The 71,575-nt window shown below is 41.3% G+C and overlaps 4 protein-coding genes and 1 pseudogene across 5 annotated transcripts; 3 read left to right on the top strand and 2 right to left on the bottom strand.

The window, feature by feature from the left end:
• Positions 1 to 13,175: 13,175 nt before the first annotated feature.
• Positions 13,176 to 16,521, bottom strand: LOC120043689 (annotated as a pseudogene).
• Positions 16,522 to 23,833: 7,312 nt separating this feature from the next.
• Positions 23,834 to 24,815, top strand: shisa2a (shisa family member 2a). Its single transcript, XM_038988241.1, has 2 exons — positions 23,834 to 24,080; positions 24,286 to 24,815. Exons 1-2 carry the CDS (start codon positions 23,834 to 23,836, stop codon positions 24,813 to 24,815), a joined length of 777 nt encoding a protein of 258 aa, XP_038844169.1.
• A 1,130-nt stretch (positions 24,816 to 25,945) lies between these two features.
• Positions 25,946 to 35,008, top strand: LOC120045092 (probable ribonuclease ZC3H12B). Its single transcript, XM_038989963.1, has 6 exons — positions 25,946 to 26,305; positions 28,569 to 29,365; positions 29,510 to 29,649; positions 30,029 to 30,263; positions 30,349 to 30,455; positions 30,553 to 35,008. The coding sequence occupies exons 1-6, from the start codon at positions 26,108 to 26,110 to the stop codon at positions 31,986 to 31,988; spliced, it is 2,913 nt and encodes a 970-aa protein (XP_038845891.1). The 5' UTR covers positions 25,946 to 26,107; the 3' UTR covers positions 31,989 to 35,008.
• Positions 35,009 to 35,352: 344 nt separating this feature from the next.
• On the bottom strand, positions 35,353 to 40,762 carry las1l (LAS1 like ribosome biogenesis factor). Its single transcript, XM_038988882.1, has 14 exons — positions 40,728 to 40,762; positions 40,453 to 40,607; positions 40,118 to 40,243; positions 38,536 to 38,605; positions 38,288 to 38,369; positions 37,937 to 38,104; positions 37,794 to 37,840; positions 37,255 to 37,364; positions 37,040 to 37,125; positions 36,671 to 36,877; positions 36,438 to 36,585; positions 35,990 to 36,321; positions 35,725 to 35,875; positions 35,353 to 35,592 (listed from the first exon to the last, which is right to left on the bottom strand). Exons 1-14 carry the CDS (start codon positions 40,734 to 40,736, stop codon positions 35,502 to 35,504), a joined length of 1,782 nt encoding a protein of 593 aa, XP_038844810.1. The 5' UTR covers positions 40,737 to 40,762; the 3' UTR covers positions 35,353 to 35,501.
• Positions 40,763 to 42,399: 1,637 nt separating this feature from the next.
• On the top strand, positions 42,400 to 68,171 carry LOC120045091 (moesin). Of its 2 annotated transcripts, XM_038989960.1 has the most exons (13): positions 42,400 to 42,710; positions 54,627 to 54,710; positions 59,985 to 60,080; positions 60,943 to 61,217; positions 61,366 to 61,449; positions 61,797 to 61,943; positions 62,116 to 62,212; positions 62,656 to 62,819; positions 63,222 to 63,352; positions 63,635 to 63,795; positions 64,025 to 64,117; positions 66,475 to 66,705; positions 66,901 to 68,171. In XM_038989960.1, the coding sequence occupies exons 1-13, from the start codon at positions 42,699 to 42,701 to the stop codon at positions 67,063 to 67,065; spliced, it is 1,740 nt and encodes a 579-aa protein (XP_038845888.1). In that variant the 5' UTR covers positions 42,400 to 42,698; the 3' UTR covers positions 67,066 to 68,171. The 2 variants fall into 2 exon arrangements, with proteins under 2 accessions (XP_038845888.1, XP_038845889.1); XM_038989961.1 differs by lacking the exons at positions 42,400 to 42,710; positions 59,985 to 60,080; positions 60,943 to 61,217 and having other exon boundaries at positions 54,652 to 54,710.
• Positions 68,172 to 71,575: the final 3,404 nt, after the last annotated feature.

The following is a 71,575-nucleotide window of genomic DNA, read 5'->3' as shown; positions in this document are numbered from 1 at the left end:
GGATGACTACTCTAGCCCCGACCCTCCAGAGTGCAGGCACAGGTTGAACCGGGCTGTGGGTGAGCACTGGAGATCTAGTGCATACTACGCGCACCTCTCCCTTAGGCTCAACTCCCACATTCACCCTGCGCAGGCATAGGACGCACTGCACACTCCCAGCGCCCCGGAGACACAGCACACAGAGTCGGCGCAGGATACCCTGGACCGAAACGACTTACCGGGCTATGGACTTGTACTGGCGACACCGTGCGCTTAACCGCATAACACGGTGCCTGACCAGTAACGCGCTGCTTACAATAAAGAGGAGTGGGCTCAGGTCTCCAACCTGACTCTGCCACACTCCCCGTGTGCCCCCCTCCTTTTGGGGGGCTGCCTCTCGTGCCTGTTGCGCTGCCATGTTCTTGTCACCAACTCCATTCTCCTGTATTCCTCCTCGCACTGTTCCAGAGAATCCCAGGCGGGCTCCGGCACTCTCCCTGGATCGATCGACGACCTCTCCATTTCCTCCATGGTTGTTACATAGTCCAGATTGCACTGCTCCAATTTACCACGCTGCTTGGTCCTTGGTTGGTGGGTGATTCTGTAACGCTCGTCGTGGGTGGAAGAAGAGGAGGACCAATGCGCAGCGTGGTAAGTGTCCATAATGCTAATTTAATAAATCAAACAGAACACTGAACGAAATAACGAAAGTACAAACAAATAACACGAAACAGTCCCGTATGGTGAAAACACTAACACAGGATACAACCACCCACAAAACACAAATGAAAAACAGGCTACCTAAATATGGCTCCCAATCAGAGACAACGACTGACACCTGCCTCTGATTGAGAACCATACTAGGCCAAACAAATAGAAATAGAACAATAGAACAAAACATAGAAAAAACAACATAGAATGCCCACCCCAACTCACACCTTGACCAAACTAAAATAAAGACATAACAAAGGAACTAAGGTCAGAACGTGACAAACTGTCTCTAAATCAATAACGTTTTCACTGATTATGACAGAATCATTAAACTAGGTATGATTTATTCTATAAATGCCTAGTATACTTTTACAACCTTTGCTTTGAGTAGAAATTCCAGTTTTGATTTGATAGAAATACATAAAAGTTAAAATATGCATTTATTTGCAATAACTTTAAAGAAATGTTAGTTTCAAGTGCAATTTGTTCTATATGAAGTTAGACAATGTTTACATAAAGTTGTACAATGTTTACAATCTTAAACGGTATGCCAAATCAATGTTCGCATTTTTAGTACAAATGTTCCACATTTTAAAGTAGTTACAAGGCACAACAGTCAGTTATTTATACTTCTCTAATTTAACAGCAAAGAGGCCCCTTCCAATCATTTTCTATTTTGAAGTCCTTCTTTGTCATCCCCAGACAAGCTGAATGGTACCATCTCTGGCACACAGAGCATTCTATCTGCAGTATTAAAAACATAAAACAGGGTTATTGTCACGTTCTGACCTTTATTTCCTTTGCTTGGTCTTTATTTAGTATGGTCAGGGCGTGAGTTCGGGTGGGCAGTCTATGTGTCACGTCCTGACCATAGTTCTTATGTGTTTTGCTTGTTTAGTGTTGGTCAGGACGTGAGCTGGGTGGGAATTCTATGTTGTGTGTCTAGTTTGTCTGTTTCTGTGTCCAGCCTAATATGGTTCTCAATCAGAGACAGCTGTCAATCGTTGTCCCTGATTGAGAATCATATATAGGTGGCTTGTTTTGTGTTGGGGATTGTGGGTGGTTGTTTCCTGTCTCTGTGTTTGTGTTCTGCACCAGATAGGACTGTTTCGGTTTGCCACACTTTGTTATTTTTTGTTCGTTGTAAGTGTTCACTGTTTTTTTGTTTAATTAAACATGTTGAGCACTGGCTACGCTGCGTGTTGGTCCGATCCCTGTTTCACCCCCTCTTTTAGTGAAGAGAGGGAAGGCTGCCGTGACACTATGTTTGTATTTCTATGTTTTCCTATTTCTGTGTTTGGCCTGATATGGTTCTCAATCAGAGACAGGTGTTTTGTGTTGTCTCTGATTGGGAACCATATTTAGGTAGCCTGTTTTGTGTTGGGTTTTGTGGGTGCTTGTCTTCAGTCTTCGTGTGTCTGCACCAGACAGAACTGTTTCGGGGTTTCACATTTGTTGTTTTTTGTATTTTGAGTGTTCACTTTTATTAAACAAGATGAACAATTACCACGCTGCACATTGGTCCTCCGATCCTTCTAACTTCTCCTCCTCTAACGAGGAGGAAGACGAAAGCCGTTACAGTTATGTTTATTTACATGTAAATTACAGTTCTGGAATACCCAAATTCTGTTAGATGCTTTTGCAATTAGGAACATTTTCAAATTGAATTGGATTTTTGTTCAATTGCTAAATTGACTTTAAATGACATGCATTTGACCACAACCCTGACAGAAGCACACATAACTGTGGTGTTAATCATTGTTGAGTATTCAGGCAATATAAATCATATAGTAATAAAAGGCATACATTTGCAAAAAGCATATGCTTGATAAAAAAGGTATCACACATCAATGTTGTAATATCAAACATTACAATAATGGCAGTCTTTGAAATCCAAATCAGTTTAATCGTCACTTGTGCCAGATACAACCTGTGTACCTATTACAGTGAATTGCTGTCATAGTATGTATCTAGTATCTCTCATAGTAGAATAATAAAATAGAGTAATGATAATAGAGCATTAGAGCAATAACTAGGGTTGCAAAGGGCTGGAAATTTTCTGAAAATTCTCCATGGGAAGTTAAGCCTGGGAAATGTGGGAATTTTGCTTAGATTCATCAAAAAAGTTAGCTTATAACAGTGAACCTTTTTTGTGGGATACACATAAGGCAATTCTAGGTCTTGTGGCATATTTTGGTTAAACTATCCCCAATTCAATGGAATTGCAGTGCACTCTTCCATCACATGTACAGCTGATTCTCAAGATCTTGCACACTAATGAGATGCTATTGAGCCCACACTACTACATTGTCTGAGCCAAGGACTGCATGCTTTCTGGTAAGTTTTGATTACAATACTGGGTGGGGTGAATATATTTTATATGACATACATTCTTTTTTGTTAACTAATAAATAGTAGCCTAGAGCAAAGTGTGTTTAAATCATTTCTAACTTGTTAACAATTTCTGCTAGTTAGTTTTTACCACCATGTGGGGTTTAGCTTGCTTGAGCCTGCTAACTGAGTGTTAATTCACCTGTTTCCATACATGTTTAATTTTAAAACATTTATCTTACAAAGGAGTTGTTTACTCTAACTGCTTAACTAGTTATCTGTGCATGGAATTATATTTCTTATTTTTTACTATTTTTTTTCTAATCTTTACAGGAAAATGCCATGGGCACTATCTGATGTGTGGAGACATTTCACTGCAGTTAATGTAGAAGGAAAAGCTATGTACATTTGCAAATACTGTGCCAAATCATATGTGAAGAATGCAACAAAGATGCAGAATCATCTGGCCAAGTGCGTAAAGTTCCCTCAGCGCTCACAACAAGCAACCTCTGACGTAAGTCCCTCTACTTCTATTCGAGGTGAAAATGATGAATCAGACAAATTATCAATAGCAACAGCTCATGGTCCTCCTGGAATCAGAAGTTTTTTTGACTCAATTGAGGAACGTTGTCAGAGAAATGCTGATGAATGTTTTGCTCGAGCTCTGTATGCAACTGGTTCACCTCTGATGCTCACAGGCAATGTATATTGGAAGAGATTTCTGAATGTTCTTCGCCCAGCATACACCCCTCCAACCAGACATGCTTTATCTACTCATTTGCTGGATGCAGAGTTCAAGTGAAGGTCAAGCAATTCATAGAGAAAGCAGACTGTATTGCAATCATCTCTGATGGGTGGTCGAATGTTTGTGGGCAAGGAATAATTAACTACATTATCTCCACCACTCAACCAGTATTCTACAAGAGCACAGACACCAGGGACAACAGACACACCAGTCTCTACATTGCAGATGAGCTGAAGTCAGTCATCAATGACCTTGGACCACAGAAGGTATTTGCACTGGTGACAGACAATGCTGCGAACATGAAGGCTGCTTGATCTAAAGAGGAGGAGTCCTACCCTCACATCACACCCATTGGCTGTGCTGCTCATGCATTGAATCTGCTCCTCAAGGACATCATGGCACTGAAAACAATGGATACACTCTACAAGAGAGCCAAGGAAATGGTTAGGTATGTGAAGGGTCATCGAGTTATAGCAGCAATCTACCTCACCAAGCAAAGTGAGAAGAGTAAGAGCACCACATTGAAGCTGCCCAGCAACACCCGTTGGGGTGGTGTTAACATCATGTTTTACAGTCTCCTGGAGGGGAAGGAGTCTCTCCAAGAAATGGCCATATCACAGTCTGCCGATATGGACAGCCCCATCAAGAGGATCTTCCTGGATTATGTATTTTGGGAGAGAGTGGTAAGCAGCCTGAAACTCCTGAAACCTATAGCAGTAGCCATTGCACAGATTGAGGGAGACAATGCCATCCTGTCTGATGTTCAGACTCTGCTTGCAGATGTAAGAGAAGAAATCCGTACTGCCCTGCCCACCACTGTTGCTCCAAGCAGAGGAAACTGAAGTTCTGAAATACATCAAAAAGCGTGAAGACTTCTGCCTGAAGCCCATACATGTTGGACCCCAAGTATGCTGGCAAGAGCATTCTGTCTGGTGCAGAGATCAACAAGGCCTATGGTGTCAACACTACCGTGTCTCGCCACTTTGGCCTGGATGAGGGCAAGGTTCTTGGCAGTCTGGCAAAGTACACTTTCAAGCAAGGGCTTTGGGATGGAGATGCAATATGGCAGTCGTGCCAACATATCTCATCAGCCACCTGGTGGAAGGGACTTTGTGGATCTGAGGCTCTTTCCCCTGTTGCCTCCATCATCCTCCAAATCCCACCAACATTAGCCACCTCAGAGAACAACTGGTTCTTGTTTGGTAACCAATACAAGGGTTGACTAATAAAAGGGCTGAATAATTGGTGGCCATCCAGGCAAATTTGAGGCTTTTTGAGCCTGACAACGAGCCATCCTCATCAAGGTTGGAAAGTGACAGTAAAGAGGAGGCCTCAGAGTCTGATGTTCAAGATGTGGATATTGAGGAGGTCAAGGGAGAAGACATGGAAGCCTGAGAGGAAGACAACCAAAGCTTTAGTTTCTAGACTATCATTTTACAGATGTATGTTGAAAACGTTGTGGGAGATGCGATGGATCATTGGGGATCATTCAGTATTCTCTTTCTTTTGTTGTTCAGTGAAATCATCCCATGTGAAGAGTCAACTAATTTAATTAAAGTCAAATTAGTAACTAAATTGTAATTTTTTTCTATTGGAAGGATTTAATCATTTGCAACTTGTCTACTTATGATAAGGTTAAAGGTTTATGTTTCTGTCTCCACATGATATGGTAAATATATCCAATGCAAAAAAACATCTACATTTAAATGGTATTAGTATTCATTTGCATATATTTCCGTTGATTCCGATTTATTTCTGTTAATTCCCACGGAAAGTTTCCACCTCTGAATATTCCCCAAAATGTCCAACCCTAGCAATAACACAAGGATAACCCTGATAAAAAAGTTTCAAGACAAAGTTTCATACTTCTAAATGTCTTGAGGGATGAAACTACATGAGTTTTCATAGCCTACTGTTATATTAAACAAAGACAAACCCAGTTGGTCAGATGATCATCCTTTTTCTCTGAATGATGAGCACACATTGAGCAGTCTTGCTTCGCATTGAAGACTGATTAAAAAAAGAGGACAACATTTTTATGCATTGTTGACACATTTAAAGACGCTTTCTGGAACCCATAGTTCTGAAGGTTGTGCTTCAAAGACACAATCTGTCCCTCACAGTTGCATACTACATTGTTCTCTCACTGTCTGTGCTTTGCCACCATCCCACAACCTTACTGTAAGTCTGAGAATTTCCCTATTTTTGTCTGTACTTCCTGTTAGCCTAATGCAGAATAAAAATAACACCTCCCCTAATGGCTAAGACATAAAAACAGCAAGGTTCCATGAGATCACCATGTGGGATTTAGAAATATATGTAACATGAATTACAATAACTACAGTAGGTACATCAAACCTACATCAAAGTATATTCAACCTCCCAAAATGTATTTTCCAGTATCAGTATTTGCTTTTTTCCTGAGGTAATTAATTCAACTGTTCAACACTTACAGCCAAATGTTTAATACCCCAGGTATTCCCTGAACACATTCTGGAAAGTCTATAGATACAGTGGTCACTTTATTAGGTACAACCCCCTTTGCATCTGGAACAGCGTGAATTCAAAACAGTTGATGAAACTGGGAAAAGTTTTTAAGTCCAGTTGGAGTTTATTAGTCAGTACAAGCTGAGTGTTGGAATTATTTAAAAAATGTTTTGGAACTTTTCTGAGTTACAAAAAGACCATCACAGACTGTGCTGTCATTTTGCACATTCTAAAGTTCAAACAAACAGTAACAGAATACCGGAATACTTCTCTGCATGCTTTAGGTCTAGCAAGCCAAGACCACTGGACTTGATGTATGTAAGAGCAATTTATTTTCATGAATAGGGTGGTGAACCTATTAAAGTGTCAACTGAGTGTAGATATCACAAACAACTCATTTTGAGCAGTGTCTGTCTGTTATATGTTTGATCAATGGGTATAATGGTCAATCTGATCCCCAAGGTCCTCATAGGCTCACTTGGATGTATAGAGTTGGAGGTAAAGAAAAAAAGATGAAACTAGGACATTAAAACACCGGCAGAATTCTTTCATCCACATCCATTCACATAAAATATGTATTTTAAAGTATAAATACCTTTCTAAGACCACTGTCTTTCTGGACGTTTCAAAAGGTTTGTAAATAGTTCTTTCTGCAAGGAATGTGAATTGAAAGGGATACGGTAATACCTATGTAGGTGACGTAGTTTCTACACTAGTATAATGTGTGGTAGTTGCACACCTCCCTGCTGAATTATGTAGAGCTGATTTGGGACAGTTGATATTTTTTTTCGTGATCTTTTGTGAAAAACCACATTTTCACATAGGCTTTGTGCTAGCAGTTTAAGAGAGCAAATAGCATAGGGACAGCCTGCTTGAAGTTTTAATGGTTAGTGCCAGTAGATTGCAGAGGGGTTCACATACAGTTCAGAGGCAAATCATAAATTATACATTCTGCCCAAAAACAACACATGTACCGTCTACTTCTTATATTAGCGCTTTTTTTTGTTATCCACCCTCTGGTATCTTTCAATACCCATGCTAATATATATATATACAGTGTATGTTATGGTTCACTCTTAGTTCTCCTTATCTCCACTGTGGAATGTCCATGTTGATCCTCTTGGTTATCTTGGTCTTCTTGATCCATCCACCTGTCTTCTTTGCTAGTCAGGCCTGACCCCTTCATCATGTAGTTTTTTCCTGTAATCTAATTTAATATGACTGAAGATGCAGAATTTTCTTCCAGGCCCCTTCTAATAGGGTATTACAGACTCGTTAGAACTTTGACCACATGCCCTGTAGACGTACTACATGCCCTCTATCAAATCAAAACTGGAATTTTTACTCAAAACAAAAGTTATAAAAGTATGCTAGACATTTATAGAATAAATCATATCTAGCTTGATGATTGTGACAAACGGTGAATTATTTGATTTTTAAATCGCTTTGGGAAATGTCTGTTGAATGTCCGAATTAGTGAATATAAAACCAACTTTACCTCGGTGAAAAAGAGTGTCTGTCCGTCCCGCCACAGATTAATGCCGTGTTCAAAACCGTGAATTGAGAGGTTGATCGTTGAACCCAGTCGGAGATCGTTTCTTTCCGAGTTTACAGTTTGAACACACTGAAATCGGAGATTTATGAGTTCCCAGTTGTTTTGAATGTGGCATTAGGCTTTGCTTACACAGGCAGCCCAATCTTTTTTCCCACCAATTGTTCGCCGTAAAAAGATCTGATGTGATTGGTCAAAAAAACAAATTTGGACCCCCCCCCCAAAAAGACAAATCTGAATTGGCCTGCCTGTGGACACACAGCCTTCTACAGTGCACTCGGAAAGTATTCAGACCCCTTGACTTTTTCTACATTTTATTAGTTTAATCCATTTTAGAATAAGGATGTAACATATCACGATTACATACAGCACCAACCAAAAGTTTGGACACCTACTCATTCCAGGGTTTTTCTTTATTTTTACTATTTTCTACATTGTAGAATAATAATGAAGACATAAAAACTAATGAAATAACACATATGGAATTGTGTAGTAACAAGTGTTATATTTTAGATTGTTCAAAATAACCTCCCTTTACCTTGACAGCTTTGCACGCTTGGAATTCTCTCAACCAGCTTCACCTGAAATGCTTTTCCAACAGTCTCGAAGGAGTTCCCATAATATTATAATAACACTACACACATAGTTGAATGTCTAAAACTAGACAGAAAGCATGTTGAAATTATAATGGGTATATATATATCTTTTTTTTTTTTAAATAACAGCGCTTTTTCTGGTCTGCAAATTGATTGACAAACAAAAACCACTCCAAGAAATATTTTAAAATCTGTGCAGTTTGCCCACCCCTGAGGGGTAGGTGGGACGCAATCGTTCCACCTGGCCAATAGTCAGGGAAAATACAGAGCACCATATTCAAATAAAATGATATAAAAATCAAACTTTCATTAAATCACACATGTAAGATACCAAATTAAAGCTACACTCGTTGTGAATCCAGCCAACATGTCCGATTTCAAAAAGTCTTTTCGGCGAAAGCATAAGATGCTATTATCTGATGATAGCACAACAGTAAACAAAGAAAGTAGCATATTTCAACACTGCAGGCACGACACAAAACGCAGAAATAAAAATATAATTCATGCCTTACCTTTGACGAACTTCTTTTGTTGGCACTCCAATATGTCCCATAAACATCACAAATGGTCCTTTTGTTCGATTAATTCCGTCGATATATATCCAAAATGTCAATTTATTTGGCGCGTTTCATCCAGAAAAACACAGCTTCCAACTTGCGCAACGTCACTACAAAATATCTCAAAAGTTACATGTAAACTTTACCAAAACATTTCAAACTACTTTTGTAATACAACGTTAGGTATTTTTAAACGTTAATAATCGATCAAATTGAATACGGGATGATCTGTGTTCAATACAAAAAGAAAACAAACTGACGCAACTTTTCTGGTAATGTGACTCTCTCAAACAATTTACTTCAAGTGACTCATTTAAGATGGCCTTACTTCTTCATTACAAAAGGAAAAACCTCAACCAATTTCCAAAGACTGGTGACATCCAGTGGAAGCGGTAGGAACTGCAAACAAGTCCCTTAGAAATCTGGTGTCCCAATGAAAACTCATTGAAAAGACAGTGACCTCAAATTTTCTTTTATTCTGAATGGTTTGTCCTCGGGGTTTTGCCTGCTACATAATTTCTGTTATACTCACAGACATGATTCAAACAGTTTTAGAAACGTCAGAGTGTTTTCTATCGAAATCTACTAATAATATGCATATCTTATATTCTGGGGATGAGTAGCAGGCAGTTGAATTTGGGCATGCTATTTATCCAAAAGTGAAAATGCTGCCCCCTACCCCGAAGAAGTTTTAAATGGGTTTCTTTTTACAAAATGGCCTTTTGAAAATATTGTTTTTTTTTAAAGTGAGAGAAAAAGCAGATACCAGTTTATTAAAACATTCAATACCATTGCAGTAAAAATGAGAGGACATTGATTTTAATTGATTCTCTTGCTCATTAACAATCAGTACATCGCAAAATAAAATAATACTTTTACAGCGCATTCCCTTTGTGAAGGGAGTGTTTCAATAGCCCTGAGTCATGAAGCCTCAACATGTATGTCATTGAGTTGGCTTCCTGGGGATACGTAATACAACTTCGGCAATCATTTGTGTGCTACCTGTGAAATACCCATTTCTAAATAGTTAGGTATTGCTGATTTTGAATAAATCCGAAATAATTACCCCCCAAAAAGTTTCATGAGGTCTTCAAAAAAAAGAATACACACACAGCAAAAAAAGAAACATCCCTTTTTCAGGACCCTGTCTTTCAAAGATAATTCATAAAAATCCAAATAACTTCACAGCTTCATTGTAAAGGGTTTAAACACTGTTTCCCATGCTTGTTCAATGAAACATAAACAATTAATGAACATGCACCTGTGGAACAGTCGTTAAGACACTAACAGCTTACAGATGGTAAACTGGTAGGTAGGCAATTAAGGTCACAGTTATGAAAACTTAGGACACTAAAGAGGCCTTTCTACTGACTCTGAAAAACACCAAAAGAAAGATGCCCAGAGTCCCTGCTCAGGACGGACAGCTGATCGTCCTCGCAGTGGCAGACCATGTGTAACACCTGCACAGGGTCGGTACATCTGAACATCACACCTGCAGGACAGGTACAGGATGGCAACAACAACTGCCCAAGTTACACCAGGAACGTACAATCCCTCCATCAGTGCTCAGACTGTCCGCAATAGGCTGAGAGAGGCTGGACTGAGGTCTTGTAGGCCTGTTGTAAGGCAGGTCCTCCCCAGACCTCACCAGCAACAACGTCGCCTATGGGCACAAACCCGCCGTCGCTGGACCAGACAGGACTGGCAAAAAGTGCTCTTCACTGACAAGTCACGGTTTTGTCTCACCAGGGGTGATGGTCAGATTCGCGTTTATCGTCGAAGGAATGAGCGTTACACCGAGGCCTGTACTCTGGAGCGGGATCGATTTGGAGGTGGAGGGTCCGTGATGGTCTGGGGTGGTGTGTCACAGCCTCATTGGACTGAGCTTGTTGTCATTGCAGGCAATCTCAACGCTGTGCGTTACAGGGAAGACATCCTCCTCCCTCATGTGGTATCCTTCCTGCAGGATACCAGCCATACTGCTCGTTCTGTGCGTGATTTCCTGCAAGACAGGAATGTCAGTGTTTTGCCATGGCCAGCGAAGAGCCCGGATCTCAATCCCATTGAGCACGTCTGGGACCTGTTGGATCAGAGGGTGAGGGCTAGGGCCATTCCCCTCAGAAATGTCCAGGAACTTGCAGGTGCCTTGGTGGAAGAGTTGGGTAACATCTCACAGAAAGAACTAGCAAATATGGTGCAGTCCATGAGAATGCACTGCAGTACTTAATGCAGCTGATGGCCACGCCCGATACTGACTTACTTTTGATTTTGACCCCCCCCCTTTGTTCAGGGACACATTATTCAATTTCTGTTAGTCACATGTCTGTGGAACTTGTTCAGTTTATGTCTCAGTTGTTGAATCTTGTTATGTTCATATAAATATTTACACATGTTAAGGTGAAGTTCGCTGAAAATAAACGCAGTTGACAGTGGGAGGACGTTTCTTTTTTTGATGAGTGTTTTATATATATATATATACAGTGGGGCAAAAAAGTATTTAGTCAGCCACCAATTGTGCAAGTTCTCCCACTTAAAAAGATGAGAGAGGCCTGTAATTTTCATCATAGGTACACTTCAACTATGACAGACAGAATGAGAAGGAAAAAATCCAGAAAATCACATTGTAGGATTTTTTATGAATTTATTTGCAAATTATGGTGGAAAATAAGTATTTGGTCACCTACAAACAAGCAAGATTTCTGGCTCTCACAGACCTGTAACTTCTTCTTTAAGAGGCTCATCTGTCCTCCACTCGTTACCTGTATTAATGGCACCTGTTTGAACTTGTTATCAGTATAAAAGACACCTGTCCACAACCTCAAACAGTCACACTCCAAACTCCACTATGGCCAAGACCAAAGAGCTGTCAAAGGACACCAGAAACAAAATTGTAGACCTGCACCAGGCTGGGAAGACTGAATCTGCAATAGGTAAGCAGCTTGGTTTGAAGAAATCAACTGTGGGAGAAATTATTAGGAAATGGAAGACATACAAGACCACTGATAATCTCCCTCGATCTGGGGTTCCACGCAAGATCTCACCCCGTGGGGTCAAAATGATCACAAGAACGGTGAGCAAAAATCCCAGAACCACACGGGGGGACCTAGTGAATGACCTCCAGAGAGCTGGGACCAAAGTAACAAAGCCTACCATCAGTAACACACTACGCCGCCAGGGACTCAAATCCTGCAGTGCCAGACGTGTCCCCCTGCTTAAGCCAGTACATGTCCAGGCCCGTCTGAAGTTTGCTAGAGAGCATTTGGATGATCCAGAAGAAGATTGGGAGGATGTCATATGGTCAGATGAAACCAAAATATAACTTTTTGGTAAAAACTCAACTCGTCGTGTTTGGAGGACAAAGAATGCTGAGTTGCATCCAAAGAACACCATACCTACTGTGAAGCATGGGGGTGGAAACATCATTCTTTGGGGCTGTTTTTCTGCAAAGGGACCAGGACGACTGATCCGTGTAAAGGAAAGAATGAATGGGGCCATGTATCGTGAGATTTTGAGTGAAAACCTCCTTCCATCAGCAAGGGCATTGAAGATGAAACGTGGCTGGGTCTTTCAGCATGACAATGATCCCAAACACACCGCCCGGGCAACGAAGGAGTGGCTTCGTAAGAAGCATTTCAAGGTCCTGGAGTGGCCTAGCCAGTCTCCAGATCTCAACCCCTAGGAAAATCTTTGGAGGGAGTTGAAAGTCTGTGTTGCCCAGCAACAGCCCCAAAACATCACTGCTCTAGAGGAGATCTGCATGGAGGAATGGGCCAAAATACCAGCAACAGTGTGTGAAAACCTTGTGAAGACTTACAGAAAACGTTTGACCTCTGTCATTGCCAACAAAGGGTATATAACAAAGTATTGAGATAAACTTTTGTTATTGACCAAATACTTATTTTCCACCATAATTTGCAAATAAATTCATTAAAAATCCTACAATGTGATTTTCTGGATTTTTCTTTCTCATTTTGTCTGTCATAGTTGAAGTGTACCTATGATGAAAATTACAGGCCTCTCGCATCTTTTTAAGTGGGAGAACTTGCACAATTGGTGGCTGACTAAATACTTTTTTGCCCCACTGTATATATATATATTTTTTTATGCTAAAGAAATGTTCAACATATATGGCTGCTAAAGAATTTGATCATCGTAGCATCAGAAAAAATATCCAATACAATCTCCTTGGAGATTATATCCCATTTTTAAAGTGTCCATCAGGACTCAATCTTAATTGCTTCAGTGTTTATTTCAGAGGAACCTTGTCCCTCCTCTTTGCCATCTGGAGTCTTAATGGCAACAACTGTACCCTTTGTGGCAGTAACTCCATTTTCTGTGGCTGCTGGTTTCACCTGCTCACTCCCTGCAGTAGGCACCAACTCTATTCCAGCCTCTACTGCAACAGCACCATTCATCAGTGGTTTAGCATCTTCGGTTGTGTGGCCAATCAATATAGGAGACAACGAGGTTTGTTCAGGTTATGTGCCTTTTGGACTGCCCTGATCTGCTAAAACCCCATCCATGACCGCCAACTGCTAGAGGAATGAAAACATTGGGAAAACTTATTCAAGCCACCCCAGAAAGCTTTACATGAGCAATTAAAAAAATATATATACACAGTATATCCACTTACTCTCTGGAGATCTTGTCATTTTCTTCTGATCTAGAATGATTGCTTTGGCTACATGCCCTTGTCAAAATGATTATACATGCCACACCAAAACCTGCCAAATAAATCCATGCCATTCCATATATTTTAACGCAATTCAAATGTTTGCAAATATATTCTACACACCTATTGAGCCATTGGCAATAAATTGCTTATAGTTGAAAACTCTGTATAGAAACCAATGAGAACATACTTGAAATTCAATGGTAATGTGCTTGGCCTCAGAACTTCCCTTCCTAATGAGCGCTTGTACAGAGGATTTCTGTACTGAGGGCATTTCTCCCACAGAAATGGCCAAACGGAGAAGGTCCTCTCCTTAAGTCTGAAAGTGAACAACTTGTCCTTTCAATTAAACAGATTAAAATTCTAAAACAGTTTGACTCCAGGAAATTCTGTCATGGAAATGACTATTACAGAAAAGTAAAATCAGATGGCTGCATAGACACTGCAGTTTATTTCAGGGAGTCCTCACCGCATCTCCTCTCGCTCTCTTTGGCAGTTGCCAATGAAGTTTCCAAACTGGCAGGCATAAACATGGTTGTGGATTTCCAAAAGGTACTTTTCGTTGTACTCAAAGCCACAGGGGTACTGCTCGATGAGATTCCAAAGACATTCAATGAACTGGGTGAATACAGGGGACATCTCCTTGTGATCCCCGTTCACATGCCCACACCTACAAATCAATATTACATCCATTCTATTAGTATGGCCTAGGTGCACCATGAAGATCTTAACATCCTGGTTTTATTTTGTCCGATAGTTCAATTGTTTTAGTCTCAAAGTTCACTAATTTAGCACACACTAATGATTGAACACCAAAATGGTTAAATTATTAACCTTGTTCAAAATATCATAAGTTATTACCTTTGTCTAAACTTATGACCCATACATATCAATTCTTTTTCCATATCCATCAAAACCTTAAAAGAAACCGATTGAGAGTTTAAAATGTATAGATGATTTAAAAAAATCATTATACTAAATATAATTCCTAGATTTAGTAGACAATAACTGAGCAGTCCAGCACACAAATACTCATATTGTCAAGATACTGTTAGTAAACCAGACTGTTCTCACCATGAGTCCCTTGATGGTCCGATAGAAGGGGTCCAAGAGGATGCTGGCCAGAGAGCACACCTGGGCTGTGCGATCACAGCCATCTGGGCAGTGCACAAGCACGTTAGCCTTCTCCTCAGCCACAGCCTTAGTAGAGACAAGGGATAGCTCAGAACCACATGCTAGAGTAAAAAGTAGATGCAAACATGATCATTTGGGGGTTTTAATACATTTTTTCACAGGTTATAGGTACCTAATAAGAATGTTTAATTCAAACACAGCAACACAAAGGAGATGGCTACATGGAAGGATGTCTATTACCTTAGCTAGAAACACTCCAGCATCCATCAGCTGCTCCAGCTGCTTCACAGCCTTGATGTGACGCAGCCAACCAGAATTCTCCAGTCCCGTCAAGTAGTCACTCATTGTTGGAGACTTCATAGCACACACTGAAAACAGAAAACTAGGCACCTTATAAACTGGAGGCTTTGTTAAGCATGAACTTTGCCTCGTCTTTTCATGCTGCAAAATTACTTGAGTTTTACACATAAGTATATGATTAATAAATAAAAACCACTACACCCGAAGATTATGGTTCATCCCTTTTTATGTGAGACCAATGATAGTAACCTTCTAGAAGCTTCTGCAGACTGTTTCTCATGACATGGATATTCTCGATGCCCACAAACTGAAAGCGGATGTTTGAGTAGTTGTCCTCATTCTCGTATCCCTTCCCTGCTGCTCTATTGGTCATGGCATTCAACTTGAAATAGAAGAAAGGCAGGACAGTTTGGGTTAGGTTTGAGCAAAATACAACAGAGGGGAAATTAGCAATACATTTATCTTAAAATGTGGTTCTTACCTTAGGTCTGGTATCCACCATACATGAAGGTGCTTTTGGGATTAGCCTGGCTGATTGCCTGTAGCATCTCCTCATCTTCTACACATCGAGCATTTAACCCGGACAGGGGCTGGCTACAACGGCAAATGGCAGCCTGGTATGCGAGAGGAAAACCAGAACAGCGTCACCATGAAGTGCATTTGGAATGCCATTGTAATCATTAACATATATTGTAAGTATAGCATGAGCAGAGATGAGTCGCTGACCCTTGCATTAAATAAAGGAGAGTCTGAACTTACATTACTTTGCTTGTGGAAGTAGGAGAGAGTAGGAATGCGCCCTCTGCTCCTGAATTTGGCACTCCAAGACTGTGCCCTTGCTTGCAGTTTTAGGAATGCCCAGTTCTGAGTGATATGTGCTGCAAAGCTAAGCAATCCATCAGAGGGAACAAAACATTTATGACTACAATAGCCATGAAAACATGTGCATGCCCATAGAATTGGTCAACTTACCTCATAGTTCTGTTGAATTCTGTCATTTCCCAAAACTCGTTGGGCAATCCCATTCTTTTGAAATCCATGGCTGAGTCAATAAAGAACCAACCATGTCTTCTCTCATCTTCGTCTTGTTTTGGGTTGTAAAGAAAAGCATACAAATCGTCCACTTTCCTTATCAAAAAGCCCAATGTTATTGTAGGTAAGAATTTTATGAATATTCACAATGATCACAATCTTGTTTTCTCCAAAGTGTAATGTTATGAATATTCACAATGATCACAATCTTGTTTTCTCCAAAGTGTAATGTTAAAGGAGAGTTGATCTGGAAGTCTACTGTAAGTACCTGGTTGGGAGAGTCTGAGCAGGGACTGATACACATTCTGGCAGTCCCCCTCACTGGGAATGACAAAGTGAGCCACATGGAAATTCTTGCAGGAAATGTGAAGCGGGCATCCTGTGGCTGTAAGAGGGAGTTTCTCTACTGTAGCTATGAGATGGTGTAAAATCTGGTTATGAGTGAAACAAAAACTATTAATCTTGAGTCCTGGCTTTTAAGTCTCTTACCCCTACCACTTCAAAGTTGGCAGAAACCTGGATAAGTGTAGGCGTAATCAGTGTGGCACCACTCCTCCTACCAAGGGGCATGGTTGCTTACACACCAACTAAGCCTACATCTATCCAGTGCCTTCATAGCTGTGAACATCAAAGGGGTACATGGTTTGGGAAAGGGCCAGGGGTGTTTTCATAGCACGTACTTTGGCGCTCAACCCTTGCCATGATATCTGAACAAATGTCATACCCAGGTTTCCTTGCACAGCGGTCATACCCAGGTTTCCTTGCACTGCATCTCAGTGCTTCAGGCGTCACTACAGACACCCTGGTTCGATTCCAGGCTGTATCACAACCGGCCGTGATTGGGAGTCCCATAGGGCCGTGCACAGTTGGCCCCACGTCATCCGGGCCAATGGCCGGTGTAGGCCGTCATTGTAAATCAGAATTTGTTCTTAACACACACACACACACACACACACACACACACACACACACACACACACACACACACACACACACACACACACACACACACACACACACACACACACACACACACACACACACAGTCTCTGAAGTGAGCATGTGTAATAGAGTAGCTGTTCCCTCATGGAATATGCAAATTCATGCTAGAACACCCCAAGGGATCTCGCTAGCTCGTGCTTAGCTCTGCCCCCCGTCCTTGCTGATTCTTCCCACTAGGACTAATTTGTTCTCATTGGACTCGACAGGTCGTTGTCTACCTTGGGTTAGTTATACAATCTTTGCAGGGATGTAATTTAGTTAACTAGCTTGTTGCTGCTTGTAGTGACTGTGTTAGTCTCATGAAACCCAGAGCCATGTATTTCTAATACATTTCTCTGATGACACAGCTAACAAGCTACTAACTTAAACCAATGCCCAAATGGCTATAACTGTAACGGCTGTCGTCGGTGGAAGAAGGTGAGGACCAAGGTGCAGCGTGGTAAGTGTTCATTAAATTTAATAATAATCAAAACTGAACACTGAATAACAAAACAACAAAGAAACAACCGAAAACAGTTCTGTCTGGTGCAGACACACAAAGACTGAAAATAACCACCCACAAAACCCAACAGAAAACAGACTACCTAAATATGGTTCCCAATCAGGGACAACGATTGACAGCTGCCTCTGATTGAGAACCATATCAGGCCAAACACAGAAATAGAAAATCATAGAAAAACTAACATAGACAACCCACCCAACTCACGACCATACTAAAACAAAAGACAAAACAAAGGAACTAAGGTCAGAACGTGACAATAACATACTTAATAGCTAGCTAAATTAAAGAACAAGTAGACGAGTCAGTTAAAACTCTCTTAGGAAATTTAACAAGTTATACTGGCTAGTGAAGTTAATGTTCGCTTAGTTGCTAGCTAGTGGTCACTTACATTTGGCGTTAAAATGTGCTCCATTGTCCTATGCCGAGAAATGGATGCTGGTCTAAACCAGATACATTTTTTCACAGTGACTTTTTTCTTATAGTCTTTTGCCATTTCCCGAGGAAACGATTTTGCACATTAAGACGAAAGCACACCAAACGATTATGTTAGGTCAGAGCCAAGTCACAGAAAAACACAGCCATTTTTCCAGCCAAAGAGAGGAGTCACAAAAAGCAGAAATAGAGATAAAATGAATCACTAACCTTTGATGATCTTCATCAGATGACACTCATAGGACTTCATGTTACACAATACATGTATGTTTGGTTCGGTAAAGTTAATATTTATATCCAAAAATCTGAGTTTACATTGGCGTGTTAAGTTCAGTAGTTCCAAAACATCCAGTGATTTTGCAGAGAGCCACATCAATTTACAGAAATACGCATAATAAACATTGCCAAAAGATACAACTGTAATGCATGGAATTTTAGATCCACTTCTCCTTAATGCAACCGCTGTGTCAGATTTAAAAAAAACTTTACGTAAAAAGCACACCATGCAATAATCTGAGTACAGCGCTCAGAGACCAACACAACCCAAACAGATATCCGCCATGTTGTGTAGTCAACAGAAGTCAGAAATAGCATTATAAATATTCACTTACCTTTGATGATCTTCATCAGAATGCACTCCCAGGAATCCCAGTTCCACAATAAATGTTTGTTTTGTTCGATAATGTCCATCATTTATGTCCAAAACACCTCCTTTTTGTTGGCGCGTTTAGCCCAGTAATCAAAATTCATGAGGCGCGTCCACTAGGTGCAGACAAAAAGTCAAAGAGTTCTGTTACAGTCCGTAGAAACATGTCAAACGATGTATAGAATCAATCTTTAGGATGTTTTTAACATAAATCTTCAATAATGTTCCAACCGGAGAATTCCTTTGTCTTCAGAAATGCAATGGATCGCAAGCTAACTATCACGTGAACGCGCATGGTCAGCTCGTGGCTCTCTGGCAGACCTCTGACTCAATCCCCTCTCATTCGACCCCCACTTCACAGTAGAAGCATCAAACAAGGTTCTAAAGACTGTTGACATCCAGTGGAAGCCTTAGGAAGTGCAATATGACCTCATAGACACTGTGTATTCGATAGGCAAAGAGTTGAAAAACTACAGACCTCAGATTTCCCACTTCCTGGTTGGATTTTTTCTCTGGTTTTTGCCTGTCCTATGAGTTATGTTATACTCACAGACATCATTCAAACAGTTTAAGAAACTTCAGAGTGTTTTCTATCCAAATATACTAATTATATGCATATTCTAGCTTTTATGGCTGAGTAGCAGGCAGTTTAATTTGGGCATGCTTTTCACCCAAAATTTTCAATGATGCCCCCTACCCTAGAGAAGTTAAGCAATTTTGTGTCCCTGCCGAGCAAAAAACGGGGTTGCGTTCCAGGTCGCCTTATTTGTGGGGAACTGTAGACGAGGAATTAAGGCTGCGTTTACACAGGCAGCCCAATTCCGATATTTTTCCACTAATTGGTATTTTTGCCCAATCACATCAGATCTTTTCACATCAACGCTGATCTGATTGGTCAAAAGACAAATTAGTGTAATAAGATGAGAATTGTGCTCCCTGTGTAAACGCAGCCAAAGTTCGTAAAATTTGACACGGTTGCCGTTTTCAAATCCATGCAGCCATGTATCATATTTTGCTGCGGTAGGAAAATGTATACAGGAAAATATACCCTACCACGCACACCGGCATTATTTGGTGTGCATTTATACAGCATGTCTGGACATTGCATGCACTTGCTGAGACTGCTTATTGGCTTGTTCAAACACCCTTAACACTTTATTATGTTTTGTGTCATTTTGCTCTGATTTTAGCTAGGGTAAAATACCAACATTGTGCTGATATGAGATATTATTGTATTGTATTAGTAATTACAATTTGTATTGTATTAGTAATTTCAATTATATGAAATACAACACTTGATTAGACCATAAGAACACACAAAGAACATAGCCTAAAGCTTTAATTAACAATGTTGATAAAAGGTTATGAATGCATTCATGGAATATCACTTACTGTATTAGAACGTCAAGATGGATATTCTTATCATGTGGAGGGCCTTTTTCCTAACCATAACCTAATTCTCCTAACCTGCTATGTTAATTCTCCTAACCTGTTGCGTAAGTTCTCCTAACCTGCTACGAAAAGGCAATTTTAACATAAACTGTACTCTATCTAGTCAAAACCGTTAGGGTGAGGTGTTGCAGGATGGCCCATGATTTGCCTAATTACTTGGGAGGCCCCCCATTGATAGCCCTATTATCATCTGAATGACTCTTTTACTTACCTCCAGATTTATAACCTGATAACTGAGAAAATGTCATTGCTGATTGAAAAAACATTTTAATAAAATTTAGGGCATTGATTGTCCTTTTGTCAAAATAATCACAAATAAAACAACCTGTTGAATTAGTGAATCTGTGTAAATTTACCTTTGGGAGCTCTGTTGCTAATTTATTACATCAGATTTGTTATATTCTCATAATATATTTGAGTGAAAGAATTTTGTGAATGCTAGTACATGCTTTAAAGTCTAAATGATTCTTCATAGTCCTCAATTACTTTTATTTCAATTTAATTTATAATACTGACTTAACTCAAACTCTAAACCTGAGCGGCTGGAGAATCCTGGTCATGTCATCATGTTATTAGCAGAGATTAGGTATAGCACAAAGAGAGTAAATTGCGATTGTCTAAAGTGCCTTCCAATTAGCATTCAACAAACAATGCCAGCCAGTTTAGGGTTTGTGATGCTAATTCAGCAAGCTTGTTTCACGGAGGCTGACTTGCTAGTAATGGCCCTTAACGTTGCAATGGATTTCAGCGATATGGCATATAGGAGATGTATTTTTTCTCCCTGCTCTTATCTGGTAAATATGAATGTAGAGGTTAGGTGCTTATATACAGTGGTGTAAAGTACTGAAGTAAAGATACTTTAAAGCACTACTTAAGTCGTTTTTTAGGGTATCTGTACTTTACTTTACTAATTATATTTTTGACAACTTTTACTTCACTACATTCCTAAAGAAAATAATTAACTTTTTACTCCATACATTTTCCCTGACACCCAAAAGTACTTGTTACATTTTGAATGCTTAGCAGGACAGGAAAAGTGTCCAATTCACACGCTTATCAAGGCAACATCCCTGGTCATCCCTACTGCCTCTGATCTGGCAGATTCACTAAACACACATGCTTCATTTGTAAATTATGTCTGAGTGTTGGAGTGTGCCCCTGGCTTTTCGTAAATAAAAAAAATAAAAAATGGGCCATCTGGTTTGCATAATATAAGGAATTTGAAATGATTTGTACTTTTACTTTTGATACTTTAGTATATTTTAGCAATTACATTTACTTTTGATACTTAAGTATATTTAAAACCAAATACTTTTAGACTTTTACTCAATTATTATTTTACTGGGTAACTTTCACTTTTACTTGAGTAATTTTCTATTAAGGTATATTTACTTTTACTCAAGTATGACATCTGGGTACCTTTTCCACCACTGCTTATATAAGGACATAAAAAATGTATTGTATCTTGACTGCTATCAATAAGAAACCTGTCACTTTATTATTGCAATACATCAACAACATTTTATTAGGATAGCTAGGTGTTTGATGTCAAAGTTTGATATTATTCAGTTGACCTTACTTCTGTTTATTATTGAGAAAGCATATACAAAACAACGTCACTTGGCTATAGCTCATTAGGTAAATGGGAATGCAGCACTTCTCCGGGTGTGGTACAGATAGTGTTGACCTCCTAAACCTAGACTTAAAAATTTGTGGTAAGATAAACAGACTCATTATCACCACCCCAGTCGGCTCCAAGCTCTGACAAGCGTACTGTTTGCACAGTTTGTTTACTCTACCCTGTTGGTTGGGGGTTGAAGGATTAAATGACTAAATGTAATCAGTATTTCTTCTGCCTAGTATCTTACGGTATCCAGTTAGTATAATAATCAGACAGACCAGGCTTAGCCCTACATTGACATAACCAGTCCATGAAACCCTAAACGGTAAAAGCAACCACCACAGTAAATTAGAAGAATATTAAAGGGGCAATCTGCATTTAAAAGAATAACAACGCGTCTCCCCGCCAATACATATCTATGGATGCAAGAACTGACCATCCTAGAAATCAAAATTAAAGTTGTAACCATGTTTTGAGGCTTTATGGTGTTTGTTTACAATTACATTGTTAAAAAACTATTGAGTAAAACAAGGTCACTTTGCTACCATCTAGCAGAGACAGTACAGGTGCATCAAAGCCGGGACCGAAAAACAACTTCTATCTCCAGGCCATCAGACTGTTGAACAGCCATCACGCCATCTCCTGTAGTAAGTGAGAGTAGTAAGCAGTACTTCTGTAGTAAGAGACAAAGATAGACTCACTCACACATAACACACAAACACACACAGTCAACGCTGCTGACCCATGTATATATAGACATTAAACACTGGACCGTTTATTTTATACTGTTTTTCACACTGCATATTCATATACTGTAATCTCATATGGCTCATTCAAATATATCTACAACTGTACATTGCATTTTTGTTACACTGTTAATACTCACCGCATATTTATAAACTGGATTCTTATTTATATACTGGATTCTCATTCATATACTGTATTCTTCACATAGCTCATTCTTATATATCTACTACTGTACATTGCATTTTTGTTACAATGTTTATATACACCGCCTGTATTTATATACCGGATTCTTAACATAGCTCACTGTAATATACTGTATCTACTGCTGTACATATCATTCTTAGTATATCTTTCTGGTGTATATACACAGCATGCATTTGGATTACTGATACAGTGTTATTTGGGTTGTTAACTGGATTTGTCCTAACATTCCTGATTTCTTCTTTTTTAGTATTGGATTATTATTATTTGTGTACTTGTTTGACATTTTTACTGCATTGTTAGGAGTTAGTAACACAAGCATCTAGCTGCACCCACTGTAACATCTGCTAAACTGTGTACGCTACCAATAACCTTTGATTTGAGGTTATATTTGAAGTTTTGATGGTGTATGACAGTTGAAGTAAGGTCATGAGGCATTTATTAGTTATATTCTTCAAGAATCAGAGGGTATATATCATTAGTTTTAAAGATTGAAAGTCTACATTGTAGTATCAAACACATGCTCCCTCCCTCAACTCCTCACTTTATTTTTGTTTGCACTGAATGCAGACCTCTCCATTTTCTTCCAACAACTTTTCAAAGAAATATGCAAGGTAACACATAACACCCAGACCTCACATTGCTATTTTGAATATCTAATTGAGTAAGGCTGGTTGAATTTGAATGAACATTGGAAAAAAAATGTCCAGTAGCCTATTAGCCCATATAGTATTGTCTCCTTATCCAAAAGTGCAGACAGGTCTTGGCCTGGGGCAGACCTACATGAAATTAGCAAAGTAATGTATCAAGCCCCTCCCATATTAGGCACACAATAGGTGTGAGGGAGGGGGGCAGAGGATAAAACAGAGGTGAAATAGCCACATACTCCCATTATGGTCACAGATCTGCCTTGCTTCACCACTTGACCATTGACAGGATCACATCATTTTTTTCATTCATTGAATTGTTGTTGATATTTCATTGACCATTTTCTTCCCAATTGTGAGCATGTCATTGGGCTTTTGATTTGAACTTTTTGAAGCTCCAAACAACTGTTTCACCAATTGGGTGTGGGGGTTTTTCCTGTCATACAAGATGCGTTTTTTAGTTGCTTTGTATTTATTTTTCTCTTTGATGCACAAACATATTGTGGCCAGCTCAGGAGAGTATTGCCATGGCTGGTCCGACTCTTACAAGATCTGGCACAAGGGCTTCCAGTGTCCAGAGCAGTATGACGGCCGGGACGCAAAGTACTGCTGTGGGACCTGTGCGCTCCGCTACTGTTGCACGGCTGTGGAGGCGAGGCTGGATCAGAGCTCCTGTGACCTGGAAGAATTTTTTGAATTTGAAAACGATAACACAATCAACATGACACCAACGGGTAAGATTTTGTGTCAACATTTTCTATTTTTGGTTTATTCAACATTTAAACTGTAATGGCTAAATTATCTCTCCCTTGGAAAGGTTAAAGCATTTCTGTTAGAAGTAAATAGCAGGCATAGTAATTTTGGTTCAATGTATACAATTCATCGATCGTGGTTTGTGGTTCAGCATTTACATTTTGTTCTATCTTTTTTCCCCTCCAGTACCCGCCTACTTGCCATTTGTGATAGTTGTGAGCACATTTCTGTCCTTTGTGCTACTTGGCACCATTGTGTCCATATGTTGCTGCCAGTGCCTAAAGCCAAAGGCACAGGATCGTCAAAATGCATCAGCACCCTTCCAGACCAGCCTGTTGGAATCTGGAGGGCCATCTCCAGAGAGCATGACTCCATCTCGCCAGTCTAGTTCCAGCTCAACAGGAAGATCAACCTTGGCACCCCCAAGACAACCAACCACCTCCACTCCTGGCACTGATGTCAACGTAAACATGTATGTTGCGCCTTTGAATAATGGATACCCTGTTTCAAGCACACAGTCTAACCAGTATGTGCCTCATCCGCAGCCCCCTGGTCCATTCTATCAGCCATATCTAAACTATGGGATGCCCCCAGAGCACACTTTGCTAATGGCTCCATTCTTAGAAAACCGCTCAATGTACGGACACCAACTGGTCCATTCCATCCCTCAGGCTCCAATGCACACAGAACAGTTGTACACAGGTGTCACAATATGAGGCGATTACACTATGGACACCTTTTTGCCACATGAGTCATTTGTGAGTGCCCACTTGCCTTGTCTAAGAGGTATTTATGGAATCTTTATTAGTGTATATTTATGAGTGTAAATAAAATGTATTTTTCTTACTTTTTTTTGTCTTAAGTCTTAACTCTGATTCTGTAATAAGGATTCCAAACAGTCTAAAATCCCACTGTACTATAGTGACTAATACATAGCATGACAATCATCCCATAGGCCTATATTGTCAAAAGTAGGCCTACTCATGATATTGCAAAGTTAATAATATGCTAATATGCTATTTCGAAGACGCTTTTTACGTATGGGTACTATGATAGAATGCTAGAACAATAGTCTTCCAATGTTTTGGGCTGCAAACAAGCTTTGTCTTCAGGATGGCCAGAAGATTTGGAGTTGAAGTCTTTTGTGATGTATCCCAGATGTTTTCAAAAGAGTGTACTTACTGGTGTGTGGGGAAAAACAGCGGGAGGGAAGGACAATGGATGGAGGTTGCAATCTCTGAATAAACCTAAGTAAAGAGGGGATTGTGGTAATCTCTTGAAAATTAGTTGGGGGAAGTGAAGGATAAGTACATAGGAGGGCACAGCTTGGGGTTCAGAGGATGCGCACAGATAATCAACTACCTTATGACAGTCATTAGTGTCGAGGCTAAAAACAGTTTTACATAGGACATTGTGATACAGTAGCCTAGATAATAAGGGATGGGGGGTAGTATTTAGTAAGACATGCACATTTCAAATGATAACAGCCTGTAGATGCAATGCCCACCAAACCCAGAGTTATTAAGATATTTAAAGCCACTTGAGTCAGCTAATACTTTTTAAAGTTTGCTGAAAATAAATAACCAAATTGAATATGCAGTTAAAACAGTCTGTGTTGATTAAAGTAGACTGGCTTAATGAGGTGGTAATTCCTTCTGCAGATATTCTAAAATATGATCCCTTATGCAGCGGGATTGCAAAAAGACGACCTGGAACGGCCCCAGAATGTTTATTTTTAGTTTAGCAGACATTGCACGGAATCGGCGTCAGAGGGCGTCCTACTTGTTGCTAAGAGACAGTATGTGGGAGGCTGTCAGAAATGATGAAGGGAGGGGATGATGAATGATATTTAGCTAGCTGTAATGTTCGTGAATAGACTGTAATAGCTAGCTAGCTATATAACTTAAATATATCTACTTTACTACATTCTGAACAAAATACCACAGCTAAGCAATTCGTTAGACAGCTGAGTGCGTTGTATTCGTGAGTCGTTGATTTATCATAATAAATGGTTTTGGAGCTGGCAGTGCCCGCAAATGCAGGCCCATTGCTTCACCGCTCCATCCAGCACATTGAGCGTATTTTCCGGGTGAGGGTCAGCTACGGATCCGCTGAGTCAAACTGCGACAGCGCAAATGTCAGCACCAGCAATATAATCATAGTTCGTGTCGGAGAGGGCGAGGAAGATGACTGCACCAAGGCAAAAGTATGTAACTTTTTTGGGACGTTAACATATGCTTTGTGGTTAACAGTCTATCTATCTCTGGACTGGAGAGTAACGTTCGCTAGCTAGCAGGCTAATGTTTGCAGCTAACTAGTACTAACTAACGTTAGCCTATTAAGCTCATCTGTTGTTGTAGTGGAGTTGGTAACGTCTGACTAGAGTTACATGTTTACATGTAACGTACTGCCCTTTTTGTTTTCAGTATTATGTTGCTAACGTTAGCTAGCTAGTATACGTTAACTAACGTTACTGCTACCTTCTTAGCTAACTAGCTAATAGTAGCTAACGTTAGCTACTTCGCAAACGTAGTTAGCTAGTGCTATACAACTTGTTTGAGCATTTTTTTTGCTCTGAATAGATGCCATTTTTACAGTGCCAAAATTGACCTAAATGATGTGGTTCATTTCTGTTGGACGCTTTTCAGCTAATGTGTTAGCTAGCTAGTGTCTACAGGTCTCGATCTCATCTAGCCAACGACGTTAACGTTACCAGTAATGTATGGGAAATATGATTACAGGTATTTGTATCTTTGATATGATTGTGAGCTAGCTAGTAGTATTAACTAGCCCAGCTAGCTACCCTTTGCACGAATGTTGCTGAAACATGATGCCAAATGTGCTAAATAAACTCGTAGGATCTTGCTATCTATCTAATCAGTATTAGCTCACCTTAGAACCGATTCATTGGTGTCTAACGTTCATTCTGTAAGCAGCACCAGCTACGAACATTTCGCACTAATGTTGCAAACCTCATCATAGCTACTTAAATGACCCCTTATTTGACATAGTTTTGACTTACTCATGGTGTTGTGTGCTTTAGAAACCTCCATTACTGCAGCATATCTGTACTTTGCAGTTTCGCTGTGGGGCCTCAGCATCCATTTACGTTTCAGCTTGACCAACCATCTAGTGCTTCTGAAGGCACATGTTCCACTTGTTGCTATGAGACAGGGCTGCACAAGCCTGTGCATGTGCAGTGCTTTAGTCTAGTGGCCTTGCTGTGTCTCAGCCTGTTCTGTGGAGGGGGAAAAGGATGGGGCTTCTTTGCTGTTATGCCATGTAGTGCCAGGAAATTCCAACACATCGGTATTGTTGTGTGGGTTAGCTACCAGGTTTCCTACATATACACAAATGTCTTTGTGTTGATGTTGTGAGGGCATCTGAAAATAATCTGCCACTTTTGTTATTGTTCATATCATGTATAGCCTAGCTATATTTGTTCTAAGGATCAAGTACAGTAGTTTCATTCCACCACTTTCTCAGGCCAGATCTACTCTATTATCTTATGTTTTCTATAGAGTCTTGACTCTCACTTTCTTTGATATGAGGTGGGGAAATAATTAGGCTCTCTAAGTAAGTAAATAAAACCTTTAGGCTCATCATAAGCATAAGGCTCATTATATTATGTTTACCCTTTGATAGAAGAACACCATAGAAAGACTACTAGAGATGGACATTTTCTGTTTTTATGTGATTATCAAATGTCTATTTTTCCCTTAGCTTTGGCTCTTGACAATGTGGTGGTTAGGATACAATCTGTATAAAACTGGGGGAAATATGTAGCAATGTACTGAATTAATGCTTTTGTTGTGTCTGTTTCTTACATTGATTTATGCGTCTTATATTACTAGTGTTTTACATTGTAAATCTCAAATTTTGAGGCATGCTACGTTAACCATGTTTGCCGGGCTACCTAGAGAAAGATGGACTGTGTTCTGTTAGTCGTGACTGCTAAAAAGCAGTTAGCTGATGACAGGGCTGTGTTGCTAGGCAACCCATTTCATGGGCTGAGCCTCTTGAAGCACTAATGGAAGTAGCTAGCTATCTACTATCTGCAAGACCTGGGGAAGTACCGGTTTCAGGAGCACATGCAATCCGTTTCCATTTGTTTTAAAGCACTTGGGTCTGTATGCATATTTATTGTTTAAATGCTCATGTAATCTCATGCATCTCAGCCTTTACATTAAGTCAATGACAATGGATAAGATTTATATTTTATTTGAACAGGGACGGATACAATTAACATTGACACATCAATTTATTGAAGAGTCTGGTGCATTGCACCATTCCAGTTTTTACTTTTCATGCGGAGTTCAGGGGCCTCATGCGGCCTTCATGCGGAGCTCTGAGGCCATACTTAACATTTACACATGAATTAGACATGCATTGAATCTTGTACTTGTAGACAGGGATGACATTTGGCCAGTTTGGTGATTTATTGACAATTACCCTTTGTTTTCCTCCAGGATTACATAGTGTCCTTAATTTCGCCAGCTCACCGAAAGAGAGAGCGTCTAACGTTGGCTTTACACATACAGCTGGCTGCACTGAAGTCAGCCATCGAGTATGATTCTCAGGCTGTGGTGGAGGTGAGGGAGCATGTGGTGGACATCTCCGGTGGCGAGAGGAACGTGATGACGGCATGGTCGATGGTGGAGAAGATCAAAATGGAGAAACACCCATGCAGGGAAGAGGCCCCTGAGCTGACTGAGGCCCAGCAGCACAGTGGGGAGTCTGAGGAGGGAAGCAGCTCAGAGAGCGAGTCAGAGGAGCAGCATCAGCTGCAGCTGAACAGCGGCGGCTGTAAGAGGAAAGAGCACTTCAGTGCCACCAAGCCTCACCGGCAGCTCTGTCGCTCTCCATGCCTGGACCGGCCCAGCTTCTCCCAGAGCTGCACTCTACCAGAGCTCCGCATTGAAGACACCAAGGCCGCTGCAGTGCTCAAACATGGCAGCGACAAGGAGTACCAAACCAAGATGGAGTTTGCCTTGAAGCTGGGATACTCAGGTGAACAGGTGGAGACAGTGCTGAACAAGTTAGGGGCTGCTGCCCTTATCAATGACATTCTGGCTGAGCTTGTAAGGCTTGGTAATAAAGGAGAACCGGAGGTTCAAGCCAGCAGTAACACCGGCACATTCGTCTCCCGTGGAGGCCCCTGTGTCAAAGAGGCTGTCAGTCCGGAGGTGTCACTTGAAGATGATTCTGTGGATCCTTATGATAATCTCAGGCCTATCGTCATTGATGGATCGAATGTGGCGATGAGGTAAGTCTCTATTAGACGCACACAATCAAAACAAATCTCGCCTCATGCAGAATGTTCTGAACCGTCTGTTTTTTATGGCTGTAATTGAATTAGCTTTACAAGCAGACCTTTTACTAGATTTGGTTGTGTTGTTTTGTTTTGTAGCCATGGAAACAAAGAGGTTTTCTCTTGCCTTGGTATCCAATTGGCTGTTGATTGGTTTGTGGAGAAAGGACACAAAGACATCACAGTGTTTGTTCCTGCCTGGAGGAAAGAGCAGTCGAGACCTGACGCCCCCATTACAGGTACTAAAGCTCTACTTCAATTAGCCACATTAGACAAGATGTTTTCTAAAAATTGTGTCTGTGTTGGGGGAGGGGTGGGGGGTATCTGTGTGTGTGTGCTTTATTAATCAACATGTTTGGACATTGAGCTCCATTTTCCCCATGCAAAAAAAGCACGACCCACAGTTAGAAAAATAACTAACATTTAAAGTATATAATTTTGAATAAGCAATAACATGAGTTTGGATAAATGTTTAGCCACAATTAATTTGAGTTTGTTTTCAAATGCAATGCATGTGAAAATGTCAGTGTGAAACCACAGGTACATAGGCCTACATAGTTCTATGTAACAATTTGTACACTGCTGTTCTTCACTGATTTAATGCTTTTCTTTTCACAGACCAAGACATTTTGCGGAAGCTAGAGAAAGAAAAGATCCTAGTGTTCACCCCATCTAGAAGAGTCCAGGGAAGGAGAGTGGTGTGCTATGATGATCGCTTCATAGTGAAGCTGGCCTGTGACTCTGATGGCATTATTGTGTCAAATGACAACTACAGGGACTTACAGAATGAGAAGCCAGAGTGGAAGAAGTTCATAGAGGAGCGGCTGCTGATGTACTCGTTTGTCAATGATAAGTAAGTCATCAGAGCCCTCAGCGACTTGGGTAGGGAGTATAATTAACTACAGAATGACTAAGCATATTCTCGTTTTATGTTTCAGATTCATGCCACCTGATGATCCTTTAGGAAGACATGGTCCAAGTTTAGAGAATTTCCTCCGCAAGCGTCCTGTTGTTCCAGAGCACAAAAAGCAACCCTGTCCATATGGTAGGTTGTCTCAACAAATTATGATTGTATTCTTGTGGTTGTACTGCTGATGTCAATATTGTTTAACTTGTGCTCTCTTTTATATCACCTTAAACAGGGAAAAAATGCACTTATGGACATAAGTGCAAGTACTATCACCCAGAGCGTGCAAACCAGCCTCAGCGGTCAGTGGCTGATGAACTGAGAGCGTTTGCCAAATTGTCTGCTGTAAAGACAATGAGCGAGGGGGCCCTGGCCAAGTGTGGCACTGGACCCACCACAGCTAAGGGGGACAGTGGCTCTGAGGCTAAACGTGTGGCCCCCAAGCGCCAGTCTGATCCCAGCATCCGCTCAGTGGCCTGCGAGCCAGAGGAGAGACTGTCTGCTGTCCGTAAGCCTGAGGCAAATTCTGTGCCTTCCCTCGTGTCTGCCCTCAGTGTGCCCACCATGCAGCCTGCCAAGAGCCACGGGGCTGGTGCCTTGAACACTCGATCAGCCAGCAGCCCAGTACCCGGCTCCCTCCAGTTCACCCACAGCTCCCTGGAGCACATGTCTAGTGTACAGTACCCACACCCACCCATCCTAGTCACCAACAGCCATGGTGCTTCTGTCACTTACAGTGAACAGTTTCCTAAGTACGATTCTGTGAGCACAGACCACGGATACTACTCTATGCTTAGTGATTTTTCTAACATGAGCATGAGCAGCATGCACAACGTGGACAGCTTCTGTAGCATGGAGCATGAGCATGGGATTTATCAGCGAAATCCCAGCCAGCATTGCCCTGAGCCCTGCCTCAGCCACTCTAACAGTGACTCCTTCTCCTCTTATGGGGAATTATACATGAGCTCAGTGGACAGTAGCCTGGATGAGAGCATAAAGGGGCAGCAGTCTCCTGCACAGAGCAGACTCCAGGCCTTCTCCCATGGGGGGTTCCACCACGAGGCCCTGACCCGAGTGCAGAGCTATGGCCCTGAGGAGCCTAAGCAGGGTCCAAGCAGGAAGCAGTCCATATCCCACCTGGCACCGCATGTCCAGCACCCTGCTGTTGGGGCCAGGTCCAGCTGCCCAGGGGACTACCCCTTACCTCAGAATGTCCTCCCGTCACAGTCCTCGCAACCGGGACGCTCCCTGGGCATGACACGCATGGACAGCATCTCAGACTCCAGGCTGTACGAGAGTAACCCCATGAGGCAGCGGAGACCCCCACTGTGCCGCGAGCAGCATGCCAGCTGGGACCCGCTGCCCTGCGGCAGTGAATCCTATGGATACCACTCGTACCCCCTGAGTAACAGCCTGATGCAGCCGTGTTGTGAGCGGGTGATGGTCCGCAGCATGCCTGACAAGATGGAGCAGATCTGGAGGTCTCCGTGGGAGAACCCGCCTCAAGCCGAGCGCCATGTCATCCCAGAGCACCAGTACCAAACATACCGCAACCTCTGCAACATCTTCCCCGCTTTCGTGGTGCACTCTGTCATGGAGAAAAACCCTCATCTAACGGACCCACAACAACTCGCTGCTGTCATTGTCACGAAGCTGAGGTCTTGCCATTAAGTGTTTTTATTTTATTTTTGAAGCTACAATTGTCTGAATAGTATTAGTATTCTATATTTGAAGTTATTTGATTGTCATCAAAACAATTTCTCCTCATGAAATTCAGAAACCCAAAATCATTATAATCAAATGTAAGGGAAACTTTGACTGATGGTAAGATTATGTATTTGAATTTAAACGTAGCCATCTATCATTTGATACAGTGAGGAATTAGTTCACTATACCTAGATAATATTGTGCATATCTGACACTGATGTAAATACTATGTGACTTTGTTGTTTATTGTGCAATGATTTGTGGTAAAAGACAGAGGGAAGTGAGTGCAACCATACCTCAGAGCATGAACTTTGACATTTTAATGGCCTTATATCTGAATGACCTCACTTCTCCAGTCATTGTTTAATGGATTTCAATGAATATCCTAATGTTGTTGAGGTCAGTCTCTCTTGCTTTTTAAATGTTAAGCACTGTAAGTATTTAGAATTATATATATTTTCTCAATCTCACTTTACAAAGCTACTATTTTGGTAGAACTTGTGAGTGCACGTATATAAGCAAGCCAAACTAGAACTGGGAAAGATCAGACTTAAAACACCTGTGCTCATATGACACATGAAAGCCATTTCAAAGCTGCTGAAATAATGCCAAAAAGATAGATAATTGACCTTGTCATTATAAAGCGATTATAGTTTTGATGCAGACAATTGATTGGATAGTAGTGTAACATCACACCAGTGTTGTAAGCCTTTTCTATGGTATATTGTATGGCTTGCTGTGTTGATTAGTTACATTAATGTAACTGTGTTACATGGACATTATTGGGATCATTTTGAGCATGTGTATATATGATTGGGACCTGGCATGTGACTTAATGGCACAGAATGGCACTTCCATTGTGTCTAACATGACTTATTTGTATTTACTAAGGAACTGGTGAAGTCTCTTCGGCAAAATGCTTTAAAGAAAAGCATCCGTTTCCTTATTAATGCTGAGAGACAACCCATGTAAAGAAAACAAAAAAACATTTCTGAATGTTATTTGCCCAAAAGAATTTTGGGGCTTTGTTGACTTTTGTTTTTTCATGAACTAAGAGCAGGCCATGTTGGGCCTGTTGTCTCTTCATGAGAAGGTGTGACACACTGCCTAAATGTTTCTTCCTGTGAAACACTCAGAATGCGAGGCTGCCGTCAGGGTTGTTTCTGGCATTTGGCTTACAGTTTGCGTGCCTACCTTTTCCCCTCACGTTTGAAAGGTTTCATTATGATGTGAAATGTGTTGGTTATAATATCATTTCTAAAGACTTATGGAATTGTTTCTTTTCTCAGTGAGTAAAATATGATCTGAAATCAAGGTCTTGGGCCATATCTAATGCACGTTAGTATTTTGTTTATTTTGACATGACGTGCATGTTTCATATTTTTGATGAGAGTAGAAGAGAGACCCCCCCCCCTCCCATTTTGAAGTGCCGCAAACAACAAAGCCTAAAATGTCTAGAAATGACCTTTGTTTGTTGATACAAATTGTATCTATTTCTTGATTGTAAAATATATTTATGAAATGTACAGTATCATTAAAAAAAGTTTTATTTAAGAAAAAAAAATACAATGCCATAATGTTTGTGACACTGTGTGTCACTGGGAGTAGCCCATTGGTATGTACTTTTTCTTACTGGGCACAGTAGTTTATTTACAGGGATACTTACGCGCTACATGGAAGTGCATAGATACCCTGTGTGCAGCTGTAAGCATTGTGTCCTTTCTCTGTATGTATTAATACTGAAATGACCACTCATTGTACTGTTTCAATGCGCTATTTAACTTGTTGCATCAATGTTTTTTGCTGTGTTGTAACCCAAGCAGCTTGGTAAAAAATGTGACCCCTCTAACTTTTTATCCATATCTGCTCTATTCCTGTGTTGATACCATCTATATTTAAATGCATTGACATTGACGTATTGAAAAACATGCCAAAACTGGTTAACTTTTAATTGCTGCACAGAAAACTGAATAGGTTGCAATGTCAGTCATATATGCTTGGGTTACGATACTTAGGGGGTTATTTATTAAATAAATACTTTTTAAAAAAAAATGTTGACCCACATAATACTATATTCAACTCTTAGGCTACTGCCACAGTAAAGCCGAGTGACGGTGTGTTAGTATGATTTAGTATTTATGAGACAGCGTCAATTACCTCTGATTGGACTGATTGGACATGGGTATAACCTGTGAAAAATATTTGATGGATAACCCCCTTTTTTGGTGACAAGATTATAACTATTGATTTGTGGTTTACTTTAGAAATCTGGCACTCTCACCAATGGCACTTGATCTAGCCTTAAGTATTTTAAAGCATGTGAGAGAATATTGGTTTAAATTCTATTGTTTCAAATGAGAAATTGTATTTTTGCTGTGAGCCTTTGTAATTACATTGAATTTACAAGATAGGCCTGTTTGCGATGACTGATTTCAGTCTGATATTGGTGGTCTGAGCAACTTGCAGTTGATTTTGTTGGAATTGAACACAGCAGGTAGATGTTTGAAAACTAGATATTTCCAATGTGTAGATTAACCTTGAATTGTGTTCTAAATATATCAGCTTACCTGAAATGGTAGATTCTCATACACCCACAATATAAATTCTCAGGTACTATGAGATTTACAGCAAAAACAATATTGATGTGCGCTATTATGAATGATAAATGCGCTTACAAAGTCAGATTTGTGAATTAGTGCAGCTCTCATGTCCTAAAGTTAAATTGAACTGTCTTGTATTGTTGTTTTGCAATGTAAAAGGGTTATAAGAGTGAGTTGACAACTAGGCCGTGTGTTATGAGCTGCAGTAGTTTGTTCTATTCTATGTTGAATTAAATGCATTGCTTTTAAAATTGTTTTAAGTGACAAAACAATTACCAAAAGACAAAACATGAACTCTTTGGGTCTGTTGGCTCAAACAAAATGTAAGTCTCAATGACGAAGTGTTTGTTTCCTCAAATAAAGCAAGACTATGTTTATACAGTGTTATTTTGTTGGCCGTGTCAAGTGTTCTCTTTCAGATGTCCAACGGAATTTTGATATTCTACAGCAGTCCCCCATCCAAGGGCCAGCAGAGGGGTTCAGATGGCTGCTGAAACTAGTCACCTTTGTAATAAGAACTTGTAAGTAAGAATTTAAATGGTACTGTGTCCTGTGCATGTGACAAACTTTGATTTGATTTATTTGTGCCACTAGATTTCCAGAACACTGTTCTGACTATAAATTCATAAGAATTAGCCAATTATAATTGGCATAACATGGATTCAGGAACCTTCTGTTTGCAAGTAAGATGGAATTTAATATTTAAATCAAAAGAACGTGATACAATGTCTTGGGTACTCTAATTTTATTTGCCACGTGCCTTTGCTGGAAGAAAAATAAAATAAATGCTTTTGGCATGTCAGAAACAATACAATGTGTTTGCAGATGAAGATCAATGACAGTGAAGGCCTTTATTTTACAGTATTGGCATATTTGTTTAAAACAGTTGCAGGCCAGCTTTCAATTTGCTGATGTCATTGTGTGTCCAGAGAAGCCCATCCGTGGTGACTCTGTGTGGCATTGAGACACTGGAGAGATTAAGAGAAACATTACTGATCAGATTAAGTATAATTGCTTAGTGATGGTTGATCTTACTTACTCATACTTTTATTTCTATGGATGCCTACAGATATATAGTATAACTTTATTTTGTTTCTTACCCTGCATGCGCATTGTGCTGAGTGGCATTCTCCATTTCCACCTGCTGGTCAAACACCATAATGGTAGAGAAGTTATCTACCATTAGGCAGGAAGGGTCCTCTGACTGGCCTGGAACTTTCCCAAGAGGATAGTTCTTCCACTGGACTTTGTCTAAACAGGTGAGAAAACAAACCTATTTAGATAAAATGTTATATTCTAATGAAATATTGTGGAATCAGATGATCAGATTCATGTTCTGCAAATTGGCATGACAACTGAACTGACCTGTGCAAACTTGCCAGGGAGAACCCCTGAGTTCTGCGGCCCTCTCAGCCAGGACATCTGGGCTTAGGTGCTCTTGGAAGTCCTCGGTCCTCTCTGGCAGGGCCTTGCGTGAGTCAGACACGGTTCCTGGGTGCATCATGTAGACCTGGCGTCTGGACTGCACCCGCAGCCTCTCATGCAGGCTCTCCAGGGTGTAGATACCGCTAGGCTGGCCTGAGTGCTCCATGGGAGGATCACACCCTGAGTCTGCCCCCTGAGTGTAGATACTGCTCAGTCTGAGTAGCTTCTGTCGGGTGTCCAAGGGTATCGGATGTTCCATGTCCTCCAGGATCCTAAAAGTTCAAACAGTAAGTCATTTTCAAACATAATGGCAAATGATATTTCATAAGCTGGTACAACACAGTAGAGAACACAGTAAGTGATGTATGTACATTATGAAGTCACTTACTGCTGGAGCAGGTGAGGCGTGGCCACGCAGGGAGCATTCAGACATGCTGCAAGGAGTTGCTGCCACCTCAGCTGGATGCGTTTCATAAAGATCTTGTCCTTCAGTCTGGCTTTCCTCTGGATTTTCGATTCATAATGGTATTCATTCTCTGTAGAAACAAAATGAATCCACATCAGTAAATCCAGCACAGTTTTGTATTTACATTGAGTTATTGGGGTAGAAAATGATCGTACTGTTGGAGTTGCAGAGGATGACCTCAGAAATCCACCCAGCGATGTAGAATGATCTGTGTTTCTGGTCGTCTTCAGAGAGCTGCTGCAGCTCCACAAACAGTTTCTCCAGGAGGAGATGAATGAAGAGCTGAGAGTTGAGATCCTTCAGGAGGGGCAGCCAGAAACGCAGGACAACTCGAGGAAGGTGGGGAGCAGTGGGGTCTGCATCTTCAAAAACAAAGGCATTCTAGTCACTCAGGGAAGTGTATGGCTTACAGTATTTTTAACATGTTCCCAGTCTTACAACATCTTAATAAAATCAACATGGGATTTACACACACTTATTTTAAGAAATGTATTGGGAGGAAATCTACCTAATCCCAGTCTTACCTGAGTTGTCGACACTAAGTGACACCAGTTGTTCAATGGTTGGAACCATGAATCCATCCTCAATCAATGCATCTGTTAGTATTTCACTATATGGGAAAAAGAACAATGAGGGCCCGGAGCTTTGCTATTTAAATTACGTTATTCTTGTGGAATACAATCGGATGCAGTTTGTGGATTTGACAATCACTGCAATACCAATAAATGTGTTAACTGACCTAGACTCTAGGGCAAAGTGCTTGATCTGGGCAAGGATCCAGCTCATGTCTGCAGAGGGTTCTGGCCACAAGCTCACCTGTTTGTCCTCCTCTAGAAATCCTTCAAACGTCTAAACAAAAGAAAAGAGTAATGACCACCATACGCTATAAACATTTCTGGCAGTAGAGAAAACCCAATCACTCAAGAGTGATGTCAATAACAAAATGCCTATCTTGAGAGGCCCTAATTTATAGATGGAAGAGGAGATGCTGTGCAGACTAGAGAACAGACGTCTTCACCCTCTAATATAGTGGGTTGAGTTGAGTGGGCAAGTCTCACAATCATAGGAAAATTATTACGTGGTTATAAATTGTGATTAAATGTTCTTTCTTGGACTTCCCACAACCATATCGTCCTTGATGTTGATTATGCACGATTCACATACATTTCTGACGTACATGGCATACAGTGCAAATAAACCTAACAATCCTGCCGTTAAGGGATTTCACAAATCAATATAAAAATGTAACAAACAAACGGCAAAGGGTAATGCAAATACCTGAAACTGCTCCTTTTCAAAAGATATCAATAACTCTCGTGCCTTCTCTGAAAAAAAAAAAAAAAAAGCTGTTTTAAAAACCGTTTGAAAAATGTAACTCGGTAATAAGCGGCGTCTAAAGTGTTCAAATGTTTCTAACTTACTGTAGGATTCAATTTCTTTTTGTCTGGTGATGAGCTCATCCTCCTGTCTCTGAAGCTCCTCTTCTCCATCCTCCCCCTCTGACTGGGAGTCCCAGTTCTCAGCCAGCCCACTGCCCAGCTGCCTGGACCAGTACTCCTGCTGAAGCCACTCCAGCACAAACTTACAACCTGCAACATAGAAAAGACATCAACACAACTAAGAGTAAGATCACTGCAGAAAGTCCAAAGTCAATGGAAAGTAGGAATGATATCATATTGTTATTGAGGATGATGAGGATAAAAACCCATGGTCTCGGAGATTATGAAATTCTTAAGAGAAAAATAAATCTGTTTGTTCATGATCATGCTCACCCTTGCGACACCATTTCAAGGTAGGGAGCTTGCGGTGGGTAATGTCATGTCTGAGGTTTACAATCCACTCAGGGATCTTCAACTATTAAAAAAGCCATTGGAATAATAAATACATGTTTTTATTATATCACCTGTATAGTGAGGTCCCCCAGATGACATGATCATTTCATGTGTAGTGAGCAGAGGAAAATGTAATATTAGATTTATTAATCATGACGCAAGAATTACATATTTTTTCAATTACTCACATTGCTGGCTAGCCTTCTGAGGGGACGAGCAATTTTCCCCTGCTGACGCTCTGTGATTAAGTTGACAAACCTATTGAGAAAAATATCAATCAAGCCAATAGAGGAATCAATAAAACACGTTTTTTATTTTATACACAGTACCAGTCAAAAGTTTGGACACCTACTCATTCAACGGTTTTTCTTTATTTTTACTATTTTCTACATTGTAGAATAATAGTGAAGACATAAACACTATGAAATAACACATGGAATCATGTAACCAAAAAAGTGTTAAACAAGATTCTTCAAAGTAGCCACCCTTTGCCTTTGACAGCTTTGCACACGCTTGGTATTCTCTCAACCAGCTTCACGAGGTAGTCAACTGGAATGCATTTCAATTAACAGGTGTGCCTTGAATTTCTTTCCTCAATGCGTTTGAGGGAAACAGTTGTGCTGAGACGAGGTAAGGGTGGTATACAGAAGATAGCCCTATTTGGTAAAAGACCAAGTCCATATTATGGCAAGAACAGCTCAAATAAGCAAAGAAAAATGACAGTCCATCATTACTTTAAGGCATGAAGGTCAGTCAATTCGGAAAATGTTAAGAACTTTTAAAGTTTCTTCAAGTGCAGTCGCAAAAACAATCAAGCGCTATGATAAATGGTTCTCATGACCGCCACAGGAAAGGAAGACCCAGAGTTACCTCTGCTGCAGAGGATATTCATTAGAGTTAACTGCACCTCAGATTGCAGACCAAATAAATGATTCACATGGTTCAAGTAACAGACATCTCAACATCAGCTGTTCAGAGACTGCGTGAAATCAGGCCTTCATGGTCGAATTGCTGCAAAAGAAACCACTACTAAAGAACACCAATAAGAATAAGAGACTTGGTTGGGCCAAGAAACACGCGCAATGGACATTAGACCGGTGGAAAGTCCAAATTTGAGATTTTTGGTTCCAACCGCTGTCTGTGAGACTGTAGGCGAACCACAGCATTCTGCAGCGATATGCCATCCCAACTGGTTTGCACTTACTGGGACTATCATTTGTTTTTCACCAGGACAATGACCCAACACACCTCCAGGCTGTGTAAGGGCTATTTGACCAAGAAGGAGAGTGATGGAGGGCTGCATCAGATGACCTGGCCTCCACAATCACCCAACCGAGATAGTTTGGGATGAGTTGGACCGCAGAGTGAAGGAAAAGCAGCCAACAAGTGCTCAGCATTTGCGTGAACTCCTTCAGGACTGTTGGAAAAGCATTCCTCGTGAAGCTGGTTGAGAAAATGCCAAGAGTATGCAAAGCTGTCAAGGCAAAGGGTGGCTACTTTGAAGAATCTAAAATCTATTTTGATTTGTTTAACACTTTTTTGGCTACCACAATTCCATGTGTTTTATTTCATAGTTGATGTCTTCACTATTATTCTAAAATGTAGAACATAGTAAAAATAAAAACCCTGGAATGAGTAGGTGTCCAACTGTTGACTGGCACTGTATATACACACATCATTGATTGCAACAGTATGCTGCCACATGAGAAAATGTAACAATGGACCTGACTCGTATGAGGACATTTAAACATTAAAAAAAGCGATTCCAACCTCATGAGTGCTGTTCCATAAAGCAAGACCAGGTCGTCAGCGTCAAGTTTTCCTGATCTGTCAAGTATTTGACATCTGACCAGGTCTGCTGTGCTTTCTACAGCGATGGGAGTGTTGTGGGCAAATCTGAAAAAATAAATCAAATTATGTGAATATTTTTCATCCAGGAACGGCTTTGTCCACCAGAAAACAGCAGTGGTGGGATGAGTTGGACACGAACTAACGTTAGCTACAAGCTAAGCTAACACCAACTATTCTGCAATTATCTAGCTAACAAAATAGTAATTATGCAACAGGAAAACATTATCTGAAGATCAAATACGTGTATGCCTTACCTGCCCTTCCATGCCGATATTCGGTGTAATGCATACTTTTGTAAAGCACAATCCTTTGAGTACAGATACTCGAGCACCTGGTCCCATTCTGCTTTGTTGATCCATGCAACTACATGGCCCTTTTTCTCTGTTGTTTTTTTCTTCATATTTACCAGCTAAAGAAACGACAGTAAGACAATTAGAGACAAACAGTTTTTACCTAGTTGATTTAGCTCTAATGCAAAACATGTAGCTAGTTAGGCTAACCAAAATGGAATGTTCCAATGCTAACCTACCAACACCATCCACAGACTAGAGTGGGGTCGGTTAAATGCAACACCAAGAAACGGATACCGCGCAGAAATGTTCCGCTATTGCACCCGCCAAATTATAATGCTATAAATAGAAAAAACAACGAAATAATAAGCAAATAGTTAATAGTTAACAGTTAACAGTTGACATCTAGTCTGCCATTCAATCATACAATTATAGTGTGTAATGTATTGTCATAGGCTCCTTTTGGGTGTTGCGCATGAATGTAGGCTAAAGCCTTACTCAAAGATGGCTGCCCCCCCCCTCTTGTAGGCCCGCAGATAAAATAAAAACAAAAAATAACATTTTGTTTGGAACTCAGTCGGGGTCTCTACTTGCTGATGAGAGGTAGAATGCACAAAGTGCAATTTCGAAATTTGGTTGTGCATCAGCAGTTTTTCTCTCATGTCAGTCACTGGCAGTCACTCAATTAGACCATGTCAGCAAAACATTTTTAGATAGGTAAATTCGTCTAGCCAGCTATCTAAACTTGTAGTAATCATGGTCAAATTACCGACCAGGGGGCCCTCATTGATTTTGTTTGTCACTCACTCAGATCCATATTAAAAACGGCAAACATGTCTCTCCAACCTATGGCAAAATTACTAGAATTGCATGGAATTAGTTATAAAATTGCAAAATCTTCCCTCTGCCTCGTGGCAATATGTGTAGAATTGCAGCATATTTTATTTAAAACTGCAACATGTCCTCTACGCCCAATGGCAAAATGTGTAGAATTGCAGGAAATGAACTCTAAAACGATGTCAAGAGGGGGGAAATGTTTTTGTTTAGGGCCCCCAAAATCCTAGAGCCGGCTCTGACTGCATGCTTGGGTATGCAGACCCTCGAGTCACTGCAGCCCCTTGAGTTCAGATTTGTTGTGGCCCCCACCCCCATAAAAGTTGCCCATCCCTGGCCAAACTTATTGTGAATTATAACTTATCTTTATGGACAGGAAATCAAATGTATTGTAAGCTACGTTTTTGTACAGTTTAGCTTACTGGTATAAAAATGTGGCTTATATTTGTATGCATCGTGACAGGCCTTTATAGTAGACCTTGGCCTATCCTATTTCTGTAATTATTTCAGTAGCTGTCCATATACAGTAGGTTGTCCATGGGTCAGGGGAAGTGGAATGAGGCTATTTCTGTCTGGATTCCTTTTGAATGGATATCAATGATGCATTAGCGTACACAAAATGCACATCATATGAAATGGTGATTGATTGGAAGTTGTGTCATATGGGGGTGTCAGACCGTGTCATTAGAAAAAACTCGTCTCAGGTTCAATAATTGATTGGAAAAATACATCTGCTTTATATTTATTCGATCCATTAGCCTATAAAATATAGTTCTGACTAGGTGTTTGTTGAAAATAATATGCAATGGCAATTTTAATCAAATATGCCTAACCACCCTATCCGGTGCGCCTGTCCCAAACAGTGTGTTACCTTCAAAATTGTATTATAACTTAGATTGAAAAACTGGAGTGAAATCAAATGTCGCTACTGACAGTAGCCTAGCTATATGCTTATGGTATGCGGGAAATTACGTATATCGGAATTGTGTGGGGTATCCCGGCTTAAATTTCAAGTCCACGAATTTAGTTCAGCTGCTCACGTTCAACTGGAGCTTGACAAAGGAATAACGGGTCATTGAGAATACAGGCGGAGTCTGCTGAAAAACTCATTTTAGTATGTCTTCATTGGGCTGGGTGTGGTTTTTCAGTTACCGTGCCGTTAGCAGGAAATTAAGCTCTGGGCCACCACTTTGAGGCGATACAAAGAAAATAGGAAAATACGAGCAATTTGAAAAGTTTGAAATCAAAGTTTAACTGAACTTGACGGACGATTTTCAGATTGTGCACTTTATCTAATGGACACAAGTTTTTGTTGACTCCATTGTTGCTACCATCCAATTCCTGACATCAGTGACTAAGGACAGATAACTGCGAAAATGCCGAAGACGGTGAGTAGCCTTTATTCGTGTGTGGGACCAGCTTTAAAAAAAAATATGTTTACATAGAAATAAGACATTATATAAAACGCTATCTCTGGTCAAAATGTAGCTTTCCAACTTGTTGTCTTGTTTGGTCGTGAAAGATAATTTAGCCCATGACAGGCTATAAAGTAAAATGCTTGAATTGATATCCTATAATTCTTCGAAAGCATCTCTTTGGCAGATTTAACTCAGTTGGGCTACTGAATGTGTCTGACGTTGTATAGCCTATGTAGAGCCATATAGGTTCAGAAAAGGTTTAGTGCCCCTCAAATGAATGAAAAGTGTATTTTAAAGCATGTATTTCATATAGGGCAGGACGCTTTAGCCTATATTTTTTTCTCCAGCATCCCCTAAACTTGTTTTATTACCGATTACAAGGAATTGATACAATGTTGCCCAACGTTCTTTTTTGTTAGGCTACCCTAGGTTTGTGTCTATCCTATGAACCGTTATTTTGTGGCAAGCTATGCGCCATCGGCAATCCCCCGTTCCTTGGAACGTGATTGGCTTTTGAATGAACGTTCAAGAAGTTGAATAGACCAGCGTTGGGTTCATATCAACTCGATCCCTATTCATGAATAATTATGTCAGACATTTTAAATGTTATTCAAATGTAGTCTATAGACTACATTAACGCGTCACCGGGCCCAATTCATATCAATGTGGCCTATTAGTGTTGATTTTGTTTGCTGTAGGCCTACTGGAGGTTCCCATGGCCCATTCGATGACGTTGTGTTTGTCTTTGTGGTACCCCGTAGTACAATAGCTAGCCTATGCACTCTTGCAACAGTGGACTACCATGTTAGCCTGTCCTATAGGCCTGCTATTGAGTGATAGAGGTTAGATCACTTGCATTGTGCTCTATCAAAATATAGGCTATTCTAGGAGGTACAGTATCTAGAAATGTAGGTTCTTAAAGTTTGATCTAAAGTTTGATCTAGAATACCAGGCCTGTGTGATTTAGATATTTGCTATATTTATTAAATATTTTTTATTTGACCTTTATTTACCTAGGCAAGTCAGTTAAAATAACAAATTCTTATTTTCAATGACGCCTAGTTCGGGGGCAGAACGAAATATTTTTACCTCGTCACCTCCGAGATTCGATCTTGCAACCTTCCGGTTACTAATAGTCAAACGCTCTAACCACTAGGCTACCTGCCGCCCAATATAGAGCCCAGATCAGTTATGTTGATGTTAAATAGCATTGCATTTGTAATTTATTTGATTTCTACGTTATCTTAATCAAGTATTTACTACAAATTAGGAACAATGAATAAACCACTCTCTATAGCATCATATTTTAGGTCAGAACGTCAGACATGAGGATTTGAAAAATATGTTTTGCATAATAAGAATCAGTCACTGAGATCAAATGCACCCCAGGTAATGACAGTAAAATAATGTGCAGTATTGTGACATTTAGCTTTTAAGAATCAATTGTGAACTCATGAGAAGATTATAGTTGTATTTATTTTAATCTGTATTTATGTATTAACATGTCTTTTCACAGCAGTCATCCATGTGTCCCCCTACCATTAGTGCAGGCTTTGGCTGTGCTTCTTTTGGCAATTTTACAGCTTCCCAAGGAACTGTAATCTAGTGACTCGAGGTTTCTAAGATTGCGTCAGTTACTTTTTAGCCATTTCCTGGCCTGCAGTCTCTTGACGCTGCCACTGAAAGCCTTATTTGGTGTTTCACAGCACAGACTCCCCCTTCTCCGTCCTGCGTAACTGCATGGTCCTCAGCCAGTGTTTCAGCATTTAGGTTTTTAAGCACTTCTACAGGCCACCCCATGTCAGACACCAAATTGACTCCTGTCTCATTTCCCAGATAATGTCATAATACATATATTATGATATGCTATTTTACATCAATCAATTTTATTATATTCATAAGACCCTCTCATCACTAAAAAGGTACTTGCAGTCTGGTTAATTTTATTTCAGATGTACCTTTAGACTCTAGAACTCTACACATCACTAATAAATGTGTTATTCAGTGATGTTGCTTTCCTTCAGAACTACGATATTCTAATCAACAGCAATTTCTACTTACTACGGTCCAGTGAAGTGAAATACTATATTGGCATGAGTATAATTTTGTTAGTTGAAAAGCCTTAGTTCTTCACAAACAACAAATAACAGAACCAAGTGAAGTGGAAAGTCCAGTGGTATGTAAGAAGGGGATTAAGCAGCTCTGTAAACGCACATAGCAGAGCTGAGATTAACAATTTGTAATAAACTAAGCTACAGGTGGTAGAGTGTATGAAAGGCAGAAATAATGCGAACCTTTGGGGGCTTCAGCCCGTAAATGGAGGGTAACTGTGCGGCTGCTCTGAAACATCTCTCTGGCTGCAGAAAACCAACCAGTGAGTTGTCTTTTGTTGTTGTTTTGGTGTGTTTTTGAGTTGATTTAGATGAGGTTTGTTAAAAACAGAACTTTTTTTTTTTTTTTTTTTTTTACATAGGATCTCACCCTAGGTTAACATAAATCACTGCACTATTACTACGTTGGTAAGTGAACAGTAATGATTGTGATAACGACCTTATCAATTTGTACTGATAAGTGGTTGCTTTAAGGTGTTTGAATACAAAGGAGCTGGCATTATCTGCGATTCATGAACCTGATTTGAAAAAGGGCAAGTCATAGTACAGTGAGTTTAACTAACTTGAAACTAATATAAGACTCGCAAACACATTCAATCTGAAAAAAATATCAACATAATTGAAATTCTTGTATTGATTCTGAAAAACTGTCTATAGTGGAAGTTTATAACATTTTGGCTCTACGGAGAGTAGCATTAGCAGTTTGAGGCTAACCTCATTCTCAGAATTAAAGCCAGAGAGAGCTTTTAGTTCTACATTAGTGCCTGTGGCTCTAATCTTCCTGTTCATGATTTTGACCTAAAAACATACTATGAATACTTTTCTAATTGATTGTATTCCATTTGTGTATGCGAATATGTTTGTGAATGGTTAACATTCACCTCCAAAACAGATAAAAGTATGTGTGACCAACAATCTAACAACATAGTATAAGAATTATCCATCAGTTCCTGATTTCCACATATTTATGATTTTTAAATACCCTTCAAAGTGTATTTCAATCAGATGTCTTGAGGGGATGCAGTTGAAGGAGGTATTCCAAAATTTTGGAAAGAGAATTTGGAAAGTGGAAAATGTCACTTCATTTTTTCCTAGTGATTGGTGTTCCAGTTTATAATAATTTGCGTACTTTACTGAAATACAGTCTATAGCTAAGATTTGTTATAGCTTTGTTTGCTCCTCAGTATGACCCACCACCCTTTACAAGACAGAAAAAGCATTGAATGGTCCCAAGACAGAATGGAAACATTAACATTGGTGATTTTGTAGCACATACAGATTAAACATTATAGTCTTAAAGGAGGCCTGGGTAAAGGCCTTTGTAGACTGTACAATTTTAGCCGTCTTATGCCACGATTTTGCTGTCCCAGACAAAATTTCCACGTCGTGGGCAAATTCTTATGTCGGAAACAATTGTTCGGATGTCTTGGCTCGTTCAGTGTGGCATGGTCTAGGTCTGCCGATTAAGTATCACTACATGCGGTCGTAAACTTTTTGCCTTCATCGTGTAGTGTGGCTGGCGTTACGAGCCGATCCCGATGACTGACCTATAGTAACACCGCCAATATTGTATGTACACAATAATACGATTAGTGTAAATAGTCAGATTAATATAATAGTTAGATTTAAACGTTTACATGCTGTGCAAGAATAACGATTTCCCTAATGATCTTGTTTACATGATATATCTGAAATCAGGGTTGGGATGGGATTTTGATAAATAGTTTTTTTTTTAAATCTACCGCATTATTTTGGGGAAGCCTATTTATTTCTAAGATGCATACTTTCATTTTTTTCAAACTCACCTCACTCGCATAGAGAGAGTCTTGCGCTGCTGGCACATGCGCAGATCAAATACACCGCTGAAGCCTTGCAAGTCAATCGCAGAATGTGACGACAGAACTTAAGGAAATCAAACAATCTTTTTTTTTTTTACCTTTATTTAACTAGGCAAGTCAGTTAAGAACAAATTATTTTTTTCAATGATAGCCTAGGTTAACGACAGATTGCTTGGGGATTTAATTTTGTAACCTTCTGGTTACTAGTCCAACACTCTAACCACTAGGCTACCTGCCACCCCTAGGTTGATAGCCTTCCTCCAAGGTACTCGTCTATGTATTACATTTTGTTCATGTTTTGTGAGGAATCAGCCACAAAACTGTCCTTGGTCCTGTTACTGAGAGTGATGTTTTGCTGCTGTTCTAATAATAGTGTGTGAAAAGTGTTCTGAGCTCTAGCCATGTGATACACACCCTTACCAGGCAGAACTGCCCATTCGTAGTTCTTTTTTTCCTGTGTGAGATGAACTATTTTTACCCAGGAAAGGCACTTCTTAACAACCCTTGACTGGTAGCCAAGGACCTGTTGGCCTGAACTACACAATGAAATAATGTCTAATCAGTAGGCTATGTCATGTTAAGCAGTTCATTTGGTTGACTGGGAAAATAAAGTATAGTGTTTAGAGAAAATATAAAAGTGGTATGATTTAGGGCAGTGGTTCCCAACCTTTTTCAGTTACTGTACCAGCAACAACATTTTGGTCTGCCTGAAGTACCCCCTCATGTGCATTTTACCAGTAAGCCTATGGTCACGAGTCTTCTCAAGTACCTTCTGTAGATAGGCCAAGTACCCCCAGGGGTCCTAGTACCCCTGGTTGGGAACCATTGATTTAGGGGATTCATCAAAACAGTGATGCAAATAAATGTTTAACATGGTGACAGAGGCACAATGTGGGACTTACATGCAAATCTACTCTCAATGTCTTACTGGATCTTGTAAATTAGTGTCATTTAACAAATCTTAGTCACTGAAATTAGATTCAACTCACATTTGCGGTGTGGCTCAGTTCATAGTTAGGGTAAATCATAAAAGGAATAGCTATGGTGTTAAAGGCTTTGGGGTTTTGATCTACTTCGTTTTCGAGGTTGGTTCTGTTTGGGTGTGGCTTTCCCAGATTGGATGAGTTGCACCTGTTGCCTTGTTAAACATGTTTAAGTTTTTAGCGCTGCAGAGCCTATGTGCCAGTTGGCATGAGGCAAATCTAGTGGGTGTCCATGGTGGGTGTCCATGGTGGGTGTGTGTTAAGACTCGAGTTTGCTTGGCCAGCATTCAGTAGGTACCCCCATGGATGCCTTTCAGAATCCATTTTAAAACCCCACTTGGTTTCGATTTGTTTGTGAGTGATTCATTTGTTAGTTCCCTTTTCATGTTGAGCGATGATTTTTGGTTGGTTATTGGGGTTAACAAAATGGGGGCTCAGCCAGGAAGGATCATTGTTTCCTATGAGTATGGTAGTCACTCTAATCACCTCTGAAGTGTTACTGTGCCCAGATATTTGAGTTTTCAAAATACACTTTTGTTGTAGCGTTTGTCACTGACAACCACTCAAATGGGTTATAAAATTGGTGAAATCAGTGGAAAGTTGCATAAAAACTCACACTGTAAATAAAAAAAAATATGGACTTTTATTTGCAAGCATTTGTGGGGAACCCTACTTGGGAGGTACTGGATAAAATGTACAAAAGCGAATCTGCTCATCATTGCAAAGCATTATGTGACAGTGGCAACTGCCGATTCAAAAGCACTAGTCAAAGAGTTAATCACTACTGTTTTAGTGGAAGAGGAAATCCTCGTGGAGAGGGAGGATGATGAGAAGGGTCCTACGGATGGTGGAATACACCCCGTAGAGGTGCAACTGTGAGAGGTAGAACTAAAGGCAAGATTGAAGCAACAGAGATTAGAGTTCGAGCACACCATTCAGTTAGAACAGATAGAACTGGAGGCCACCAAAGCAGCACCAGAAGTGGATGCCCTCACAATCAAGTCAGGCCATGATCCTCCACCCTCAACAGAGTTTGATCTTGGTCGGCTTGTACCGCCTTTCAATGAAAAGGAGGTGGAAGTATATTCTACTATGAGTGGATTGCCACGTCGCTAGAATGGCTGCGCAATATCTGGTCCTCCTCTACAAAGTGTTTTTGTGGGAAAATCTCTGAAAGTGTACGGTGCTTTATCTCTTGATCAGAGTTCAGATTATGACACTGTTAAAGCTGCTATCTTTCTGGCTTATGAGTTGGTCCCAGAGGCATACAGACAACAGTTCAGTAAATTACGAAAGACATTAAAAAGCCATGTTGAATTCTCAAGGGAACCAGCATGTCTTTTTGATCGGTGGTGTTGTTCTCAAGAGGTCAAGGTCCTTCAAGAGTTAAAGGCACTCCTACTACTCAAGTAGTTCAAGAATTGCCTTCACGAAAGGGTTGCTACCTACATTTATGAGCACAAGGATCTCACTCTTGAGAAAGATGCAGTCCTTGCAGATGAGTTTGTGTTGACACATAAAACTACCTTCAGAAACAAAGTGCCCCGTTAGTTATCCCTACACAAAAAGCAATCTAGAGAAGTTTAAGGTTCAAGTATTTTCTGCAGTGCCCAAAGACAAGGCAGAAAACTTGTGCTTTGTATCCGCCAGTTTGTCATTACTGCCGTGAAAAAGGACACATTGTCTTTGTGTCCTAAGTTGAAACAGAAAAATGAGAGAGAAAAACTGTTTCTTCTTGTGGGATCACTCCAGCCCGTTAGGTCTCTGGCTGGGACTGGTTTATCGCCTAAACAAGGTTTTGGATTATATGTGTAACCAGTTGCTGAAGTGTCAGACAAGGACAAAACACCCTCGTCTTCTGCGAGACACTTGGGCAGTCCAACCTTTTATATTTGAAGGGTGTTTTGCCTTTGTCTGACACTTCAGCAACTTGTTACAGTGTGTTTGCTCAAGGCATGAAGATGGATTGCATGGAAGTTCCTTTGTATAATGTGGAACTCGAGTCTGGTCTTGTTACTGGTTCCGTTATCGTTGGAGTGAGGCCTAGCATACTGGTGAAGAGGGTCTCTTTCATTTTGGGCAACGATTTGGCTGGAGGGAAGGTTGTGCCAAAACCTGTTATTTATAAAGGAACCAAGAGTAGAGGAACCTGATGAGTTATCAGAAATGTACCCTAGAGTGTTCCCAGCATGCACGGTTATATGATTTATGTCAAACAAGATTGCCAAGAGCAAGTCTAGTGTTCAGGAGGATGTCAGTGATCCCACCATGTTTCATCTGTCTGAGACATTTATGTGTGATCCTGATTTCGCTATACCACCTGAGCTGACCTCTCCTTTGAAAACCCTAAAGTTGAGCAAGTTTGTAGGACCTCTGAAAGAGAGAGGGTCCATACAGTTGACACTTCGATGTCTAGGAAGCAGCTGATTGCTGAATATAGTAAAGATGTTTTCCTCTCTCCTTGTTTTGCTGAGATACGTCCAGAGGAGGAGTTTGATGAAGTTCGTGTGGGTTACTTTGACAGAGATGGTATTGTGATGAGAAAATGGCATTCCCACGTCACAACCGGGCAAGACGATTGGCTCAGTGTATTTCAAATTGTCGACGAGATACTGAGGTTGGCGATGGTAGTATGGCAGGCCATCTTGGGGTCAACAAGATGTATGACCGTATCTTGCGTAACTTCTTCTGATCTGAAACGGGATGTTGTGGCTTATTGTAAATCTTGTCACATTTGCCAGCGCACAGGCAAACCAAACCAAACTGTAAGCTGCAAAGGTGCCAGTTGCATCTTTGCAGCCTATTCCTGCTTTTGATTAACCTTCAGCAGGGTTCTGGTGGACTGTGTTGGTCCTTTGCCCAAAACAAAGAGTGGTCACCATTTTCTTCTAACCGTTATGTGTGCTGCCACTCGTTTCCCTGAGGCAATTCAAATGAGGAAAATCCTGAGAGGAAATTTACTACGGATATTGCGGGAGTTTCCCCTTGAAATCCGTAGTAAGGACAACTTTGTTGCCGATTTTGTTTTTCAAGGGTTAGCAGTCATAAGTTTGGTTTGTGTTTAGCCAGTGTGTATCCTGGCTTTTGTTTTGACTGCACGTTTTGCCGTATTGGAGATTATTTTTGTTTTGTTTGGGCTTGTCCCAAGGGGATGAGTACTAGTAAGGTACACAGATCGAGATTTTCCCTCTGTTCTCAAAACTTTTGAGTTTTAGGCAGCTATTATATATATATATATATATATATATATATATATATATATATATATATATATAAAAACGTGGTATTTGCTGCCAGTCTATTGTACAAGACAAAACAGGCACAAAAAAATGCTATTATATTTTTCATATTTTTAAATATATATATATATATATATATATATATTTACAAATATGAAAAATATAATAGCATTTTTTTGTGCCTGTTTTGTCTTGTACAATAGACTGGCAGCAAATACCACGTTTTTATTAGAGAAGGCGATTCATTAAAGTAGTGTCGCATTTAAGTTGATCTTGTTCTGAAATGGGAGTTTTTTTCTGTTGGTGGTGAGCAAACTTGTCCAACAAATACATGGTATATATTTGTTGTCTTAAGAGGGAAGATGTTATAGGCTTTGGGATTTCGACTTCGAGTTTGGTTCTGTTTGTGGCTTGCCCTGATTGGAATCATCCTTGTTGGTCAGGATGTGTTGCACCTCGTTAATCACCTGCTGGCACAGGTGATATTTAAAAGCTGCAGATCCAGTGTTCCTGTTGGCATGAGAGATGTTGGAAGAGCTAGACTGCTGTTTAACACTCCTGCTTTAAGTTTAATACAACACCTTTTATTTTGTCGCCATTTGGTTTGATTGACGTTTATTTTCACTCCCTAACCTAAGTTGGCGTGTGTTCTTTTCTTTTAGTTTATCAAGCAAATCTAGGGGAGCATCGATTGTGGGTGTATATTTAAGACCCTAGTCGAGGTTGATTGGTCAGCATTCAGTGGATACCTTTCAGAACCCATTTTAAACCTCCACCTGGTTTTGTTTCGTTTGTCAGTGACTCATTTGTTAGTTACCTTTTTATGTTGAGCAACGATTTTTGGTTGGTTATTGGGAAATGTGACAATGGCAATAGACAGTTATTGGCCCTAACTTGTTTACAAACATAAGTTATCGGTATAGCCTGCAAGTGCACGTAAAGCTTAATTTCACTGGTAGAAGTTGCCGGAACATGGAAAAAGGAAATGAAACATTCAGCTAACCACTCCCTAGAAAACTGGGCCTTCATTTTGTGTGAAATAAAAAGTTGATTTATTAATCTCTCCCCTACAACATTAGGTAACACCTTTGAGATGTGTCCAGATCTTGTTTAGTCATACATTTTAAGAAAACAAGGAACTCAACTATGCACTGTTAAGTGGCATAGAATTTGTTTGAGAACCAACCATGTTAAATGTTTGTACTAATTACTTGTAGATGGCTGAATGTGTCTGGGTCATTTGTGAAGCCTAAATTAGGTTAATGTTCATAGTAATTAGCTCCTGCTCCTACAGGCCTCAGTCCAGTCACAGCTCTACTCTACAGCCCTCTACTCTGTGTGCCGCATCAGTCCAGCCACTCCAGTCTGCTCTGTGCTGCCGGTGATGACAGGAAGTGGCAGGGTGACAAGTGGACTAACCAGCAAATGGGGCCTGCTGACACAAAGGGGAAAGAACGCAGCCCTAATCAGCCACACAGCTGGGAAATAAAGCATGCCATTGTGGCTCAGCTCAGGCGTGGGCCTCAGCCCTGCTTAGTTATTCCCCCCCCCCACACATACACTCATGTCATCTCTGAGAGGACAGAACATGGAGCCATGTCAATATAGCTTTATTAATCACTCACAGCGTGAGATGGAAATATGTTTAGGGTGCACAGCAGGAGGAAGCTTGTATACCACGAGACAGGCAGCATACACTCATTTGTTGCATTCCTTTTATGGGCATATTCCATTTGTTTCTAATTCATACTGGCTGTAAAACTGCTGTGAGTGTTGGGCCATGATGTAGTGGTCTAAAGACTGAGGTATCCAGGATGGCTAGCTCATCAGGTTTTGTATGCCTGCTGTTATATAAATCATTCTAGAAATAAGGCTACTTTTCCTAATTCCACTTTTGTAATTACAAAAATGGCAGAACTTGCAATTACAAAATGATCACGTTATTATCGTGTCAATAGAACAGTCTAAGAGCAACTTTTTATCATTATTACGTATAGGCCTACAGTAAATGTCATATGAGGGCAAACAGTGCGATAGAGAGCTACAAGTCCTTTTTGCATGCACGTGTGTGTGGATGTTAAGAAATCAAAAAGAGAAATTGTGCTGGTGCAATCACTGAGCACACGTTAACTCTGAGAGAAAGGCAGGCAAGCAGCAATGTGATGCATTACAGGATGTAGTGTCAGTGAGCTCCATTTTGGGCGGGCCACCCTCGCTTTGCGAGGCCCAGCTACCAGAGGATGTGGTTACTTCCTGTAGTGAAGCAGCTCGGTAGAGAGAGAGAGTGAGCTAGGGGACAACATGTTCACTTAGCATGCTAAAACCCCCAAAGTATTTCTGCTACATTTAGAGCGATATACTCATCACTATTGGCCAGATGCAAAACTATTTAATTTGACACAGTATTAGTATAGTAACTGTAGGAAATTTTTATTTCTGTGTAAAATCTACTCCCATTAAATTCTGTTTAAAATGCTGTTAGTGTAGTTGACAAGTTTTATCGCATCATTAAGATAAAATATTTATTTCCCCTTTGGTTTCTGTGAAGCCAGTGTGCCTCTTATTCCAATATAAGCTAATAATACCTCATTGTGGCAGGAATTGGTGCACTGTCTCTCTCAGTGGGTTTCCTGCAATTGTTTTTTCCAGGGTTTGAGGCTGATCAATCATTTTAGTCTAGCACCTCCCCTTGTGCAATCATCTGTACCAGGCACGGAAAATGGCCTCTCTCCCACATTGTACATCTTTGAAACATTGTAATTGTCTGCCCCACCCTCCCCTCTCTAGTGAGTAAGGGAGTTGAAATTAACATGCATATTACGTCTCAAAGGAGTATACCCAAAGAGTATTTAATAGAGTAGTATGGACATGCAACAGCTCTCAAATAAAGACAAAAATGTTTCACACTGCTTTGAAAAAAGTAATGGTAGAGTGTTAGTCTCAGATATCCCAGACCTGGGAACAACGTAAGCTAGGCAATGACACTGGAGCTTTGGAACATTGCCGGAAGCAACCCAAAACTAGTTGACTGTCAGCCTAAATTGTTGTATTATGGCTTTTGCTTACCGCCTGATGAAAGCAGTATTTGGAACCTAACGTACTATGATGCCTTTGCTGCCTGCTCTTTGGTAATATGTTCAGTAGTTATCAGTTTACAAACCACTGACATTTTGGATGAAACATATCTGACAACCCACGTACGCACCATTTTTTTCTGAAAGTATGTGTGTCCACTCTGCTATAACCATAAATCTTTCATAAGATGTAGACAATTATAAATTGCACTGCCAAAATGTTTAATCAAATAGAGATTTTGCCAAGTTAGTGTGCTCATATGCCTGGCCCAAGTTGTCATGTAGGTGCACTCCTGCCCTGCTGTGAAACTCTACTGCCTCCGGTCATAGAATGAGGGTTCATTCTAATGCTTATGCGGCCTATTCCCCTTTGATCAATCCCCAAATTAAATTGTGCATATAAATGTACATACATGTGTATATTTATTAGCATAAATCATAAGTAAGTAACTCTAACAGTCTCTAATCAATGTAGTCTGATCCAACATGCTATTGATTCTCAATCTCTAATTCTCAGAGGCATCTAACTTGACAATCACATTTGTTGTAAATTAGGTACACCGACACATGTCACTTTTATTTTTATGGAATTCACTCGTTGTCAGTCACAGCGTACTAACTAATTTTGGTTTCTTCAACAGATTAGTGTGCGAGTTACCACGATGGATGCAGAGTTGGAGTTTGCCATCCAGCCCAACACAACGGGAAAGCAACTCTTCGACCAGGTAAGAACAATGCTTGCTCTGCTGAAACATGCTAATGGTTTTGCCTCCCCAGTGGCAAATTACATGTTCTTGTGGTGCTTTTCTTCTAATGCTAATCAGTGTAAATTGCAAGCTGGGGAATGGAAGCCCAGTTGTGGGACTGGAGTGAAGGGTTTATTTTTCTAGGAACTCTCACTCTCTTGCTGTTCTTCTCATTGAGTCAAGCTGTTCGCTATGGCATAGGCCCGAGAGCAAAACATTTTTGGGGGGCTCCTGAAGATTTTTATTATATATGTATTTATATCTACAGTACCAGTCAAAAGTTTGGACACACCTACTCATCCCAGGGGTTTTCTTTATGTTTACTATTTTCTACATTGTAGAATAATAGTGAAGACATCAAAACCATGAAATAACACATATGGGATCATGTAGTAACCAAAAAGTATGATTGGGAATCATACTTAGGCAGCCTGTTTTGCCACCTTAGTTGTGGGTAGTTGTCTGTGTTTGTGGCCAGTATAGCCCTAGTCAGCGTCACGTTCGTTTCTGTTGTTTCTTGTTTTGTTGGCGACATTCATAATAAAGAGAAATGTACGCTCACCAAGCTGCACCTTGGTCGGGTCATTTCCACCCTGATGACGATTGTGACAGAACTACCCACCACAAACGGACCAAGCAGCATGGTAAGGAGGACTGGATATGGGGGGACATCCTGAATGAGGAAGGATCCTGGACGTGGGAGGTGATCCTGGCGGGAAAGAATCGCCTGCCGTGGGAGCAGGTGAAAGCAGCGAGGAAGGCGGAGGCAGCGAGTAAAAGGGCCCAGGATTACACAGGGTCAAGGCTGGCACAAAAGACCGGGAGGCCACTCCAAAAAATGTTTTGGGAGGGGGCACACGAGGAGATTGGCTGAGTCAGGTTGGAGACCTGAGCTAACTCCTCGTGCTTACCTTAGGGAGCGTGGTACTGATCAGGCACCGCGTTATGCGGTGGAGCGCAAGGTGTCTCCAGTGCGCGTTCACAGCCCGGTGCGCTACATTCCAGCTCCCCGCATCGGCCAGGCTAGAGTGGGCATCCAGCCAGCGCACCGCCTTTGCCGGGTGAAGGTAACCATCCAGCCAGGACGGGTTGTGCAGATACTACGCTCGAGACCTCCAGTGCGCTTCCACGGCCCAGTGTATCCGGTGCCTACTCCAAGAACCAAGCCTCCAGTATGTCTCCCCAGCCTGGTGAGTCCTGTGCCTGCTCCCAGAAGCAGGCCTCTTGTATGTCTCCCCAGCCTGGTGAGTCCTGTGCCTGCTCCTAGAACCAGGCCTCCTGTATGTCTCCCCAGCCTGGTAAACCCTGTGGCAGTTCCACGCACCAGGCTGCCTATACGTCTCCTCTCTCCAGTGATGATCTATGGCACGAAACCTCCAGTGATGATCCATGGCCCGAAGCCTCCAGTGATGATCCACGGCACGAAGCCTCCAGTGATGATCCACAGCACGAAGCCTCCAGTGATGATCCACGGCACGAAGCCTCCAGTAATGATCCACGGCACGAAGCCTCCAGTGATGATCCACGGCACGAAGCCTCCAGTGATGATCCACGGCACGAAGCCTCCAGTGATGATCCATGGCACGAAGCCTCCAGTGATGATCCATGGCACGGAGCCTCCAGTGATGATCCATGGCACGTAGACTGCAATGAGGATCTATGGCATTAAGCCTCCAGAATTGATCCGCGGTCCGGAGCCTGCAGCGACGGTCTCCAGTCCGGAGCCTCCAGAGACGGTCTCCAGTCCGGAGCCTCCAGCGACGGCCTCCAGTCCGGAGCCTCCAACGACGGCCTCCAGTCCGGAGCCTCCAACGACGGCCTCCAGTCCGGAGCCTCCAGCGACGGCCTCCAGTCCGGAGCCTCCAGCGAGGGTCCCCAGTCCGGAGCCGCCAGCGAGGGTCCCCAGTCCGGGGCCTGCAGCGAGGGTCCCCAGTCCGGGGACTGCAACGAGGGTCCCCAGTCCAGAGGCGCCACCAAAGTGGGGGGAGCCAGAGGTGCGTCCCGCACCAGAGCCGCCACCGAAGTAGATGCCCACCCGGACCCTCCTCTATAGAGTCAGGTTTTGCGGCCGGAGTCCGCACCTTTGGGGGGAGGGTACTGTCACGCCCTGGCCATAGAGAGGCTTTTATTCTCTATTTTGGTTAGGCCAGGGTGTGACTAGGGTGGGCATTCTAGTTTCTTTATTTCTATGTTTTCTGTTTCTATGTTTTGGCCGGGCATGGTTCTCAATCAGGGACAGCTGTCTATCGTTGTCTCTGATTGGGAATCATACTTAGGCAGCCTGTTTTGCCACCTTAGTTGTGGGTAGTTGTCTGTGTTAGTGGCCAGTATAGCCCTAGTCAGCGTCACGTTCGTTTCTGTTGTTTCTTGTTTTGTTGGCGACATTCATAATAAAGAGAAATGTACGCTCACCACGCTGCACCTTGGTCCGGTCATTTCCACCCTGACGACGATCGTGACAGTTGTGTTGTGACAAGGTAGTGGTGGTATACAGAAGATATCCCTATTTGGTAAAAGACCAAATCCGTATTATGTCAAGAACAGCTCAAATAAGCAAAGAGAAATGACATGAATGTCATTCAATCCGGAAAATTTCAAGAACTTTGAAAGTTTCTTCAAATGCAGTCACAAAAACCTTCAAGCACTATGGTGAAACTGGCTCTCATGAGGACCACCACAGGAAAGGAAGACCCAGAGTTACCTCTGCTGCAGAGGATAAGTTCATTAGAGTTAACTGCACCTCAGATTGCAGACCAAATTTATGCTTCACAGAGTTCAAGTGACAGAAACATCTCAACATCAACTGTTCAGAGGAGACTGCGTGAATCAGGCCTTCATGGTTGAATTTCTGCAATAAGAAGAAGAGACTTGCTTGGGCCAAGAAACACGAGCAATGGACATTAGACCGGTGGAAATCTGTCCTTTTGTCTGATGAGTCCAAATTTGAGATTTTTGGACGCAGAGTAGGCGAACGGATGATCTCCGCATGTGAGGTTCCTACCATGAAGCATGGAGGAGGAGGTGAGATGGTGTGGGGGTGCTTTGCTGGTGACACTGTCTGTGATTTATTTAGAATTCAAGGCACACTTAACCAGCGTGGCTACCACAGCATTGTGCAGCAATACGCCATCCCATCTGGTTTGCGCTTAGTGGGACTATCATTTGTTTTTCAACAAGACAATGAACCAACACACCTCCAGGCTGTGTAAGGGCTAGTTGACCAAGAAGGAGAGTGATGGAGTGCTGCGTCAGATGACCTGGCCTCCACAATCACCTGATCTCAACCCAATTGAGATAGTGACCGCAGACTGAAGGAAAAGCAGCTAACAAGTGCTCAGCATATGTGGGACTTCCTTCAAGACTGTTGGAAAAGCATTCCAGGTGAATCTGGTTGAGAGAATGCCAAGAGTGTGCAACGTTGTCATCAAGGCAAAGGGTGGCTACTTTGAAGAATCTCAAATACAAAATATATTTAGATTTGTTTAACACATTTTTGGTTACTACATGATTCCATATGTGTTATTTCAAAGTTTTGATGTCTTCACTATTATTCTACAATGTAGAAAATAGTAAAAATAAAGAAAAACCCTTGAATGAGTAGGTGTTTCCGAACTTTTGACTGGTACTGTACATGATTTTAATGAAAAGCAGTAAACATACACATTTAATAACAGACTCATAAACACAATCAAGCAAAAGTTAAAATACACAGCATTGTTTCACATTTTGTAATAACCGACTCATAAACAGAATCATGCAATAGGCTGGCTTCACAGCTTCCTCCGGCGCTTCACAGCTTCCCAGGGAAACTGGACTTATTGTAGCCTCACGCGGAGGAAAGGGTAGTGGAGGAATGCGTTCACTTCTGCTGCAGTGTTCGCTGTAAAATATTACACGTTGTAGCGGTGCTTTGGATTTGCCATTAAACTCCCTACCCACCCTAAGCTAACCCATCTCAACTCAAGGGCGGCTCAATCAAATCAGATGACTGTGTAGAACTGGATGATTTGCAGGCAGTGGTAGTGTGTTTAAACACTGTATTCTATATGGGAACACCCCCACCAACTCCTCCCCAAGGCTGTTTACACAGCAGATGTGTCTCCTCCATGAGTGGTCATCAGTCCCTAGCCGTCTCAAGCTGTTCTACGATGCCTGTCTGTGTGAGGAGAGGAGAGAGGAGAGGTTGGTGCTTGGCAAGCCGTTTTGGTCCCACCAGTGTTAAAGTGGCTCTCTTAGACACAAACTTGTCATGGCTGTATGGCAGGCCAGCCTGGCCTAAGATTATGCTTGGCCTAAGTCTCTATCGTTTTAGCAGAGTCACTCCATCACCAATTGTATTTTGGCTGCTGTCCCTATCTCACGTAATGCTTATAATCACATATATTTTTTATTTGTTTCTATTACTTTTATTATTATGAATTTTTAAACTTAATGTGGACTTTGCTGTCCAGACATATCTGTGTCAGGACAGCCACAACCCCTCTAAGTGGAATTTGATGTAGTGGGAATTCTGGGCAGGGGACTGGATGACTCACTTCACAACCATTAGATAAGATTACAGAGTTTCCCCTCTATTTTTACTCAGGCAATCAGAAAGAGAGCTGTATGGGGCAACAATGCTGAAGCACTAAGTTTAATATGTGACTTAATTCTTATTTCAATCTGGTTATGATTGTCGTAATACATAAAACGGGTGCCTTTCACAAATTAGCATATTGGATCTAAAGCCTCTGTTTGTTTGTGTGTGTGAGAGAGAGATGATCTACTCGTATAACAAAAAAAGAGTACCAATGTCTAGGGTAAAACAAGAGTTAAGTTATGTTGAGAAAGTTTAAACTGCTCTTCTACATGTAGGTCCAAGCAATTACTCTTAGGAAATGGCTGCCAACTGTATTATTTTTGGCGTTAGGTTTAGCTTAGAAATGGTTATTTGATACAGTGTTAGTTTGAAACTGAAAATGAAATAAAAAATGTAAAAGATAAGTAGAATATCTATGCACTAAGCGAAGATGATTCTGTATTCATACTTCAGTAAAAGTGCTTTAATATAACTCTAAAGAAAGACTAAACTAAAGACTATTAGATCGTCATATTCTTTTCAATTAATGACTCAACCATCATGCACCAGTACCAACAGTAAATTAAAACCTGACATGAAACAAGAATGTTGCATAACACTGTTTCACAGACAATTTAACACAATTAACCCCTGTTGAGAGCTAGGTTACATTTAAAAAAATTGTGTGCCCTAAGGTTGTGAAGACAATCGGACTGCGGGAGGTGTGGTTCTTCGGACTGCAGTACCAGGATACAAAAGGTTTCTCAACCTGGCTCAAGCTTAATAAGAAGGTGAGTGCCTCCATTTGAACAAGGATATAGTGAACAAGGCTTCCATGCCACCATACACTCTTAAAAGTAAAGGTGCCTGGAAAAAACTTTTTGGGTTGCCACACCGGCGGAACATTTCCAGTTGAAAAAGGTTATTCAAGGAACCCCTGTGTAAAGGTCAAACCTGAACCTTTTTGGGAAGGGTTCAATTTTGAACCTTTTTGATAATATATTGTAGCGGTGGCAGCCTATCAGATTGGAGGCGTGGCTTATTGTAGGCGTTGCTTTCAGATAGTTATTTTTGGTCACCCGTTAGCGTAAATGTCATTCCTGTTCATGTTAAGTTTGTACACTGCAAATTAAAATGTTCCTTGAATATTTATGCATATTACATATTCTAATATAATATTAATAATATTAACATTGCTGATTACATACAGTAATAAAGTGGAAACTATTCCAACTTTTGGATTTGCATAGGCTCTTAAGGAACTCATACATCTGTGTTAGCCTCATTGAAGCTACAAAACTGTCAGCGTTCAACCTTAATCTTTTCTGTTGTATTGTCATCACATTAACAGGAATGACATTTACTCTAAAAAAAATCTTTTAAAAATCTTAAAGCCACACCCCTACTAAGCCACGCCTCCACTCCAGGGTTTATCCAGGAACCTGTTGCTACATTGAACCATAAAGGTTCCTCCAAGAACCCCTCACGTAACCGAAGGTGCAAATATGAACCATTGACTAGCAATCTTTGAGGAACTCCAGGGGTTCCTTTAGGATCTCTGGGTTTCCTCTAGTCACCACTAATTCTAAGAGTGTAGGTAAAAGAGAAACTGCTCCTGGTGCCTACACTCAGCTGTATGACCCCTGACCCTAGGTGACTGCCCAGGATGTGAGGAAGGAAAGCCCACTGCTGTTCAAGTTCCGCGGAAAGTTCTTCCCTGAGGACGTGTCAGAGGAGCTGATCCAGGAAGCCACCCAGAGGCTGTTCTTCTTGCAGGTGAAGGAGGGGATCCTCAACGATGACATTTACTGCCCCCCGGAGACTGCTGTGCTGCTGGCCTCCTACGCCGTGCAGGCCAAGTATGCTGACTACAACAAGGACATCCACTCGACAGGATACCTGTCCAGTGACAAACTGCTGCCTCAGAGGTAAGGCCTCCACCATCTCTAGAGTTTACATAACACCTTTTGATTGGACCTCCATACTCTCTTTACCGTAAACAGTCTATGATGGCATACAGTTTTTGATGGTGTCATGTTTTTATGATGTAATGTAATGTTCTCTTTGTGTTTTTAGAGTCCTGGACCAGCACAAGCTCAACAAGGAGCAGTGGGAGGAGAGGATCCAGGTGTGGCATGAGGAACACAAGGGCATGCTCAGGTAGTGAAACACACACACAGACACACACATTACTTACCCCTCCTAGCTCTGTTGTCCCTGGTCTAAAAAAAATCTGCATCTGTTGGTTTCAATTGAAAGTTCTATATCTCTCTTTACAGTACAACATACCACGTCATGTGGAAAATTGCTTTAGCTTCTCTCATAGAGTGAATGGATTTGCACTCAGAGCTTGAGTATGTGAAAGCATATGCTGTGATTTTGAAGCATCTTGACAATCAGCTCTTATTGAGAATTATTTTGGCAGCTACCTTGCTGGTAGTATTTTAATAACTTAACAGCTTGTGTTCCTTCTGTGCTTAATGACTTGATTTGTTATACCCACACAGAGAGGACTCAATGATGGAGTACCTGAAGATCGCTCAGGACCTGGAGATGTACGGTGTCAACTACTTCAGCATCAAGAACAAGAAAGGATCAGAGCTTTGGTTAGGAGTAGACGCCCTGGGACTCAACATTTACGAACAGAATGATAAGTGAGTGACTCATGTAGAAATGTACACAACAGGGGTACTCACACATATGGGACTGAAAGCTGTTATACATATGCCGTACAAACTCTGGTCCAATGGTTGTTTTATGATTGTGACGAAGTGTAAATAAGAACGCAAATATCACTGTGTTGATATCACATTTTTGCTTCAACAGGATGACACCCAAAATTGGATTCCCATGGAGTGAAATCAGGAATATTTCCTTCAATGACAAGAAGTTTGTCATCAAACCCATTGACAAGAAAGCACCAGTATGTACCACCAATGCCCTCTCTGTACTCATGGTTAAAGGAATACTGTGAGATTATGGCAGAGTCAGATGCGCCCAGAGTCAGATGAACTCGTGGATACTCATTTTATGTCTCTGTGTGCAGTATGAAGGAAGTTAGAGGAAGTTTAGCGAGCCAGTGCTAACTAGCGTTAGCGCAACAATGTGAAGTCTACAGATATGCTAGCATATGCAAAACTACATCTAACTTCCTTTCTACTGCATGCAGAGGCATACAAATGGTATCCATGAGTTCATCTAACTCTGGATAAGTTGAAAAATGAATCTTGCATCTGCTAAACTGTATAAACTTTGATTTGATAAAGTTATAAAGTATTTACTAGGGAGAGAAATTATTATTGTTGCCATCATTTATTTATTTATTTTTTTAAGATTACTGGTACTCACACATGCTTTCTTTCCTAGGACTTTGTATTCTATGCTCCACGACTGCGTATCAACAAGCGCATCCTGGCACTCTGCATGGGCAATCATGAGCTGTATATGCGTCGCCGCAAACCAGACACCATTGAGGTACAGCAGATGAAGGCCCAGGCCAGAGAGGAGAAGAACCACAAGAAGATGGAGAGGTCAGTGTCACCACCACCGCACTGTAGTTACTGCTTACAAGACTATTTCAAGACTTCAGACACCCGTGGTTACTCCAGCCTCTGTCTTTGTATCGTCCTTGTATCTGCCCAACAGTAATGCTCAAAAAGAAAGCTGAACATGAAGAGCATCAATTGATCATTTCTAACATTAAAATCACAGCAGTCTGTTGTGGGTGGAAAATGGTGGCCACTGGCCAGACATTATTACTTCTTCTTACTAAAGTCCCTCTAACTTCAGTAGCCATCAGAACATTGACAGATCTCTTTAGCTAATGTTTAGGTTGGCCTATTGTCTGATAAAGAAGGCTTGAAAATGTTAGGAAATTGTTCATGTTCCCTCCCTTCTATCTCCCTGTTTACTCTACGGCCTCTGTCCACCAGGGCACTGCTGGAGAACGAAAAGAAGAAGAGAGAACTTGCTGAAAAAGAAAAGGAAAAGATTGAAAAGGAGAAGGAGGAGCTTATAGAGAAACTGAAACAGATTGAGGAACAGACGAAAAAAGCTCAGCAAGGTTGGAAACCCCCTATTACTGTAGTATGAATAAATAATAGAAAACCTATTATCTTTACTCTTAAAGCTTAGAGTCTTCTACGAGAGTGATTGTTCATTGCTTATTATTGATTATTGTCTAAATACACCCAACACACTGTAAAGCACTGTAAGACCTAATGTAACCTTTATTCAAGGAAGTCAGTCTTGTTGAGAGAAATTACATTTTACAAGAGAGACTTAATGAAAGCTACAGTACATGTAGTCCATTCTGTCTATTATCATCATTACTGTGTGTTTGCAGAGTTGGAGGAACAGACGCGGAAGGCCCTGGAATTGGAGCATGAGAGGAAGCGTGCTCAGGAGGAGGCGGAGCGTCTGGAGAAGGAGCGCAGGATGGCTGAGGAGGCCAAGACTGCCCTGCTCCAGCAGTCTGAGAACCAGATGAAAAACCAGGAACACTTGGCGAGTTACCCACATATTACACACATTCATCAACAGCACACGCAGTGTCAGCACGTAGCATTGTGCTACAGAGTGATGAGCTACTGAGTAATGTGATGATTGTTAATTACTGTAGTTAATTTTTTGGAATAAAACAAATAAATTATTGTTTGTATTGTACAGAAACATGTATTATCATGATAGTTAATAGGCTAAGAAAGAAAGTGAAAATAACCTATTTTTCCCACAGGCCACGGAACTGGCTGAGCTAACCTCAAAGATCTCCCTACTGGAGGACGCCAAGCAGAAGAAGGAGGATGAGGCAACGCAGTGGCAACAGAAGGTGTGGTCTCAGCTACTGCTCTCCTCATTCACTCTGACCTCCCCCACCTTCTCAAATGGTTTAGTCCCATGTGTCATTAACTACATCCAATGTTGCAGTAATTCATCCATTAGAACAAAGTAACCATAGCTCTGATATGCTGTTCTAAGTTATAGCAGTTGGACACTCTTTGTTTTAAGAGACCATACTTCAGGCATGGACACAGTGGTAGCTTTTGTCAGCCGAGAGTACTTAGCATCTCTGAACAGAGTGCCAGTCGTAATTTGCAAAATGAGTGCAAAATGACGGCAGTCAGAGACGCCCACAGGCGGGTGGTCCTTAAAACACACCTTGCCGAACGAACTGCAAACGAACGGCAGATGAACGGCAGAATGACAATCGGTGCAGTGTGTGCACACAGCACCGAATGTGGATCTAGTGTTTGTCTCTGATCGTTCAGTGTGCTGTGTTTAAGGGACCACCCGCTGTAATCGTCTGACTGACCCAAAAAATCACACGATTCTACATCATGGATGGCACTCTGTTCAGAAGGTGCTAAATACAATCATCCAGTAAACGCTATTGGTGCGTCTGAGCCCTCTGGTGGAGGGAATTGCTCCATTGGAGGGGCCCCTCTTCTCTCCCACTGTGTGCATGGTGACTCATGCTGTGGGCCTGGCTGGAAGGGATGGTTTCTCTCTGTCTTTACACTAGGGAAATCCTGTTTGCCTGGGAGGATTTCTCTCACCCCATTGTTATATTTTCCCTATTTTCACATTTCAAAGAATGCAAATCTAAATGGCAGGCCCCAAATGTTGTGTGATTGTGCTGTCTAGATCAACCCCCCCTCCCCCCCCCCATTTTAATCTGAAAGATTTATGAGCTGATTGGTGCACCGTACTGTCACACAGAACATTAATGTATATTTTGGACTGTATAATCTTATAGAGGTCATTATAGAGGTATAGATACACTACATGACCAAAAGTATGTGGACGTCTGCTCGTTGAACATCTCATTCCAAGATCATGGGCATTAATATGTAGTTGGTCCTCCATTTGCTGCTATAACAGCCTCCACTCTTCTGGGAAGGCTTTCCACTAGATGTTGGAACATTGCTGCGGGGACTTGCTTCCATTCAGCCACAAGAGCATTAGTGAGGTTGGGCACTGATGTTGGGCGATTAGGCCTGGCTCACAGTCGGCGTTCCAATTCATCCAAAAGGTGTTCGATGGGGTTGAGGTCAGGGCTCTGTGCAAGCCAGTCAAGTTCTTCCACACCGATCTCAACAAACCATATCTGTATGAACCTCGCTTTGTGCATGGGGGTATTGTCATGCTGAAACAGGAAAGGGCCTTCCCCAAACTGTTGCCATAAAGTTGGAAGCACAGAATCGTCTAGAATGTCATTGTATGCTGTAGCGTTAAGATTTCCCTTCACTGGAACTAAGGGTTCTAGCCCAAACCATGAAAAACAGCCCCAGACCATTATTCCTCCTCCACCAAACTTTACAGTTGGTACTATGTATTGGGGCAGGTAGCGTTCTCATGGCATCCGCCAAACCCAGATTTGTCCGTCTGACTGCCAGATGGTGAAGTGATTCATCACACTCCAGCCAACGCTTGGCATTGCGCATAGTGATCTTAGGCTTGTGTGCGGCTGCTCGGCCATGGAAACCTATTTCATTAAGCTCCCGAAGAACAGTTCTTGAGCTGACGTTGCTTCCAGGGGCAGTTTGGAACTCGGTAGTGAGTGTTCTAATCGAGGACAGACGATTTTTACACGCAACACGCTTCAGCCCTCGGAGGTCCCGTTCTGTGAGCTTGTGTGGCCTACCACTTAGCGGCTGAGCCGTTGTTGCTCCTAGACGTTTCCACTTCACAATAACAGCACTTACAGTTGACCGGGGCAGCACTAGCAGGGCAGAAATTTAACAAACTGACTTATTGGAAAGGTGGCATCCTATGACGGTGCCACGTTGAAAGTCACTGAACTACTCAGTAAGGCCATTCTGCTGCCAATGTTTGTCTGTGGAGATTGCATGGCTGTGTGCTCAATTTTATACACCTGTCAGCAACAGGTGCAGCTGAAATAACCGAATCCACTAATTTGAAGGGGTGTCCACATACTTCTTTATATATAGTTTATTCCTTCTGCTGGGGGAAACAGAACCAGACAGGTGAAACACTGGCCAATACTGTGCTATGGTGAAACAAAATCCTTTATGGATATTATACTGAACTCGGCTAAACCCGATAGCTGACACTGTAGTTCACCTGAAGTTCACCCGTTTATATGTATCACATAACCTATTGATATTCCTTCTCCTGAATCAGTTCATACCATGAGTCATTAACATGAGTGGCTGCCCCCCTTAGGCCTGCATGGTGCAGGAGGACCTGGAGAAGACCAAAGAGGAGCTGAAGAGCAAAATCATGGCGTCCCACATACAGGAGCCTATGCAGGCCGAGAACGAGCATGACGAGAACGACGAGACCAGCGACCAGGCCAGCGCCGAGTTCACAGGCGGTATCTCCTACAAAGACCGCAGCGAGGAGGAGCGCATGACGGAAGCCGAGAAGAACGAGCGTGTACAGCAACACCTGCAGGTGAGTGACCGACTGTGGCTGCTGCCCACATCAAATCCCCCCCAGCACTGGAGACAGATGTTTATAGGGGTTGTATCACTGTTTATAATAGTGTAGAGATAACAAGAATGAGGCTTAGAAATGTATCCTGTTATGCCTGTGTTGTTGTGTGTGCCTTAGTGAGACTTGGCCGTAATGTTATGTTTCCTCTACCAGGCTTTGAGCTCGGAGTTGGCCATCGCTCGGGATGAGACCAAGAAAACCGCAAATGACATCATCCACGCAGATAACGTGAAAGCGGGACGGGACAAGTACAAGACCCTCCGGCAGATTCGGTCGGGCAACACCAAGCAGCGTATAGACGAGTTTGAGTGCATGTGATACATCTGGTTTGCAACTGCTATAGGCCCCACAGCGGTGCCATACTTGGTCCATTCATTCTAGACTGCAGACACCGCCTTACACAAGCTACAGTGCCTTCTACCCAAACAAGACCAGTATACATATCAAAGAGCAAAAAAAAAGTACAGCACAATGTATTTGAATAATGGTGCACAAATTACATTACAAGTAATGAAATAAGTGCATCAGTTAATAAGGGAGATATTTAATAGAACAGTTTAAAGTGAATAAGATTTGATCAATTTTATTATAGATGGAGGATGTTTTATTGATTATCCTTTACAATTAATTTTTAATTGATTCATTCCTCACACTGTTTTAAACTGAAAACGAACTAAACAACAACTCAATGCAGGACAGCTGCAATTTGAATTACATTATGGTTGGTCACTATTTGGGTGTCATTGTTTCAGAGCAGGTTTGTTTGTTTTGAGGTGGACTGTTAAGCATTTTCAGCAAATTAAGAGAACATCAAACTGTATTTAAATTAGCATTTTTTTATTCTAATTTTAAGCATTTAAATAGATGGTTGTCTTTCTAAGAGAAGGACATCTTTGTTTGGAAACCCTCAGCAGTATTGCTTTTATGTAAGATTTGATGAAGTCCATATGAAATAAGTGTTGGAATACCACATTTTCCTTTTTCAGAGAGAGACATACAGTACCTCTGAATGACTCTTTATAGACCAAGTGTATCTGCTATGACGTATAGCCATGCACACTAGTAGCTGCCATGATTAGGAGTTTCTTTTTGTATATCAATCTTTTGCTAAATCTTGTATTATATGGCATTTGAAGCAATATGATTCGAAGACCTGCCTTGAAAGATTTATTTTGTCATTTGGATTTTTTAATAAAACAAGTTATGTGTAAAAAGATGGATGTCTTACGGATTGTAAGTGTCCCTCTAGCCTTTTCTCAGTAAATTATATGAATGACTGGAAGCCACCAGCCAGAATTAAAACAAGGATGAATATTGTAATTCTTACAGTACTGGGCAGTGCCTTGTCATCTGCAGAATGTTTCAGCAGACCTTTGCTGCTTGAGTCTTCATTTCAACTGTCATTAAAAGTGGAAACTACACTGTTTTGTGTGTTCTGTTTTCCTGTTTCCCTTATCTTTGTTTGAGCTCAGAAACTGACTGGCCATAGGTAAGTTTGGGCAAATGCTGGATGGGCAGGTCCATCTTTAGCAAAGCGGGCATGTCTAAATTGGTGTTTTTAGCGCAAATTTACCGTTATTTAGCTAATAATGTGTGCCTCGATTAAAAATGGGCAGGTTTGTTAAAAGTGACTGGGACGATTTCTGGTCTAGTCCGTCTCCTTTCTGATCTCATATGAAATCCCTTGGAATAGGTGCAGTATCTTGCAAGGACACTAGAGGTCCTTGGTTGGCCAATGCATATATTTCAAACGCCTCAGAAAGTGGTTTATTTTCAGCACAATACGAAGGTGGGGTTTCAGAAATATCTTCTCTTGTTTGCATGTAGACTTCTTGAATATGTTAAACCCTGAAATCAAATCCGGTTTTAGTTAACAATTGGACGGATGACTTAACTTTGACGGTTCAGCTCAACGTAATGATTTTAGTAATTAACAAGCACTTCCGTTTCCCCCAGGAGTGGCCAAATATCTCCTGCACCTGAAGTATCAAACCAGAGTGCAGCGCAAAGAGATCCCTCTGGGCAAAAACGTACATATAATCAGTAACACTTGATATGAAGGGGGTATACATAACACATTTATGAAACGAGTCATACCACTTTTATGAGTGTTGTATCATTTATAACTTTCATAACACATTCATCATTCATAAGATGCTTTCAAAATAAAAGTTAACTCAAATGACATTGTATTAAACCTTTGTTTAAAGAACATTTTCATTTTTACCTTCACAGTACCCAACCTCCTGGCACACTATTAACACAACAGGTTGGGAGAAGCACATAGTAGCCCTTACAGCATAACCCTTGTAGCAGTGTATGTGTTAAATGCCCTGCGTGAGGCCACTATGGCGATAGGGAATGGCACAACCCTGGGTGTAGTATCTTTTAAAAACATGAAATAGCTGGGCTTCATTGAGCTTGCCTGGTGCAATGGAACCAAATGGATATTCCCAAAAGTGCAAACCCCACCCGCCCATCTGTCACAGCAAGCAGGCTCAAGCAAACACTCAAAGTATTTGAAAGATTTCAAATATCAATCAATCAATCAGTTTATTTGTCAAGTGTGCCTTACAGTGAAATGCTTACCAATAGTGGAAAAAAGGTATTAGGTGAACAATAGACAGGCTATATACAGTAGCGAGGCTATTAAAGTAGCGATGCTACATACAGACACCGGTTAGTCAGGCTGATTGAGGTAGTATGTACATGTAGATATGGTTAAAGTGACTATGCATATATGATGAACAGAGAGTAGCAGTAGCGTAAAAGAGGGGTTGGCCGGTGGTGGGTGGGACACAATGCAGATAGCCCGGTTAGCCAATGTGCGGGAGCACTGGTTGGTCGGGCCAATTGAGGTAGTATGTACATGAATGTATAGTTAAAGTGACTATGCATATATGATAAACAGAGAGTAGCAGCAGCGTAAAAAGATGGGTTGGGGGGGCACACAATGCAAATAGTCCGGGTAGCCATTTGGTTACCTGATCCGGAGTCTTATGGCTTGGGGGTAAAAACTGTTGAGAAGCCTTTTTGTCCTAGACTTGGCACTCTGGTACTGCTTGTCATGCGGTAGTAGAGAGAACAGTCTATGACTGGGGTGGCTGGGGTCTTTGACAATTTTTAGGGCCTTCCTCTGACACCGCCTGGTGTAGAGGTCCTGGATGGCAGGCAGCTTAGCCCCAGTGATGTACTGGGCCGTACGCACTACCCCCTGTAGTGCCTTGCGGTCAGAGGCCGAGCAATTGCCATACCAGGCAGTGATGCAACCAGTCAGGATGCTCTCGATGTTGCAGCTGTAGAAACTTTTGAGGATCTCAGGACCCATGCCAAATCTTTTTAGTTTCCTGAGGGGGAATAGGCTTTGTCGTGCCCTCTTCACGACTGTCTTGGTGTGTTTGGACCATTCTAGTTTGTTGTTGATGTGGACACCAAGGAACTTGAAGCTCTCAACCTGCTCCACTACAGCCCCGTCGATGAAAATGGGGGCGTGCTCGGTCCTCCTTTTCCTGTAGTCCACAATCATCTCCTTCGTCTTGGTTATGTTGAGGGATAGGTTGTTATTCTGGCACCACCCGGCCAGGTCTCTGACCTCCTCCCTATAGGCTGTCTCGTCGTTGTCGGTGATCAGGCCTACCTCTGTTGTGTCGTCTGCAAACGTAATGATGGTGTTGGAGTCATGCCTGGCCATGCAGTCGTGGGTGAACAGGGAGTACAGGAGGGGACTGAGCACGCACCACTGGGGAGCTCCAGTGTTGAGGATCAGCGTGGCAGATGTGTTGCTACCCACCCTCACCACCTGGGGACGGCCCGTCAGGAAGTCCAGGATCCAGTTGCAGAGGGAGGTGTTTAGTCCCAGGATCCTTAGCTTAGTGATGAGCTTTGAGGGCACTATGGTGTTGCACACTGAGCTGTAGTCAATGAATAGCATTCTCACATAAGTGTTCCTTTTGTCCAGGTGGGAAAGGGCAGTGTGGAGTGCAATAGAGATTGCATCATCTTTGGATATGTTTGGGCGGTATGCAAATTGGAGTTGGTCTAGGGTTTCTGGGATAATGGTGTTGATGTGAGCCATTACCAACCTTTCAAAGCACTTCATCGCTACGTACGTGAGTACTACGGGTCTGTAGTCATTTAGGCAGGTTGTCTTTGTGTTCTTGGGCACAGGGACTATGGTGGTCTGCTTGAAACATGTTGGTATTACAGACTCAATCAGGAACATGTTGAAAATGTCAGTGAAGACACCTGCCAGTTGGTCAGCACAATACCATTTGAACCCAGGTCTGGGTGGCAACTGACCAATTGTTTGCCATTGTAATGTGGTAGTCTGAAACCTTGGCTGAGACCTGAAGACTTGCATTAGCTCCACAAACTAATGCCTAGTCCTTAGCTCAGCAGGTTAACACAGTCTTGTGGTGCGCAGAAGAACCGGGCTTGAACCCACCCAGTCAGTAACATTTACTTTTATTTTGAAGACTGCTTATGAATCATGTTTAATAAATGTCTTATGAATGTTGTATGAATGATACTACAACATTCATGAAGGTGTCATCATGACTGGTCTTATAAAGATGTTATGAATACCTTATGGATACCCTGTTACCATCAAATCAATATCAAATGTTGGTTGATATTTATTTGAGCTGTCAACAAATGTAAATTCTACTTTAAAGGTCCAATGCAGCCGTTTTTATCTTAATATCAAATCATTTCTGGGAAACAATGAAATACGTTACTGTGAAAAATAGCTTCTTAGCAAAGAGCAATTTCTCAAGCAAGAATTTAGCTAGGACTGTCTGGGAGTGGTGTGAGGGGAGTGGAAATTTAG

Source organism: Salvelinus namaycush, chromosome 3 (assembly GCF_016432855.1).
Source record: "Salvelinus namaycush isolate Seneca chromosome 3, SaNama_1.0, whole genome shotgun sequence".
Lineage (NCBI taxonomy): Eukaryota > Metazoa > Chordata > Actinopteri > Salmoniformes > Salmonidae > Salvelinus > Salvelinus namaycush.
This window is presented reverse-complemented; position numbering and strand designations above follow the sequence as displayed.

Excerpts from the sequence above, each read along its gene's own strand:
- LOC120045091 (XM_038989960.1), top strand. Across the intron at positions 61,450-61,796 it reads GAACACAAGGGCATGCTCAG|AGAGGACTCAATGATGGAGT; the intron begins GTAGTGAAACAC and ends ATACCCACACAG. Across the intron at positions 61,944-62,115 it reads ATTTACGAACAGAATGATAA|GATGACACCCAAAATTGGAT; the intron begins GTGAGTGACTCA and ends TTGCTTCAACAG.
- LOC120045092 (XM_038989963.1), top strand. The coding sequence starts at position 26,108 with ATGGTTTTGGAGCTGGCAGTGCCCGCAAATGCAGGCCCATTGCTTCAC. Across the intron at positions 26,306-28,568 it reads ATGACTGCACCAAGGCAAAA|GATTACATAGTGTCCTTAAT; the intron begins GTATGTAACTTT and ends GTTTTCCTCCAG. Across the intron at positions 30,456-30,552 it reads AAAGCAACCCTGTCCATATG|GGAAAAAATGCACTTATGGA; the intron begins GTAGGTTGTCTC and ends CACCTTAAACAG.
- las1l (XM_038988882.1), bottom strand. Across the intron at positions 38,370-38,535 it reads TCAGAAGGCTAGCCAGCAAT|TTGAAGATCCCTGAGTGGAT; the intron begins GTGAGTAATTGA and ends CTTTTTTAATAG. Across the intron at positions 37,126-37,254 it reads CACTTTGCCCTAGAGTCTAG|TGAAATACTAACAGATGCAT; the intron begins GTCAGTTAACAC and ends TTTCCCATATAG.
- shisa2a (XM_038988241.1), top strand. The coding sequence starts at position 23,834 with ATGCACAAACATATTGTGGCCAGCTCAGGAGAGTATTGCCATGGCTGG. Across the intron at positions 24,081-24,285 it reads AATCAACATGACACCAACGG|TACCCGCCTACTTGCCATTT; the intron begins GTAAGATTTTGT and ends TTTCCCCTCCAG.